We start from the raw sequence: 60,948 nt of genomic DNA on the forward strand, positions 1-60,948 counted from the left end.
TCACACTCCATCCCCACAGTTTTCCTACCCCTGCCCTGGAGAGGAAAACAGTTACTGTTGTGTTTCTCCATTTTGCAGTTAATAAAACTGAGGCTCAGAAAAATTGAAATGATTCATCCAAGCTCACACAGGGACTAAGTGGTAGCTGGGACTCAAACCAGGGCTTCTGACTCAAAATCCCTCTTCCTATATGCGCCTGCTTGGGCTGCCATGACAAAGCGGCACAAATTTGGCAGTTTAGACGACAGAAACGTATTGTCTCACAGCTCTGGGGGCTGGAAGTCTGGGATAAGGCGTTGGCAGGGTTAGAACCTTCTGAGGGCATCAAGAAAGGATCAGTTCCGCAGCCCTTTCCTAGCAGCCCTCGCGCTTCCTTGGTGTGTCGATGCGTCACTCACTGGAGTGTCTGTCTCCATTGCCACATGGCCTTCTCCCCCAGTGTCTCTCTTCTCCTCTTGTGAGGACACCAGTCATGTTGGATTAAGGGCCCACCCTAGTGACCTCATCTTAACTTTGTAACAATATCTGCAAAGACCCTTTTAAAGACTTTTCCAAACAAGGTCACTTTCACAGGTATGAGGACTCAGGACTTTAACATATCCCTTTGGGTGGGCCACAATGCAACCCATAGCACTTCCATAAATTATGTTCTCCCTTAGCATCACTGGACTGGGCCTAAACGATGAATTCTTGGAATCCCCTGCTGCTGCCGGCTTTCCTGGCCCAGATGGCAGCTGGGCAAACAGGCATTCTGGGGGAGTGCACCAGTGAGTCCAGCAGGGGGCGCCACGGGACCAGAACATAACTCAAGCATGCTGGTGGTTTCATTAAATTCCCATAACTAATTTCCTTAACTTTATTTCTTAAATTAGGAACTTTAAATTTGATAACCCAGAGAGAGGCAAGGATTTCCTGATTCTTCAATCACGGATTTCCGAGCAGCTTTAAAACTCATTGTCTCCCCGGCCCCCAGTGTGTAGTAGTCAGTTACTGCTAGATCCACCAGCCCCCTGGATGGCTCTGGAATGCCAGGGAGAGCTCAATTAGAGGGTCAGGAGCTCCCCACTGGGTCTGAAATTCATGGAAGTTTATGCCTCTAAGCCGATCTCTCCAGGGCAAGGGTCCATCTCCTGTCTCTGGGAGGTAATTCTCGACTCAAAGCAAAGCTGCACAAGAGGAGAAATCTGCATCTGGCTGCCACTTGCTTGCTGGGCCCTCCTGCCCCTCCTGCCCCAACACACGCCCCACAAGCCCTGTGCACACCAGGCCTCAAAGAGCCCCCACGTTCCAAAACCACTTCTCCCACAAAATTTCCACCTCCCTTAAAATGTCCAGCTCCCTTCCTCCAACTATTGAGTAAGGAAAGGCCTCTCCTTAATGTAAATGCAATGTGAAATTCTTCCAGAATGGTCAAGAAGCAGCTGGGAGGAAACTCACAGAGCAGCCAGTCCTGCCGAGTGGTGAATCTGCCCCCTGGGATTCCGGGGCTCAGCCTTGAACACGGACTCGGCCCACCCGAGATGATTTAAAGGCTCAACACCTTCTCTCCACGGTTATCCTTATGGTGTACCTACAAATGGGGCCAGCACTCATTCATTCATTCATTCATTCCACAAGTATTTGTTGGGCACCTAAAATGTGCCTGGCACTAAGGCAGGTGCTAGAGGAGAAAACAAAAAAAGACAAATGGGAACAATGAAGCTCAGGTCTCTTCCCTCCCAGAGGCTTGCCCAGGCTGGAGTGCAGTGGCATCATCATGGCTCACTGCAACCTCAAACTCCTGGGCTCAAGCGATCCTCCCAACTCAGCCTCCCAAGTAGCTGGGACTCCAGGCATGTGCCACCATGCCTGGCTAATATTTCTACTGTTGGTAGAAATGGGGTTTTGCTATGTTTCTCAGGCTGGTCTCAAACTCCTGGCCTCAAGCGATCCTCCCGCCTTAGCCCTTCCAAAGTGCTAGGATTATAGGTGTGAGCCACCATGCCCAGCCATCTCCTAGAGAATTTAGCAGAGAGGTAAAAAAACAAACAAAAAGGAACTGAACATATTGTGCTTTAAGAAGGAAACCAACCATCTCAACAGAGAGGATCAGAGAAAAGTTGTGAGTCAAGATCCTCCCTAAGAAAGGAGAGAGAATGTAAAGGCAGGGTGAGACTCGGGAAGGAGCAGGGGGCACTGCAATGGCAAAGCCTCCCTTTCCACTGCTTTTGGAGGCCTCTCTTGCTTGCTGGATTCTGGACAGGAAGCTCTGGCCGACGGAAGAAAGGCGTGGATGGCTCCTGCAGGGAAGGGCAGTGGCCTACAAAAACACCTGCATAGCTTAAAATTTAGCCCACGGTATGTTTCTAACCCATATATATTTCCAACTGAGTAAGGACCAGAGGAATATCTCCAAGCAAGATGTCTTCACTACTCGGACATAAGATTTTCTCACCCACTGCACTTAATGCTCCATCCAACCTCTGCTGCTCTGTTTCATTTTCCACAAGCAGCAGTGCCTGGATCCTTTGGAAACAAAGCTGTTCCTCAAACTACAACAGGATTTCTCCAAATTGGGATCCGCTGCATTAGGAACACCTGGCGTGCTTGTTAAAAATGATGGATTCCTGGGCCCTCACCCAGCCTCCGTGAATCAGAGCCTCTGGACACGGGATCTGCGAGTCTGCACGTGTCACAGCGCCCCCAGGCGATCTGCATGTAGCCGACAGTCTGAGAACCTGTAGAAATCTGTGCCTTACTTCTGACAGGGCCTGTCCAAATGCAAAGCGTTACTGTTGTACTGTTTGTGATTTTGTGGGACATGTTGGTGATGAAAACTGTTACAGGCTACATTGTGTCCCCCTACCATGTCCCCAAAACAAAAAAAAATATTTTAAAGTCCTAAAACCCTGAGTATCTCAGAATGTGACCTTATCTAGAAATAGGGTCACTCCAGATGTGGTTAGTTAAGACGAAGCCATTAGGGTGGTCCCTAATCCAGTACAATGGGTGTTGTTATAAAAAGGGAAAATTTGGACACAGACACACATGGAGAGAATGTCACATGAAGATGAGGAAGAGATAGGAGTGATGCTTGCTGAGGACACCAAAGATGGCCAGCAAAGCCCAGGGAGCCAGAAGAGAGACCTGGAACAGATTCTCCAGCCGAAGGAACCAACCCTGCGGACACTTTGACCTTGGACTTCCGGCCTCCAGAACTGTGAGACAATACATTTCTGTTGTCAAGCCACCCGGTTGGTGGTACTTTGTTTATGTAGCAGCCCCAGCCATCTAACGCAGGAAGGTGACATGGTGAAACATTACCTGCCTACTGGCCTGACAGTCCACACAATTTCAGGGAAAGGGAGAGAAATTCTAATGGCTCTGACCTAAATCTCTCTCTCCTGCAAAGTTGCAGGGAACATCAATAAGCCCGGGAAACGCCTTCTATTAGGCCTCATTAGTCTTCCATTAAAGGGCACATGTCACCAAGCTGATGGGTGGAAATGGTATTGGTCACTGTCTGGGCTCAGATAAAGAGCTGGTGGAACGCAAATGAAGACACGGAGAGGGCGGGAACGACAGGCCGCAGAGAATTCCAGAGACGGAGGGTACAGTGGGTGATCTTTGCAGGGGGAATATCACCACCCCAATCGCATGGAGCGTACTGTATTTTCCCATGTGAAAGCCAATAATCCTCTATCAACAATTCTAAAAACCGGCCCAGGAAGGGCCACAAAAGGGCATGAGAGAACGTTCAGGGGTGACAGAAAGTTCTACAGTGTGACATTGTGCTTGTTGCACAACCATGTACATTTATCAAAATTCGTTGAATTGTACACTTAAAATTGGTGACTTCTGTTATATGTAAATTATACTACAGTAAAGCAGATCAGAATTTTTAAATCAACCCATAAAAGAAAATATCAGTTAAATATATTTGGTGGTGATCACATAGAAAATCCAAAAAGGAAAAAAAAAAGCATTTGTTTTGTAAGCCATCTTTTTAACACAAAACCAGGCTGAAAACAGGCCATTTGATTAGAAACACAGTATGGAAAAGAAACAGAAAAATTTTCTGAAGATAATTCTATGGCACTTTTATCAGAATATGGGGGGAAACACATGCATTTTACTGTCATCAGATAGTTAATCTGATACATAAAATATGATTAACAAGAAAAGGGAAACCAGAAAATCCTTTTTCTGAACACAAAACAAAAATTTAAATGACTCTGATGAATAATGTCTGGGTATACGTGCTGTTAAACACAGACAAAGGCTGAGAATCACCATTAGAGCCGATGGGGGGTGTGCTGGTAACTTTCAAATTAAAAGATGAAGGTGGGAATTATCATGTCACTGAACCAAGAAATATACTCACAGCACAGCATTTGATTTAACATTGTACAATGTTACATCAAACATCTGTAGCACATTCCTGTTAGACAAACAAAAGTCTATATGTTTCGGGGGATGAGAAGCTCGAAGACTTGAGTTCAGTATTGGAGAACTGGATGTTAACTTCAGTATTATTTTCTACCTTAAAGCTAACCTCAGCTTATGCATGGTTTATACAAGTTCTCTGGGAATTTTTTTCCTTCACATACATATCTCACCCGTGTCTCCATACTTATTTGGCATCACAGTGCAAGGAAGAACCCTGGTTGGCTGTCACCCTTGACTGTAAAACGGGAACAAGGAGAGCTGTCTGGCCAGGTGTCATAAAGGCCCGGGGAAGTCACATAAGGCACTCAGAATAGGCCTGGCTCAGCAGGGCACTGCTTGCCCTAGGTTTCCTTGCATTAAACCATTCAATGTCTTTTGAAATCACATCTGCATTTTGGACATTTTTATACTGCATTTTTTTCTCTCTTACACGTTATGGATGAAAAGGAGAGGTGTCTAGTCTGGTTTGCTGTTAGAGAAAAATTCCAGCATGGATACATGCTAGCTGTGTGAACTGGGGCAAAATAGATAATCCGTTTGGGCCTTGGTTTCCTCATCTGTAAAATGGAATAACACCTACCTCATGAATTTGTTGTGAGGGTTAGGTTTTATAGTACTTGAAAAGCAATTAGCACTACACCTAGTACTTACTAAGTACTCAGTATGTATGTGGAGTGCTGTTACATGCTATGGAGGGGCAGTAACAACGCAGGGGCAGACAGTGCTGGGGGAATGAAGTGCTGAGGCAGTGCTGGTTTACATAAGAAAGAGGAGGCCTCCCCATAAGGTGTCGCATGAGCAGAAAACATGGGAGCTGTGAGGATATGTAGGATCTGGAAGGAGAGCATTCCAGAAGAGCAAAAAGCACATGCCAAGGCCCTGAGGCCAAAGGCTGCTTGATGTGTTCAAGAAGCAGCAAGAAGGCCCGTGTGATCAGAGCCAAGAGAATGCGAGAGCAGGAGGAGAGAAGGGGAGGAAGGGGCACAGACCACAGAGGCCGCTGTGAGCAAGATGAAGGCTTTGAGCAGGGGGCATCATGAGCCTTGTATTTCCCTTCCCTCTCCCAACACTGGCTGTTTTAAAGGAGAGCTGTTCTTTATTTTGCTTGTTTATTTCCATTTATAATAGGATTGTCCTAGCAGCTGTGTTGAGAATAGACCGCAGGAAGACAAGCACAGAAGCAGGAAGGCCGGGAGACTGAAAACTGCAGGGAAGAGGCTTGGGCTGGAGCGGAAGGGGAGCGGGGCAGAGCAGCGTGACGAGCAAAAGTTTTAGATTCTGGATGTGTAGAGGGCAGAGCCAGGCAGGACTTGCTGATGCACCAAATGTGGGTGTGAATGACAGAGAGGGATGGAGCAGGATGCCAAGGTTTTGTCCTGAGCAAACTGCCATTTACCTAGACAGGAAAGAGCGCCGGCCCCAGCAGCAGCAGCTACAGCCTCAGCATTGGGGCCCGCTCCTCCCCGCGCCTCCCCCCGCCGCCTGACTCGGCCGCCGGAGACCCCCGCGGCCCGGCCCGGGGCCCAGGAGGGCCGGGTGGCCTGAGTGCCCGGGGGCGGTGGCGCGGCGGCGGGATGGCGACACGGGGAGCCAGGATGGGCAGCTGAGAGGGGCGCAGGGGGTGCCTCGCACGAAGGCGGCGGCGCCCAGGACGCTCTGGGGCCCAGGGATGTGGAAGCCACAGAGAAGGGGAGCGGGGCAGGAAGGCGCTGGGCCAGCAGGGCAAGCGGGCAGGGGGCGGCGGGGGCCCGGCAAGAAGAAGAGCAAGTGGGACCCCAGAGCCTGGTGTTTTCCAACCTGCGGATCGGGAAGAGCCTGTCCAAGGGGAAGGGCGCTGGGGGCTGCCGCGAGGACGTGCTGGACGCCCAGGCCCTGCAGGCCGGGCAGGGGACAGCGCTCACTCCCTGCTCCCCGAGACCCGGACCTCGGCCTCTGGGCGGAGGAGACGGGCCTGGGGGACACCCAGTGTGGGGACTGACTACAAGGAACACTGGGAGAACAGCTGGGGTTACCCTTCCCCCCTCACTGAACAGCAGTCCTGGCAAGGGTTCGTGCCTCCACCTCCCGTGTCTTGCTCAGCTCCCTGCTCTGCAGGGCAACCGAGACTCTTTATTGATAATTTGGTTTGACCCCTAAGAACAGCAGGTCTAGTCTGACCGTCACTTCCCACCCCGCAGAGCTCCAGCCGCCCCGCGCCCCGCGGACCAAGCTTAGCCCGGCCTCGTGTTCCTTCCCTCCCTTTGCTCCTGGCGCCTTGCGGTTCCAAGGAACCTTTAGTTCGCTTTTCATTCTCCTTCCCCCTCCATCCTATTTCCTGCTCTTGCCTCTCACCTCTCACCTCTCCAGAAAGCCATTTTTTCCTGACTCCTCGAGCATTTGTCATCTCGTAGGTATTTTGGGAGCACCTGCTGTGGGCCAGGAGATGTTCCTGGCCCTGGGGACACAGAGCGGAGCTAGGTCTGGGCCCTGCCCGGGGGGTTTGCCATCTAGTGAGGGAAAGCAAAGCAACAGAAAGTAAATTTTCACATGGATAAAATAATGGAGAGTGTTAGGAGGTGTCAGGAAGGAAGTAAACAAGGGCATAAGTTGTAACATTTTAACTGAGGCTTGAGGCTGCTTTCCTGGGGCGCGTCTCCCTCTTTGCTTCCACGTTGGGAGGGGAGGGGTGGCTTTATAAATTCACTTCCTTTCTTTCAAATCTTATCATAACACTGATGTTCCCTGAAGATGCGCCACAGACACTCCGCTCTTCCGCATGCTCCGTGCACAGGCCTGTGGCTGTGCCACCTCCAGCCTGAGAAGCAGGTCGTGGAAAAGCAAAGGGAAAAACAGCTTAAGAGAATGATCATGGGCCTCATCAAGAGCACAAAATCATCAAAAGTGGCACCTTCTATGAAGGGATTTTATGAAGGGATATTGGAAGTGGTTCGGAACAGATGAGTCTGTGTATTCATGTTCTCCAGAGCAGCAGAAACAGATCCAACAGGCCGTGTGTGCGTGTGTGTATGGAGAGAGAGACACAGAGACACGGATATACAGATATAAGGTCAGATTGATCATGGGGACTGGAACGGGCGATTGTGGAGGCTGAGAAGCCCCATGAGCTGCAAGCCAAGGCCCCAGGAAAGCCAGTCGTGTGGTTCAGTCGGGGGTGAACAGCGGAGAACCAGGGGAGCCGACGGTGCAGCTGCTACTCAAGGCCAAAAGCCTGACGGGGGATGGAGGGGCTGAAATTCAAAGGCCAGAGAAGCGGGAGCCCCGATGTCTGAGTGCAGGAGAAGACGGACAGCCAGCTCCAGACGAGAGGGAGGTCCGTCCCTCCTCGACATTCGCTTCTGTTTAGACCGTCAGTGGATCGAATGCTGCCGCCCACCCTGGTGAGAGCGATGCGCTCAGTCTCCCGATTCAAATGCTAACCTCTCTGGAAACACCCTCGTAGACACACCCAGAAAAATATTCTACCAGCTGTTTGGGCATTCCTTATCCCTGTCAAGTTCACAGATAAAACTAACCGTCACAGGCTCTGAGCCTCACTACGGGGCAGGAATGCAGACATTGTTTGTATCGCCTGCCTACACAAACTTCCTGAACATTCTCAGAAGAACCAGGGGGACCTTTAGGTCCTGTTGGCCTGTGTTAATTATGGCCAAGAAGTCCAAAGCAAGATAGCCGGGTCCTGTGAGCCAGACCGTGTTGGAGTCACAGACGTGGAAGCGGCGTGGCCCTGCGAAGTGGCTTTCCTGACTGTATCGTGTGAGGGTTGGGCCTTTGCGCTGTGTGGCTTTGTCCTTTTTCCACAGTGTCACAGAGCAGTTCCTCCAGGGTCCGACCCAGGTGTGGGCCATTCAGCCACGTGAGGGCCCGGGGGGCTCCATGGCGAGGAGACATCTGAGCGGCCAAGGAAGGATTTACGGCAGAGACGGCAGCCTGGAAGGACAGCGGGGTGGCGGGAATGTTGCTTTCAAAAGGCAAGTGCCAGGTCCCCAAGTACTGGGGATTTTCATTTTAGACAGTGAATTTTAGGCTTCAAAAGCCCATCAGAGCACTTTCCTGTGGGTTCCCAAGACGTCTGAGGATTGTCCAGCAGGGTCTCTAGCCACTTTGTGGAAATTGGAAGGAAAGAAATGTGTGCAGAGAGAAAAGGAATTTTTACTGTAGCGGAAAAGAACAGGTGTGTCCTGGCTGCTGCCCTGACTGACCCTGTGACCGGGCCAGTCCTGTGTGGCGCGAACCTGCCCTTTACACTAACCAGGCGGCTGTCACGTGCACGTTTATGATGGTCCCCCGGCCGTCCCCCGTGTGGCTGCGGAAGCCCTGCGGAGCAGGAACCCTGCAGCGTCAGCCGAAGCTGGGTCCCGGGAGCTGGGCAGGACGTTCTGGTGCTCCAGTCGGTAGTAAGTAGTCGGAGCGAGAAAGAAAGCCGCATCGAGTCATTGGGGTCCAACCCTGTCAGGTTAGTTTGCTGTCTGCACTGCTAAGGTCAGGGTGGCCAGTGCGACTGCGTTCTTGAAGGGGTTCTGGGTGAATAAATCAGTCATTAAGTACTAGTGGAGGAGGTGGCGTATGGCAAGGTCTGAGCTGAGTGCTGCCGGCTGGAAAAGAAAGATAGATTGCTCAGCCTTTGCTTACAGGAAGGCTCTGGCCTGGCTGGGACAGCACAGAAGTGTTTGAGACAACAGCTGTGCAGAACTGCAGGTTGTGAGTGACCCTGTGACCGGGGCTGCACGGAAAGGTTAGAGAAAAGAGAAGGCAGGGCCAACCAGTCTGCCAGGAAGCCTCTGGGGAGAGGAACATTGGCCTGTACTGGGAGAATCAGCAAATGTGCCCAAGGGCAGAAAAGCCAGCACTCCAGGACAGAGACCATGCTCACGCGGCCCTGGGGGGGACGGGTGGGACTCAGCCGACAGCATGTTCAGGGCCTGAGGATGCCGAAGCACCCGGACTTCGCACAGCTCTTGTGCCTGTGCTTGCTGGAGCACCGGGTGTGCCCAGGTCTCCTGCGTTGTGTCCTGGTAACTCTGAGGTCCCCAAGCTCCTGCCCTGAGTCACCGGTCCTAGCACGACAGCTACAGTCACTGCTATCAGAACAGATCCCAAGGGGCAGGCTGGGAGGTGTTGGGTTTGAGATGGAGGACTACGCAGAGGGAAGTAAATGCGATAGATGAAAGTTTTGCTCTTGCCTGGACCTCACCTTGCAACCCGCGCTGCCTCTGCAGGAGGACAGAGGGGAAGGGGGTGGGGGCAATGCGTGACTCTTCAGTGCGTTGTTTTTAGTCTTGTCTTTTACCTTCGAAGGAAGCTGTCTCTCTGACACTGCTCTTTCTGACCCCCATCCTATATTTAAAGGCTCCACATAAAATAAATAACCCAAGTTATCACTCTGTGGTGAAAGTCCCTGCGAGAGCTGGAGAGATGGTGGAGCCCTTGTCAGAATGGGCTGTGATGTTAGAGCCCCCTTAGGTCTTAGAGCTGTGCTGTCCAACTAATTAAACACTAATGAACCAGCTTAATCACAGATGAAGTCCTCTGTCGCGCAGCCACCTTGCAAAGATACGTGTGGTGGGCGCTGCCTTGACGGACGGCGCAGGGCAGGACGTCTCCGTGACCGCAGAGAGCTCTGTCGGGAGGGAGGCGCTGCCTGTTTCTAGGTGGGAAAACGGGGGCACAGTGGACCAGGGCTGGGACTCGGGGCTCGGTGCTCTCAGCTGATCATGCAAAGCCGCCAGCAGACAAGGATTCAGACCATACATTTCAGCAGCAAGAAGGTGGCTGTCGGGAAAAATGAGTTCCCCTTGATTTTAGAAGAAAAAGATCTCTAAATCTTGGAGATGATTCCGAGAGCTGAGGAAAGAGGAGAAGAAGTTTGTTTGTTTTTAATTAGCCACCTCCCTTCCTTTTTTTTTTTAAGAGGAGGAGCGTCACTGTGAGGCCACAGGGCAAGCTGGAGGGCTCCACGCCAGGGTCCGCAGAGGGGCCGGGGAGAGCCTGAGCCAGGCAGGCTGAGCCTTTGATCCCCACTGACTGTCACCCTGCAGCCGCTGCGCTCTCTCCTGGCTCCTGCAGTGCTGTTTGTTGCGCTGACCCTCCCCTCTCCAACCACCCAGATGCCCACAGCCCCTCCTTGGCATGTGCGGACACACACACACACACACACACACACACACACACACACGCTGGGCGTGCACTCCTCCGGCTGAGCCCTGGCTTCTGTTGGCGGCTCCTCTGCCTGAACTCTGAAGCTGGGAGAACCCTGGAGTCAGCTGTGTGAGGAGTGAGTGTGGGCTCCAAAGACACCCCCACCGCCACCCCAGTCTTCCAGGCTTCCTGTAGGTTGTCCCGGCTCCTGCTGGGGTCTCAGAGAAACAGGGGCCGTGATTGTCCAGATACCCGAATAGCCAGCGTGCAGCGCCCTCTCCCTGCTGCGCAAGGCCGGCTTCCGTCCAGACACCGGCGATGCAGACGGGACTCAGGCCCTGCCTGCTCTCCAGGGCCCCGTCTCCTAACGAGGGACAGAGATGTAGGAAGTCACTGCCGGCGGGTACGCGAGATTCATCCACTCATTCCTCTATTCAGCAGATGTCTCTGGGACTCCTGCTCCGTGCCCAGCACTGTGCGAGGGTCCGGGACTTTAATTTTTAGCGAGACCTGCTTCTTTCTGTAAGGAACGTGCATCTAAAAGGGAAGCAGACGGTACCCGAGCAGTTACCCCACGGTGCCACAGTCTGGGCAAACCTAGGGGCCACAGGAACCGTGGGGAGGGCACATAACCTGGTGTCGGAGGCTCAGGTGTGCACAAGGCACAGCGGTGGCTCAAGCAGGGTCAGCCCTACCCGGGGTGTGTGAGGTGGAGGCTGGAGCTGATCCTCGGAGGATGGCGGGGAACGGCGGTGCAGGGCGAGGCGTGGCGAGGCGGCGGGGCCGCGTTTGGGTGGGCGCGGTGGGGGAGGGGCCGGAGGGAGAGGAAGGTGTCACACTGTGGCGAGCCCGGCCTGCCGTGCCAGGATTCCACTGGATTCAGGAGACGCGGAGAGGTTTGAAGCCTGAGAGTAACACAATTGAATCGCGCTGCGACTGCGTGGAGGACGGCCTGGCGGGTCGCAGGAGGGGCTGGCGCGGGAGGAGCCATGCGACATTGTCTGCGGTGTGTGCTGGGGGTGTCTGCGGTGACGCTGCGACGTTTACACTGGGGCTGTTGTGTGACAGCGAGGAGGACGGCGGAGGGGACACTCAGGATCGCTGTGCTGAGGTGTAACCCCGTGGAGGAAGCAGCTCACCATTGAGAGCGCCACATGCTTCAGCAGAATTCAATGGAACTTTCTAGAGAACATTTATTTATTCAATAACCTCCCCCGCCCCGCTCTATTTTCCTTTTAACTCCAGAGGCCCAGGGTTGAGTTACTCAGTCTTCAGACTTTGACGGTCCGAAGACCCATTATAATTCCCGGTTCCTGTCCAGCCCCCTCCTCCCATGGGCCACCATGTCTCACCCTGCATGTGTGTGTCCCATGGGCCACCACGCCTCATCCTGCATGTGTGTGTCCTATGGGCCGCCACGTCTCATCCTGCATGTGTGTGTCCCATGGGCCGCCATGCCTCATCCTGCATGTGTGTCCTGTGAAATACGCTGGGTTTGCAGGTGTTTAAAACTGGCCTGGGCAGTGTCCTCTAGGGGAACTCATCCCCTCCTTGCCTGTGGCGACGCCGGGTCCAGGTTGCTTGGTGCCGCCTTGTCTGCTGTTCTGAGTGGCTGTGCGGGTCCCAGGCGGTTGTCCTGGTCACTCCCCTGGGGCTGGCAAAGGAGCGCCTTGCCCCTCCCCCAGGGCCAGGACCGGGCCAGGTGCCGAGGTGCCCCAGGATGGCGCTCGGGCAGACTCCCCGCTGGCGGGGGTCTCACCCTCCCGTGCAGGGGGGGCTTGGCTGCCACCGCCGCCCGCACCTGCCAGCCCAGCCCCTCCCGCCTGCGTGGCAGGTGCGCGGCGGACCCCGCGTCGCTGGGAGTCTGTCTGCGCCAGCAACCGGTGATCTCAACACCTGCCACGTGTGGGTTGTATTTCTGAGAATTCTTTTACCTGTTTTGGGGGGGTTCCTGTTTCTTTTTGTTTTTTTGAATTTAAAGGAGCTTTTGCATGTTGAAGACATTAGTCTCTCCTCGTTAATTTTAGCCATTAGAAGAAAAATAATGTCCCCATCTGTCATCAGTGTCTTAGCTTTGTCCATAGTGCCCTTTGCTGAACAGAAGTTTTTACTTTTCCCCTAAGTAATTAAATCTCTCTGTCTCTCCCTCTTTTGCCTTATGGTTTGTGCTTTTTAACTTTGATTTCAGAAGTCCTTCCTCATTCCTAGGTAACAAGGCTATATACAGTTTTCCTGTTAACTTTATGGTTTTACTGTTTACCTGAAGGCCTTTAATCCATTGGGAATTCAATTGTCATCACTGTTCTCATCATCAATTATACAGCGTTTACCATGTTTCACGCATTGTTTTAAATGCTTTTAACTATTATCTGTTTAAAATTTCACAACCATGATGAGGGAGAGACCATTTGTATCATCATGTCTACTGCAGAAGGGGAACGAAACGCAGAGATGCCAAGTGTCCTCATGCCCTCCCCTCCCGGGACCCACGACCGGGAACAGACACTTGTAAGCACCGTCAGCCCCCGAGGGCCCCTGCGAACTGGACACCACCGGGGTCCCTGCCACTTGGGGATCACTGGGGCTGAGGCAGGTGTCGACCAGGTGAGCAGTGAAATCCAGGTTAGGGCTACGATGATGTACCATTGTGGAGAACTACAAGGTATCCACCGAGGTCTGGCCTAGCCTAGGGGTTGGAGAAATCTTCCTTAAATGAAGCTGAACTGAAATCTGGAAGATCAGGGAAGTTGACTGTGGGGGAGCAGGGAGGTAAAGAACCTTCCAGAAGGAGGAAGGAGCATATACAAAGGTCCTGATGTGGGAACAATATGAGCCCTGAAAGGCAGCGTTGTCGTGGAGCAAATTCTGCGAGGGCCCCAGGCCTTGCAGGCTCATATTCTAGAAGTAATGAAAGTCTTTCTGGCTACAGTGAAGGGCACAGACTGCACAGTAGCTAGAGGGCGTGGGGAGGCCCATTGGGGCCATTGCAAAGGTTCGGGGAGGAAGATTGTGGCTTGGGCCCAAGGTGAGACCCCCGGAGCTCGCGGCACCCTGGTGGGGCTGATCCACCGGGTGGGCCACAGCAGTAGCTGCGTTCCTAGCAGGGGGAGCTCTTGCCACAGGGGATCACACACGTGCTCCGCAGCTGAGCTCAGGACCGTACACTCAGGTCGGCCTAACAGGGGAGGCTGTCCCTCGGGAAGGCACAAGTGGAAGGGTCGTGCCAGACTGTCTTCCAAGCCTGCGAGTGCAGACGGCTGGGCAGCCGTGCTTTTCTGCAAACAAAGGAGGAAAGTGGCTGATAGAACCAGGTCCTGGTAGGGCAGGGACAGGGTCCCTATATCCTGCCCCTCAGGGTGACCTTAAGTTCAGGGAGGTTTCCTTCTCCCCTGTGGCTGTCACTGTCCACTTCAGCACAGCCTCCTGCAAGAGCCCAGTGTGGCCCTGGGTCCGTCCCTCTCAGCCACCCCTCCCGACTCAGCCACCAGCAGGATTGACAGACTCTCATTGGATTGTTTTCTTTTTTCAGATACCAAGTACTGCTGGAACCATGAAAAACTAAAGGTGTTTCACAGAAAGTAGCATTTCTACTTGAAAAAAAAAGACTACAACAGTTGACATGGATATAATTCAGAATAAATATTTTTATTTACCTATTTATTTCTATACAGTACCTTTTCCCATATTTTACCCTATATTTATCATAAAGAGAAAGCATAATATTTTATGTTAAAACATTTTCTTTGGCCTAAAATAAAGTTATTTAAAATAAATTACAATGTGCCTGTGAGCCTACCGTGCCCGTCCCTGTGGCCCTGTCCTAGCTCATTCTGGCTGCTGTGACAAAACCCCATGAACCGGGGGCTCATGACCAACAGAAATTCGTTCTCTCCCAGGTCGGACGCTGACAGGTACAAGGGGGACCAGCAGGCTCGTTCTCTGGCGAGCCTTTCCTGATTCGTCCATGGCCCTTTCTCTCTGTGTCCCCACGTGCTAGAAGGCAGCTCTCTGGGGTCTTCTATGCGGGCCCTCGTCCCATTCAAGAGGGCTCTGCCCTTAGGAACGAATCATTTCCCAAAGATCCCATCTTCTATTCATATTACCATGACACTGCAGGTTAGGATTTCAACATAAGATTGGGGGGATCTGGGCCTTCAGACCATAGCACCCCCGTGTGGCATCCTGAGGTGGAGGGGGAGCCAGAGGGGAATGGGCAGGGAGGGTTTGGGCATAGGAGGGGGAGAGGAGGAGGAGGAAGGGGAATGTGAGCTGAACAACAGGTGATTCTCTTCCCTGGCCCCAGCATGGCAGCCCTTCTCTCTAGGTCACCCCTGGATCCCACTCTCTGCTCACAGCTCACCCTGGTCCCTCCCCCTGCAGCCTCTGTCTTCCCACAAGTGCAGCATCTTACCACTCCTCCTTTCCCTGATTCTGGGGACTCTTCCACTGGGACTCCCCAGGCTTAGGTCACATTCTGCATGATGCACAGAGCTGTCCCCTTTACCACCCGCCTCCCCAGACCCACACTGGCCACACCCTCACCTTGTGGTTCTGGAGAGTCCAAAGCACAAGAATCTCCCCCATGAAAGGGACGTGCAGCCTGGACCCCATGAGGTCACGCCGTCCCACTGCTGAGCCTGACTCCAGCCGCCGGGGTCAGGGTGTGCAGCAAGAATGGAGCGGGGGAAACACAGTGCTCAGGACTCTGACCCACAGCCCTGAATTGAAACGTCCAGTGCTTTCTGCACATTCATTTTTGTTTTGTTATCTTCATGTGACTTCTGTCATCTGCGTGGTTGGCTTTTCAATTTTTTTAACCTCCAAAAGGCTTGTATTGGCATAACACAGGACTCTGGAATCCCATTCCTTCTTGTGTCACCAGAGGCAGGTGGGCTCGTGTGCCCCAAGACACCTGCACAGGAGTGACCATAGCCACACTGCACCTAAGGACCACACACTGGGCACAACCCAACGCATGCATGTCATTTTCTCAATCGGCCATGAGAGGGTAGACTGCTTATGACTAGAGCATTGCTCCAGAAGGTTTACAAATTTAACTAGGAAGCTAATGAAAATCTCACACAATAAATGTATATAAGGCAACCCACAAACCTGAAGATGCACCTTGCGGCGCATACAGACTTGTAAAATATGTGTCCAACCCCACCACCCTTCCCCCCACCTCCATCCATCCATCTATAAACACATGTCTATATAATATTACTCCTTCTTTGTGATAAGAATCTTTTGGTCGCAAGTGGTCTGCACGTGAGACAGAAAGTAACTGAAACAGGGGAGGACATACTACAGGTGTTTGGCAGGAGGTGTCAGTGCAAATCTGTCCAAGTGGGAGGTCTCGTGATTAGCATAGCCAAGGTCAGGTACACATTCTCTTCTATCCCCAAAGCACTGGGTGGTTTTTTCCTCTGGGGAACTTTGCTAAAATCCTTTATATCCTAAAAGAGCATCAAGTCAGCATAATGGCAAGCAGTTGTAACAATACTGAGGGAAAGATAAGGTTATCCTTAGAATTACATAGTAGTCTGCTTACTACACACTCTATTATAATCCTTAGTCCCCCACGTAAGACAGTCAGCAAGCTGAGAGCAGAGTGTCCCCTTGGTTCTGACTGTGTCACAGGCCCCAGCCCAGCACCTGGCACAGCAGAGGTGCCAAATACTGCTCAGTGAATGAATGCACCTGGGATGCGAGAGCTGACAGGGTGTTGAACACTATATGAAGTTGGGACTGTCTTGGAACAGCCCAGATATGAGGTCACCATAAGCACGCTCCTTGTTAACCTGTCAGCCTCTTCATTTTTAAAATATTATAATCCTTTTATTTATTATTTTAGAGACAGGGTCTTGTTCTGTAGACCAGGCTGCAGTGCAGTGGCAAGATCATAACTCACTGCAGCCTGGAACTCCTGGGCTGAAGTGATCCTCCTGCCTTAGCCTCCCAAGTAGTTAGGACCATAGGTGTGTACCACCACACCTCGCTAATTTTTCTTATTTTCTTGTAGAGATGAGGTCTCACTCTGTTGCCCAGGCTGGTTGTGAATTCCTGGCCTCAAGCGATTCCCTCACCTCAGCTTCCCGAGGTGCTGGGATCCCAGGTGGGAGCCAACACACCTGTTGCTGGGCTCTTTAAACCTGATTGGCTTCCCATGGTGTCCCCCAGCCCAGGTGTACCTGGTCCCAGGTATCTCCCAGAATCCCTGCACTGCTTTAACTTCTCTTGCTTACTTTGGCTTCTCTGGTCATGCTCTTGTGTGTGTCTTCACACTAAGGCTCAGGGGACACCTCTGAACCCCTTGGGCAGCCCACTGGATCTCCCTGCTCTGGCCCACCTGCCATCACCCGCTCCTGGTTCTGCACTCGACCTTGACTGCAGCATCACCCCAACTCCAGTTAGGAGACACCCCCAGTGTGCTGGCCATGGGGGCCCACGCTAGCCAGGGTAACCCCTCTCCACCCACCTCTTCCAGCATCCTCACATGGGGATACGCGTTCTGATGTCTATAAACGTGTAAGGAAGAAAAGTAATCTCATGGTGGTTTTGCTAGAAAATAATTTCCAATATCTGAAAAATTACTTCGAAATTGTATGATTTAATTGCCCTGCTTCTTGGAATAAGAAAACTTAATGACAAAAGCAGAGACTACAATGTTCTAATACCAATGGAAATAAAATAATTTAAACATTGTGGCCATATATATGCCTTTCTTTTATGTTTATGACACTGTCATTTAAAAACATATGGAACTTAAGGTAAAACCTATTCTGCATTCTAAGGATGCCTAGATTAAGAAAATTCTGTAATTTATTTCCTTGTAAACATCCCTTTTGACACAAATCGAAGTTAAGAATTCAACTGCTCACATCTTTGCTTTTCCCAGGTGGGGCAGTGAGGGCCCAGAGACAGGGTGTGGTTCGCCCAGTGTCACCAACCCCTTCAGCAACCGACCCTGAGAGAATAGACAAGCTCTTTTTCCGCTTAGTGTCTTCAGATTCCCAGCCAATGGTTTTTAAATAGTAGGTTCTCTGTGAATCCAATCAGAACTGAACTGAAGTGATCAGAATGGAGCAATTCCATAAGGTTTGAGAGTTCCTTTCAGCTAGTGGCAGGTTCAGCTTTGTTTCTGGTGAACCATGTCAAAATAAAATGTCTTGAGCCCCATAATTTGACACAAACAAGTCTTCTTTTCTGACACTGAGCAGAGAGGAATTACGCTGACAGTTCTGATTAGCCTCCTGCTTCCTCTCTGAGAAGCGGTGCTCTGACACCACCTGGGCTGGGCTCAGAGCAGCCCACGCTGTGATGTTATTTACCAATTACTGAAAGCGGGAGGCCAGCTCTGCTGCCCCGCCCAGACACTAGCAGGGACTTCAGAGGACCTTCATCCCCCGCCAGAATGGCTGGACCCAGACGGTCTCTGAGGCTCACCTCCCTCTTGGTCAATTGCGAGTATGAGACTTATGAGTATTAAAGAGCTTCACCGTTAGAAGGTGGGCCTTTCAGAATACTAGATTCTCCGGAACTGAAGCTGAATGACAGGATTTTATTCATAAAGCAATAATGGCACGGACAAATAAAGCTTGATATAGCTCTAAATTAGTAGTGGTGTTTTCATTGAAAAATTAATTTTAAGGTGAGAGTGCCTAAAAAATATGTGTTTCTGGGAAATGAGCATGCCTGGTGAATTCTACCCTGTCTCTGATGATGCTTGAAAGATCTGCTCTTCTGGATGAAGAACAGAAATAAATTATGTCAATGTATCATGAAATATACAATTGCATGATAATTCTGTTGTATCTTTCCATTTATTTGTATCTTTAACTTTGTTGTTAATGTTTTATAATATTCAGTGTACAGATATTTCACCTCCTTTGTAAAATTTATTCTTCAGTATTTTATTCTTTATGGTGCCACTGTAAATGAGATAGTTTTATTAGTTCATTTTTCAGATAATTCATTGTTAGTGTATAGAAACTCAACTGATTTTTATATTTTGATTTTGTATCCTGCAAATTTACTAATTTTTTTCATGATTTCTAATCATTCTTTGGTGGATTCTTTAGGGTTTTCTTTTTTTTTTAAGTTGCATTTTTTTTCTTATTTAATCTAAATTCTTTTTTTTCTTTTTTATTTCAGCATATTATGGGGGTACAAATGTTTAGGTTACATATATTGCCCTTGCCCCACCTGAGTCAGAGCTTCAAGCGCGTCCATCCCCCAGATGGTGCTCACTGCACCCATTCTGTGTGTATATAGCCCCCCTCCTGCCCCCTCCAATTTGCCCAACACCTGATGAGTGCTATGACTATATGTGTATTTATGTGTTGATCAGTTAAAACTAATTTGATGATTAGTACATGTGGTGCTTGTTTTTCCATTCTTGGGATACTTCACTTAGTAGCATGGGTTCCAGCTCTATCTAGGATAATACAGGAGGTGCTATATCACCATTGTTTTTTGTGGCTGAGTAGAACTCCATGGTATATATATACTACATTTTATTAATCCACTTATGTGTTGATGGGCACTTGGGTTGTTTCCACATGTTTGCAATTGTGAATTGCGCTGCTATAAACATTCTAGTGCAGATGTCTTTTTTATAGAATGTCTTTTGTTCTTTTGGGTAGATGCCCAGTACTTGTATCTCTTTGAGGTGTCTCCATATTGCTTTCCACAGAGGTTGTACTAGTTTATTTAAATAAGCCACAATTTTTGGATGTTAATGTTATTTCCAACTTGTCTATACCATAATGATCTTTGATGGCTATCACTTCACATACATCTTTGAATAATTTTCTGATTTTCTTGGGATAAACTCCTAGAAATGAATTTGTATAACAAATTACTCCAAAATTTAGGACTTAATACAATAGACATGTGTTCTCTCACCGTTTCTGTGGGGCAGTGATCTGAATGCATCTTAGCTGGGCACCTCTGGCTCAAGGTCTCTTAGGAGGTTGCAGTCACGCTCTCAGCCTGGGCTGTGATCTCATCTAAGGTTTGATGGAACAGCTACAGTAAACTGGATAGAGAGATGATATTGAACTGAGCATTATTTCTGAATCACAAATCAAAATTTGGCCTGTTAACTTTGGAAAGCTGTTACATTTACTGGGTCTTTGTTCCTTCATTCAAAATATGACAGATTTCTGTCCCCTCTTTGCTTATGATTCTAATAATCTGTGATTTATTTAAAGAACTTTTATTTCCCAATTCTTGTAATTAGCTGGCCTTCTCCCTAACATCTAATTTTCTTTGTGTTGCCATCTCTTTTTCTTCTTTAGACTACTTTTTTTCATATCTTCTATGTTTCATTTAAATACTGCTTTTTTTATGTCTTACACATCTAATTGTTTTCCTTTTATTTTTAATTGGCATATAATAAGTGTACATATTTATAAGACAGAGAGTGATATTTCGATACATGCATACAATCTGTAGTGATCAAATCAGGGAAATTAGGATATCCATCACCTCAAACACTTATCATTACTTTGTGCTATGAACATTCAAAATCCTCTCTTCTAGTTTTTTGAAAATATGCACTAAATTATAATTAGCCATACTCACCCTACATTGCTGCAGAACACTGGAACTCATTCCTTCTAACTGGCCATAATTTTGTATCTGTTAACCAACCTCTCCCTATCTTCCCCTCTCCCTACCCTTTCCAGTCTCTAATACCCACAATTCTATTCTCTACGTCCATAAGATCAATTTTTTTAGCTCTTACATATAAATAAGAATGTGTGATATTTATCTTTCTGTGCCTGACTTATTTCGATTAACATAATGTCCTCCAATCTCATCCATGTTGCCATGAATGATAGGATTTCTTTCTTTTTTTTTTAAAGAAGGGGTTTTTGGTGTTTTTATTTATTTATTTATTATAGAGACAAGGTCTCGCTATGTTGTCCAGTCCAGTGTCTAACTCTTGGCCTCAAGCAATTCTCTCCCCTCTGGCTCCTAATACACTAGGATTGCAGGCATGAGCCACCATGCCTGGCCTCATTCATTTTTGTGGCGAATAATAGTTCATTTTACATGTACCAATTTTTTCTTTATTCATTCATCTGTTAATGTATATGTAGGTTCATTCCATACCTAAGCTATTGTGAATAGTGCTGCAATAAACATGAGGGTGTGGAGGTTTCACTTTGGTATCCTGATTTCCTTTTTTTTTTTTGGATAAATATCCAGTAGTGGGATTCCTGGATCATATGGTAGTCCTAGTTTTAATTTTTTGAGAAACCTGTGTGCTGTTTTCCATAATGGCTATACAAATTTACATTCCCATTAACAGTGTATAAGAATTCCTTTTTCTCTGCATCCTCACCAGCATTTGTTATCTTTTGTCTTTTTAATAATAGTCATTTTAACTAGGGTGAGATGATACCTCATTGTGGTTTTGATTTGCATTTCCCTGATTGCGGGGAGTCAGCTGCGCTCCCAGCAAGGAGGTTTTATCTCTTTCTTCGGATCAGGTCTCTAAGTTGACCACGCCAGTTTGCGGGGAGTCAGCTGCGCTCCCCGCAAAGAGGTTTTTCCTTCCGATCAGGTCTCTCAGGCAGGGGCCATCGCAAAGGATGAAAAAATAGTAGGAAACAGAAATAATAGTAATAATACACAGAGCCAAAGATATAGTTTATAAAGTAAAGGTTTATGAAAATAGATAAAAGGAGGGTATCCGGATGGGGATATTTCCTCCCGCCAGAAATATCTCCCAAACTGGAAATCCACACAGGTGTTATATAGGGTAGATACAGGCTCCCGTTGCCAAGGGCAACAGTATTCACATACTAACAGGCAGTTTGCTTTAGGGTCAAAGTCTTCTAAAAGGCAACTACAGATCCTTCGACTAACTCTAACTAGGGGAACAATGACTTGTAAAATCTTCTTGGGGCAAACTTCTAAGTTTTCTGATAAGGCTATTACTTTAGAAAAAAACAGAGACATCTTGGCTCCAGTGATTGTGTTCTTGGAGACAGAGATGATCTCAGAAGTCAACGCGAGCTGTGCTTTGTGTTAATTACTTTAACCGCATGGCTCCTTCTGGGCCCGGCGTGGGCATTAGCATATCTCTCTGATCAGCTCTCATCTCCGGGGGTCCTTGCCAGCTCTGGCAACCCATGGCTCTAGGAGAGGCCTGTCTTGTCTTTCAAAACAGGTGAGAACCATAGGCCCAGTTTACAGCTGTCTCTTTGAAGTGCAGCTTTTACTGACCAAGGAGACGCCCTCCTGAGATGAGGCAGCTTTTGAACTAACACATTTCTTTTTTCTTTAAGGCAAAGCCTTATGTGACTTCTGAAATCAAATCTTGTCTCCAGAAATACAGGGGGCATTTCTATAACTCAGTATTCTTAGGCTCAACACCTGATTATTATTGATGTGGAGCATTTTTCATTTATTTGTTGGCCATTTGAATGTCTTCTTTGGAAAAATGTCTATTCAGGTCCTTTGCTCTTTTTAATGGGATTATTTGGATTTTTTTACTGTTGAGTTGTTTGATTTCCTTGTATATTCTGGCTACTAGTCCCTTATCAGATGAATTGTTTGCAAATATTTTCTTCCATTCTCTTCACTCTGTTGATCATTTCCTTTGCTGTGCAGAAGCATTTTCTTTAATATAATCCCATTTGTCTATTTTTGTTTTTCTTGCTGTGCTTTGAAGTCTTAGTGTAATTTTTTAATTTAAAAATTTGAATTTTTTAGGAAGTTTCTGGGAAAGATAAAATTAAGAAAAATATTCAAGGCTGCTCTTCATAGTCACTCTACACAAAATTCTTAATTTCTGAATGTTGTCAACTAATATAAAACCAAAGTTTTCAAAACTCCAACAGTCTGTCGGCCAAATAACACATTTCTACAGGCTGGATTTGTCTGAGATCTGAAGGCTTCTAGGTTTTTACTTGGCACTAAACAATGCTGCAAAATAAATTGTGTGTGTGTGTGTGTGTGGTGTGATCCCATTTTTCTGGTATCATCACATTAAATTTTTAAACCAGATTTGAAAACTGAAAGTATTTAAAGTGTCAATTAATGGCAACATGGCTCAGGAGACAGGCTGCATATAATGACTCTGTGGTTAGAAGTCTAGCCCTAGGACTGATTTATTCAGTGACCTTGAATAAGGTCATTAACCATGAGTTTTGCTTCAGCATCTGCATCTGTAACACAAAGATAGCAACTGCTAAGCTCCTGTGAGGAGAGCTAGCTGAAGGGACTTCAAACACTTAGCTCACTCTCAAAAAATGCATGCAAGAATTCATGTAATCTGTCTGTTATTTTAAAGTTTGTTTCATTTGAACAATTTTCACAAAATTTGCCAAAATTATGAGTACACTAGAATGCCAGAAAATGACACCTATACTCTTATCAACCGAGTGTAAGCGTTCACATCCGTTGTAAAACAAACAAACAACTTCAGATACTTGTTTATAAATTACAGCAAACATTTTCCAACAAAGAATATCTCTGTGGCCAGTCAATATTTGTTTTTCAATCCCTAGGATCTTAAACTAACTTCCTTATAAAGCATGGTAGAAAAATGCAAACATATTCAATATTTTCAGTCTCATTCTGCATAGGCAAATAAATTGAGGGAAGAAACTAATATTTACTTCTCTGCTTATCCACTCAGGTAGCTGGATTTGAAATTTTGAATATGAGTTATCTGCATATGATCCTTCAGTGAAGGCTATGAAGGATGCTCGTTTACGCTGCTATGATTTATAGGAGGACACATTCAGTTACCTCTAACAGGCTCTTTTTTGTTTTGATGCCAAAATATATTTAATATTCCTCTACTATATTTGTTAAATCTAAATGTGTGCTGCACAGATATGCAAAATAATTATAATTGTAATAGTTTTGGTTTCATACATTTTATATACTCTACATTTTATATACTCTACTTTTATATACTTACTACATAGCATGTGGTACCTTGTTTCTTCTATTCATCTGTACAAAACTTTTTCTTTCTTGATATTCTTTATTTTCAATTGTTAGTAACTCCCTCCATCTCATCCAACCTATCAATGACATTAAAAGATAATCCTTGTGATTATCTTTTGCAAACTTTGTGATTTTTCTTCTGCATTATAAATCAGTTGACTGCTCCTCTTGCACCCCTATAGCTACTTTCTCTAAAGAATATACAGCGTTTATCTTACAAAAGCAGTGTGCACACTTCATTTGTCACGCATTGCAAGTACTGTGACATATTCCCCACTTCACTCTCACTGTTCACCTCTACCTCTTCCTCTTTAGCCAGAGATCACCTGCTCCAAAAATTTCACCCGTTTTGGGGCTACATTTTTATTTGCATTCTTTTCTTGGCATCCTGCTGGTTTATATAGATCTGATTCAGTTGGCATCTGGGTACATTCCTGACCCTCCACCCTCCCACCCGCAGCTCGCTGGCTACTCTGCCCAAGCCCATCTTCTGACTGCACCCTTTGTCTCCCTCGCCCACTCCCAAACTCCGTCCCTTGTTTTTCATTGGCCTTTAGGCTCGGAACTGCCTCCCACGAACATTCATAAACCTCCTTACTGCGCTGCCTCGAATCGTGTCCCCAGAAGAGCTTTCCAGGCTGTGAGTGTCCCTGTTTTCTGTCTGCGTGTTACACTCGGGGCTGTTCCAGCCCGTGTATGGCAATTCGCTTTCCTTCCCTGAAAGGTTTTGTTTAGTGCTTTAATTTTTTCTGGGTACTTTTTTTAAAAAAATAGGAATAATCAGGAAATCTGCATCGATATATGTTAAATAAACATGCATAACTTTTTAGTAAATAAAGCAAACATATGAGCAGAAATGATACTATTGCCTGATAGTCATATGGAACAGTGATGATAGAATTAAAATTATTCTTCACACACGGGAAACTTACATCTTTGATGTAGTATTCCTGCTGTCAGGAATTTTGAAATTTTTAATAAAAGTGCCAGGTTGACACACTAAAAGGTTTTCGAAAACTGTCTTTATGCTAGACATAAGAATATCTCATTGTTAGAATCCTTGAGCACTTTCACTCCGTACAGTATATGACTTGAATGAAAGTGTAAGCCTTTAAACCATTTTGAAAGCAGATACTGTTATTAATATATATTTTTCAACTAGAGCAATTACCAAACCAGCTTTTGGAGGCACTTTGTCATGTACTTGATGCAATAAGCCTTCTGTGCGGTTTTGAATATCTTGAATTCTGTACCTGTGTATATCAATTGTGATCAGATATAAACTAAGCACAAAAATAATAGTAATCAATAGAAATTATAAGCCATGGACTCATTGCAAATGAAGGTCATGGGGCAGGCGACAACTCCCTCTTTTCTTGATGGCTCCACTCTTCGGAAAGACTGACACTAAATAAATCATTCATCACCTTGCCCAAGGGCTCAAAAATAAAGATGGCCTTTGTCCTGAACTGTAAAAATAGCAAAGAGGAAATGTGAAGGTTCAAGGTCCTCATCATTTGGTGTCCTCCAATCATTCCATTAAGTACCATGGCCCCTCTCTCTAAACTTCTGTTGCACTTTTTTTTAGGGACAGAGTCTTGCTCTATCACCCAAGCTATCATAGTCACTGCAGCCTTAAACTCCTGGGTTCAAGCGATCCTCCTACCTCAGCCTCCCGAGTAGCTAGACCTACAGGAACATGCCACCATACCCAGCTATTTTTTTTTTTTTTTATTTTTATAGAGATGGAGTTGCACTATGTTGCTCAGGCTGGTCTCAAGCTCTTGGGCTCAAGTGATCCTCTCACCTCGGCCTCCCAAAGTGCTGGGATTACAGGCATGAGCCACTGTGCCCAACCTAAATTTCTGTTGCGTGTACACTCTGTGCCACTTATTGTCACAGTTAACCATTCCGTCTTTTCTTTCTCTCGTGTTTTTGTCTTCCTGCCACATTCTTATGTGGAATTGCTAAAGCCAGGAACCATAGAGTATATTAACCACTCTTGGCAACTTGGCATTAGTACAATGCAAATGGGAGGTACATTAATCCATTGAAGACACACCTACTACGTGCCAGGCACTGAGTGGGGTCCTAGAGATACAATGGTAAATGAGACACTGTCTTGTTTTCAGAGGACTGAAATCTAGTGGGATAGAGACACACAAGCAAATGGACAAGTACCATAAAATATGTGTGGGGGCTAATGGGAAACTTCCCCTTTATCCTCTGAAGGTTTGCTAAAAACCAACTGATGAAAGGCAGATGAATAGGAGAAATGGCAGACACATTTATTAGCATGCACGGGGGAAATTAGAGTGATTACTCCACCATGCAATGGGGTACAGATAGCTTTATCTTAGGGAAAAGGGAGATGGGAAGTGTGGATGATTTTAGGGGAGTAATAAATTATCTTTAGGAGGATTCAATGGGCTTGAAGAACATACAATGGCCTGAGACCCACAGGGAAACAAAACTGTCCTGGAGGGTGTTGACAGACTTCAGTCTTTCTTCCTGCAATATGAGTTTGGTTCATGAAAACTCAGGAAAGGGACTAGAGCTAATTATTTTCTTCTTTGGTGGGTCTGGACTTTCAGCAGAGAAGGGAACTTCAGAGAACAACTTCATCCTGTGCTTTGGGAGAGAAGGAGGATGGAGAGACTGAGAGACAGGGGATGCAGGTGGGTGGGTAGGGGGATGTGGAGCGCAGGTGTCAGAGAGACCTTGAGGTTTATTCTTCAGTTGAGCATGTCAAAGCACCATATTTTGGAGTATTGGTTTCTGGGCCCAACATGTGGTAGGTGCAATTGAAGCCAAAATTAGGGGTCCTGAGAACACACTTGGAGGAACTTGAGCTGTTCATTAAAAGTCCAGGATGAGCTCCTGGATGAAGTGACTTCTAATCTGCAATCTGAAGAGGGATGGGACTTAGCACAGTACATAAGAGTGGAGGGGGAACAGAAAAGTTTTCCAGACCATGTTAATGGCATCCCCAGAGGTGAGAAAGACTAGAGAGCACACTAAAAGGACAATAAATATTAATAAGACCCTCAGTATATTTGGAGTTTCTAACAGTGGTGGTGTGATTTATGTATCTGTGGATACATATTATATATTAATAAAATTAAACAAGTTTCAGCATCAACTCTATTCAAATTTTTCTTTTTATTAAAGTACTTTTTTAAAAAAACCAAACATCTTGTTCATATAATAAGTGGAGGGAATACAGGGAGTTTTACTGAGGCAATTGTATTTAATGCTCTTAACTCCTTCTAGGATATATTCCAAAATAGCATAGAATGACCTATCTTCAAAAATGTTTAGTGATCTAGATTCCTTCCTGCAATTGTGTTGAAAGCAAAGAAGTAAAAATAACCTGACTTGCAATGGGATTTGCTACTCAGTCTTTGAAGTTATCAGAAATTTTTATGAGAGATGTAATGTACAAGCAGGCAATGGCCAGACCATATATGACAGTAGAACTCTGACCCACAGCTTCTACAGCAACTAGTCCAGGATGCCAACCAAACCACCACCTCTGCAGCAATTGCTCAATGGTAAGTGACTACCAGCTTCCCTATCCCCTCTCCACGTCCCTCTACTGAGTGCTACCATCTACCTTCTCATAGCAGGCTCCTCCTTGTGTTCACATCCTACCATAAATGTCATTTCTTCAGAGGAGCTTCTTTGACCACCCTCTCTTAAGTAGCTACCTAGTCCATTATAGATTCTCAGCATGGCATGCTCTACTGTCTGACATTTCCCCTTCCTCTGCTTCCTTCCCTCTTTTCCTCATTATTTCTCTTTTGATCTCTTCCCAAATGAATGTCAACTTCATGACCACTGGAACCATTTTATCTGAAAACTTAGAACAGTGCTCAGTCCATAGTTTGACACTGAATGTATATTTGCTGAATAAATAAATAGGAGGAAAAAAGAGAATGTCAAGAAGTTGAGGACATTCTTACCTGGTGGCTTGTGAATTTCTCTGTGAAGTAGGAGGCTAAGTTACCTATTGAGACTAAAAGTAGAGTTTTGTAAGGGGTGTGAATGGAAGACAGTGATGAAAAAAAGAGCATAGATTAATTATGGAGAGCAATTAGACCCCAGCATACTAAAGATACAGTGAATGGATGAATGAGAGCATGTCATTCAGCTGTCATTATTTTGAAATGGGTTTCTGAGAAATCGAGCTATGTTTAGTCACATGGTATCTTTGGTAGATGGAATGATAGCCCTGAAAGATGTCCATAATCTAATCCCCAGAACCTGTGAGCATGTTACTTTATATGATGGACCCTTTTGTAGAAATGAGTAAAGTTTAAGGATCTTGAGATGGGAAGATTATCTTGGTTTATCTAGGCAGACTGAATGCAATCAAAAGGGTATTTATTAGTGAAAATGGAGACAGGAAAGTCAGAGTGAAAAAAGGAGATCTGAAGACAAAAGCAGTGGTCAGAATGAAGGAAGGGAGGAACCACAAGCCAAGGACTACAGGTGGCTTTTAGAATCCAGAAAAGGTAAGGACACGAATTCTTCCCTAGAGCCCCAAGAAAGAACACAGCCCTGTGACACCTTGATTTTACGACTTCTGATCTCTAGAACTGTAAGATAATACCTTTGTGCATTTTAAGGCACTAAGTTTGTGTTGACTTATTTCAGTGGCAATAAGAAATTAATACACCTTCAGTTCTATGTAGACTGTACTTCTTTCTCAAACTGTAATGTGCAATGCTGTGGGACCTTGTTAAAATGCAGCCCCTGATTCAGTAGTTTTGTGGTGGTGAGGACTGAGATTCTGCATATTTAACAATTTCCCAGGTGAGACCAGTCCTGTTGGTCCACAAACCACACTTGAAAGAGGAAAGATCTAGATGGTACTGTCAAGACAAATGAGAGAAATAGTCATCATGGGGATACAGCATGTATGTCTTTTGTCTGTGTAGTTCTTGCAAGTTTATAAATTATTTTTGCATTTTATAAACATGGAAATGCAGTAAGGAAAATATTGATATTTCCTTTCCCTGCCAAGGATAAGGATATTCAGAAAGGGTAAGTGATCAGCCTAGGCTGCACAGATGGTCATTATATTAGGCTTATGACAAAATCAGGCCTTAAGCTCAAGTTTTTGTTTCCAAATTCTTTTAATTTTACAAAGTTAATGTTTGAAATCAAGATCTGGTGTCAATGAATTCGGAAGCATCAGCGTTACTCAAGGATGGGAAGTACAAAGTACCTGCCATTAAAGGACCAACAGAGACAACTTCCTGCTTCCTGAGTGGACTTTGGCTCAGGGTTTGATGAAACCAAGAGCTTTCTCCCCTTAGGGTGGCTGTTTCTCCTTGTTTCCTTGGTGGGGAATCTTTCAAAAAGCCAGAAAGGTATCACAAAGTGGCTTACAGGTGCTGGAACATCTCATTCTCTTCTCCCTCCCCCATCCGTAGAGTTCACGTACAACGTGACCCCTCTTGGATCCAGGTCAGGATTAAAGCAATTATATTTGACAAACCGTATGCATACCCTGGTGAAGGATGCCCTGTCACCAAGGGGCTAGAAGATTCCTATGAATTTTTCTACAGCGTTTATCAACATGGCATTGAAACAATTCTCCCAGGGAATATTCTGCCACGTAAAACTAACATCAAGTAGTTTTATGAACCACCTCAAACAACCAAATCAACACACCTGTGATCTGTCTTTCCCCATCCAGGTGAGTAAGGCAGGAAAAATCCAAAGAAAAGAGGATTCTATAAGATTTGATTTGGCACACAAAACGAAGAAAACTTCAACAAGCCTAAACAAAAAAGAGGGTGAAGAGATTAATTCTGAAAGATGACTGAGGAAGCTGAAATAGGTCATTGGATCATTCACTTGTGCATCAGATGTTGTGACCTCTCTTCCACGAGGGAAGAAATCTGGTCCTCCTTGTATACTCTGGAATTTGACATCAATTTCTGTAGCTGCTTAAGGATTGTGCATCAGATGTGCTACTTAGTAGCTTTCAGGAACCAGGGACTAATTATACCATATTCTATTTTCTATTTTAGAAGATAACTAACTTTTAAATGAAATGGCCAAGAACCTTCTCATAATCCCTTCGTAGCGGGCACTCTCTTTGTTTTTAACTTTATATGAAGTAATGTTTATGAATAAAGCTTATTTTGTCTTAAAAAAAAAGAAAGGGCCAATAGGAACTCCTGTGGAATTTAACTGACATAAGAATGGATGGGAAACAGAGATAAAGTGTTACATGAGTTTTGCATTTTGAGACTTGACCAAAATGGGAATCATGTTTCAGATCATCTTGGACATGCACGTGAGACAATTTGCTTTGATCCAGCTAACTTGATAGTGAATAAGTATAAATTTGAGACTTTTTGTCACTCTGCTATCTCTCTTTTCCCTGATACTTTGTATTGTGTTCAGTCAGCATGTATTGAGCACCTACTGTGTGCCAAGGCACCATGCCAGATATGACAAAAGCGAATACAAATAAGATGTTGTCCCTGCGGTCTGGGATTTCACTGGATGGTAGAAAGGAGAAATAAATACAAAAAAAGCAAAAGTAAATTTTTATATATACTATTCTAGAAAAACTTTGAAAGATTGGAGGAAGGGTTTATTAATTCTAGAAAAAGAGGATTTAAATATGAGGGGTTATGTTTTATATTGTATCAGGGGCAATGTTGTATATACCAAAAAGTCTATTGAGATTTGTGAAAAATTAATGTTCAATTTATTAAAGTCACGAATTCAAAGATCCTAATTCTTCCTGAAGTGTTAAAGTCCTTAATATGATACAGCATTTTTATTCTATTTTAAGAAATTGTTCACTGTCACTTCTAGGGAGCCTGTTATTAATGCTAAATCTGGCCTCATTTATAATCTTTATGCCTTTAAACCTTAAACTGCATTTGCAAATTTAATATATTCCATTTCCTTCAAAAGCATTTTGATCTAGTAAACAAAACCTCCCTGAATACTCAGTAATTCTTATAAATGTAATAAATTGAATTTACAAATACAGTGAAATTTAAGTTCACATAAATGTTCCAAGTCAGGAAGATTTCGTCTTAAAATCACAAGTCTAAATCAATTGCTCCATCTCTGATTTTAGAGTTACAAAGCTGAAGTTCTAGTAGACAACTTATTTTACACATAAGAAAGAAATTTATGAATATTTTTTAACATAAAAGTATTAATCGTATGGTCTTGATTTTCCTAAATATTTAGCATCTTCCTGAAGCTGAGAAGATGCTTACTCACTAAGAAAGACAGTTACATATGTCAAGGTAGAGTAGACCAAACTTATAATAAAACATTGGGCATTAACTTTAACAAAGCCTATATGTTATTTATTCTCTCAGTTAATTGTTAAATAAACTACATGTGGTTCTGATTCCTTAGTCTCCATCTATTCTGTTGCCATTCGAATGCCTCAAATTGATGAACTACTCTGTATATGATGTTATATAGATGTCTGGTTAGCTATACTGCAAATTCACAACTGCAATCAAGATTCTCATACCCAACACAAAAAACAAGATACCAGCACCTTTTCCCAATAGTCCCTTTTTTTTTTTTTTTTTAGACAGAGTCTCACTCTGTCACCCTGGCTAGAGTACAGTGGTGTCATCATAGCTCACTGCAACCCCAAACTCCTGGGTTTAAGTGATCCTCCTGCCTCAGCCTCTTAAGTAGCTGGAACTACAGGCACAGGCCATGATACCCGGCTGATTTTTCCATTTTTAATAGAGACAAGGTCTTGCTCTTGCTCAGGCTGGTCTTGAACTTTTGAGCTCAGGAGATCCTGCCACCTTGGCCTCCCAGAGTGCTAGGATCACAGGCATGAGCCACCATGCCCAGCCCCCAGTAGTCTCTTAATGGGACATTTTCCTAGGTTTGCTAATGAGCAAGGCCGGAAGCCTAAATTTGAAGTCCTTCTGAGGATAATCCATTCAACATAGACATTCATTCTTTTTGTTTTCTAATGCTGCTGTAATAAATTACCACAAATTTAGTGGTTTAAAACAACATGCCTTACAGATCTGGAGGTCAGACGTGTTAAAACCAGAGTGTCAGGAGGGCTCTGTCCTTTCTGGAGGCTCCATGGGAGCCTTTGTTTCCCTGCCTTTCCCAGCCTTGGCAGGCTACCCACAGTCCTTGGCTCGTGGCCCCTTTCTCATAGTGCCCTGCCTTCTGCTTCTGTCTTTGCATCTTTTACTCAGACTCTTCTGCCTCCCTTTCAATTATAAGGACCCTTGTGATTACACTGAGCTCACCTGGGTCGTCCAAGCCACTCTCCCCATCTCAAGGTCAGCTGATTAGCAACCTAAATTCCCCACTGCCGTGTAACATAGTTATTAATATTCACAGGTGCTGGGGATTAGGACACTGACATCTTTGGGGGCTGTCATTCTGCCTTCCAGTGTGGGCCCATGTAACCATGACAGACCCTGTGACCCTCCTATGCTGGCCACAGCTGGTTGGGTCAGGGTGGAACTAGAAATTGATGGCACAGTCTGTAGTTGGAATGAGTCGGACATTGCTGAGTGCTCGGAGTGTAAAGTCATGTAAACCTGGCCTTGCTCAGCCATTTCGGGCCATATACACACTGTTTAGTAAACAGAGAAAGCAGGACATGGCAGATACAAAGAGAGGTAGAGGCAAGAGACAGAGCAGAGACAGAGGAAGCAGCTGCCTGCTGATGTCCGGGTCACGGGATAGAGCCCAGGGTCCTTTGTTTCCTGTCCACAGAGCTCCATGCACATATGTACCGTATCCTTGGATGAAAACCCTTTTGCCTGGACCCTGAGTGGATTTTGGCTCCTCCTAAGTGTCCCGACCAGCGGGGCATACAACGCAGGGGTGCGAGGAGGACTACCTGCTGCTGGTGAAAGAAAAGAGACAAGAGACACACAAAATGGGGGCAAGACAAGATTCTGATCAAGCCCCAAAATTTTATTGCTGGGTGGCTGCTTATATGCACTGTAACGGGGGAGGGCAGGAATAAGAACACGTGGCAGCTTCTGATAGGAGGAAGGGCGGTGATGTGATATGAGACGAGGGAGTGGGAGGGGTGTTACAGGCTTTGCGCGCGCTTTCTTTGTGCAAGAGGGAGGAAGAAGAAGTATGTAAGCTTAAGATGGCGCTTTGTATAAGATGGCGTTTTGCATAAGGCTAAGCTGGCTCCCAACACCTAAGTACATGTTCCCTGTCTCAGACTATTTATACATATGCAAAGGAATTAATCATTGATTACGGAATTGGGAAATAGAAAACAGTTAAAACTTGGGTTCGAATTGAGTTTCCCACTCTGCAATTTTCTTTCCAATGTATCTTTCAGACCAGTGATAAGGGGGTAAAAGACTCATGAAGAAGAGCTTCCTTGCTGAAGACTGAGGTGTCTGATGGTCCCTGTCCCTCCCACTGCCAGTTAATACATTTTTGGTTCATTTTTGCAGCTTAGCAATTTAAAACAAAAAACAAAACATTTTATTCTCTTTAGCTCATCTCTTTTGAAAAAGAAAAATTAAGGTTTTTGGGGCCAAGGGATATTTGAAATTTCTGATGTGTACAGTAGCTGGCCAGTTCCTGTGAATAAAACATGACAATTAAATCCCGACTAGAGGCCCTTTCCTTTCTCATCTTGTCCAGCGAGACAAGTTCATTCCTGAGCTGCCGCGCCCTGCATGATCTCGGAACATTCATCCCTGGAAGCACTTTGGTTTTGCTTTTGGACCCGAGAGGTGAGTTGGATTTGGACACACAGACTGATGCTGCAGAGTGACAGGATTTAGGCCATTTCCCATCAGGAAATCACTGCCTCTGAGCTGAGGCTTAAAGTGAGAACTATTGATTTTTTAAATGATATTTTTTAATAAAGGGTTTTGTGGAGATATAATGTACAAATCGTACATTCACCTGTTTTAATTTAGTAATTTTTAGTATATTTATAGAGTTGCGTAACCATCACCACCATCTCATTTTAGACTATTTCCACCCCAACCCCCCAAACTAAACTCATGTCCATTTACACTCACTTTTCCATTCCTACCCCCCGCCCTGGGCCACCCCTTGTCCACCCTCTGTCTCTATACATTTGCCTTTTCTGGGCATTTCATATAAACGGAATCATAAAAGATAGGGAGATAGGGTCTTTTTTTGTCTTTTTCCTTTTTTACTTCACATAATGTCTTTGAGGTTTATCCATGTGGCAGCATGTATCAGTATTCCCTTTTTATTGAGAAATAGTACCCCATTGCACAGATATACCACATTTGGTTTATCCATTCACTAAAATTATGGATTTTTATTATTAGATCATGCCCAGAAAATGAATTTTGAGGAACGTGCCAGAGATAGTCAGATTTGGGGTATCCAGTATGGATGTATGTTTCCCTTTGTTATATTTGGGGATTCTCAGATAAGCATTCCTTCCCTGCAGTGGACTCAAGGTGGAGCTCAGCTTGAATCTTGTAGTTAGGGGTCCTGGGTACACTGACTCAGGACGATCTTTCGTAGCTCACCTCTCTGAGGCTGTGGTAGTGAAATCATCATTTAAAGGCAGGAAAATCCCGGAGCAATCAGAACAATGCTTACCCCTTGGCATTCATCTGAGGATGGCATCAGTAGAGGGTCTCTGCTGACAAGGCGACAGTTCCTTACACTCAGCAACAAAGCTTGAGAATGTCTAGCTCCTCACGCCCGGCAGGCTTCCTTTGGGTTTGGTGAATTAACAATTCTGCCTTTCTGCATTTCCAGGGTGCCTTGGTTATAAGAGGCCTGGAAATATTTGGGTTATGTAACTGGCTCTTATTTCCTCTGCTTCACATTCATTGAGCAGCTAATATGCGCCAGGCCATTTGCATACATTGTCTATGGCCTTGCAATGATCTTGTAGTGTAGCTGCTATTATATTTATTTTTCAAATGGGGAAATGGAACCTCACAGAGATTAAGGGAAGAGGAGCCCACCTGTTCAGTCTGAAGGTGCTCCCAGGGTGATTCCGTGCGCCTCTGTTACTATACTCCATACCATTGCTTGCCTCACACCCTAGCTACATAAATAGTTGCTAGGATCAGATAGTCCTTAAAAGGTATTAAATAATTAACATTCCATTCTGTTATATTGAAAATAGGTGATAAATGGAAATATAAAATATTAAGAGACTACCCAGGATCTTCGATGCTGTGAAAATAGGGGAATAGATTCCGAGGCATAGAACTACCTTACCATTTGCTCTTATCGATAAACTACTTGGCTTCCTAACTTTGATTCCCAATTTTTTCTCTGCCCAAATATTTGTCACACGTTTTGCTTGCATGAATCCTTCTCACCTCTGTTTCTTAACAGAAGCTTCCTCTGACCACCCTCATTAAAGTAGGTTATTCCCTTTCTTAGAGCATCCATTCTTACCCTCCAAAGCCTTGATCACAATTTGTAATGATGTGTTTATTTATTGTCTTGTTCATTGTCTGTCTTGGCCTTGGCCAGTTGTACTCCAAGTTCCCTGAGGACAGGGAGCAAGTGTGTTTTGATCACCCATATAACCACTTGCTAGCGTAGTATTTAGTACTTAAATAATCTCAATGGATCATGAACCAAATCAGCAGTAAAACAAAGAGGTAAGGCTTTAAGCAGTGCCTTCTAAGCCCCCTCTCAAGTTCTTCAAATACTGAAAGGAATTGCCACTTTGTGGAAGTTAAGATAACACATCTTACAGACCAGCAGGTTGTTGGGTACAAAGGGATTGAGGTGTACCCTGCCCACTTCATCCCTGCAGCTGAGACTAACTGAGTTGGAAGCTCTCTAACCTATCACTGCATGAGGCCTGTAAAGCTATGGCCTGTATGGAGAGAAGTTAGCATATCCTGGGCCTTTCTCCTGAGGACCCCAGAGTCAACAACTCTAAAAGGTCCAAAGAAGGAACATTTTAAACTGTAAAAGAAACAACCCACTGTTCAACCACTCTTTTTGTTTTCTTTTTCCTTTTTATTTCAGAGTATTATGGAGGTACTAACGCTTTAGTGACATAAATTGCCCAAGCGTGCCCATCCCCCAAACAGCATGCACCGCACCCGTTAGGTGTGAGTTTACCCATCCCCTGCGCCCCCTCCCACCTGCCTGACACACTATGAATGTTACTTCCATATGTGCACAAAAGTTTTGATCGAATAGTACTGATTTGATGGTGAGTACATGTTCAACCACTCTTTTTATTTTATTGTCATTTTTAAATCTTGTATTTATATCTTCCTCGGATGAAGTTCAGGAGCTTTTGTGGGGCAGAGGAAGAAATGGCTAGAATATATTTCCTTGGCTAGGAAGCATCTAGAAGACTAGATGAGCATTAAAGCACTAAAGTGCTGTAGCAATCTTAAATGCATTACCCTGAGTGAAGAAAGGCAGACTTCCAAATCAGTTTTCTTATCCTGCCGTCCTAATCTCTGAGAGAGGAAATGTTTTAAAGTGTTGTCATAGGTACTGATAAATTAATTCCAGTAAGTGAATAATGCAATCACTTTTCCCTGAAACTCTGGAGACGGATGTTTCTATACTATTAAGAGAAATACTAGTTAGGTTACATACAGTAAAATTGTCCAACAAATTTTTTTCTAAAATACACACCACATCTGAATTTCCTACTTAAAACATTTTACTGACCATATACACCAAGGTACACAGCTTCAAGATACTATCCAAAATCTCCGGTGTGGCTGGCAGAGTCCTGAGTGATCTGATGTCTGTTTACATCTTGAGTGTCATCTCTTGACTCAATCTGTCTTGAATTCCAGGCTTCCAGCCTGTCTGGAGTACTTTTTGGGCTTATTTTCTCTCAACCATGCACCTTTCCTCACGTTTTCCCTCAGCTCGATGCATTCCCAACCTTTTTATCTGGTTAACTAATACTTGCATCTGAGTTTAGAAGTCACTTGCATCCAAGACATCTCTTGACACTGGTCTCCCCAGCTCCTTGCACAAAACAGACACTCATACATGTTTATGGGTTAAGGCAAAATGGGAGTGTTGACTATGCCAAATGCTTCAGGACACAAGCAAGTTGAGGACTGAAAAATGTCCCTTCGCTGAAAAAGAATAGTGGTAAAGACTAAGGGAAATGTTAACGAAGGAAGTGGAAAGGAAGGACTCCATTGAGATTAATTATAATTAATGAAGACATTTTAGTAGCTCCAAGCTAGGAAGACTTTTCTGTCATTTGAGAAACCTTATGCTTTGAGTTTAAAATTGGAATTTTCCCTTTGGTTCCAAATGGAAAAATAAAATATATTTTCAAAAGTATAGATACAGCATGGGGCAGGGGGTGGGGAAGGGAGTGAGAGTGCACAAGCAACAGAGATCTGTCTGCAAGGTAGGGAGAACTAATCATGCCCCATCTGCAGAGGGAAGCCAAGCCAGGCTCCCTACCAGAGATGTGGGGCTTCTCACCTACCAGGGAGAGTCAACTGGAAACAGCTGCAGTGGATACCAGATGATGTGGCCAACACAGACCAGCACGTGTATGGTGGCAGGAGAAAGCAGACCAACCTGGGCCAGCCGACTTCTTGGCCCAAGTCTCTATCTGCAATGTCTCCAATGTCACTGCCATGCAGGGGCTCAGTGCCACCAGAAAAGGCTGGTTCTGGACTAGGAATGGGTGGACATGATAGAAAAATTACTAGATAGAGAGGGAAGAGGAAAAAGAGTGTGAGCACCCTCTCAAGACAACTCTGCAAAACACAGCTCCAAAGCACAGGAGAAAAACATCAAGAAGAAAGAAGAAATCAACCCAATAAATGGCAAAATGAATTCACCTTCAAAAAATGCAAATAATAGCACAAACTTCAAATAATTTAATAATTCTATTTAGTATCTACAAAGAAACTTGAAATATATAATTCACTGAGATAGAAAAAATTATAAGCTAAATGAATTCTAGGTGGATACAAATTAAGAGAAAACAATTTGGAAGATGGGACTAAAGGAATTTAAGAAGAGTGTGCAGCAGAGAGAAACAATATTTTTAAATGTGTTAGAGAAGTTAAAAGAGATACAGGAAAGATGGAGAGACTCCAATTTAAGAGGCATCCCATAAGGAGAAACTAAAGGAAATTGTAGAGAAGCCAGATAACAATAGCTTGAAGAAACAATGTTGAGAATTTTCTAGGATTGAAAAAAGACATACTCTCTGTTTAAACATGTGTGACAAGTGCCAGGCCAGATGAGTATCAATAAATTTGCACCTACAAAGGTCAAAGTGAATCTCTAGTTAGGAAAACACAAAATATCAAAACGTCCTGAAAGAAAGGACACATCACCTACAATAAAATTAGTTACCCCAAAGCAGGCTTTATTTCAGCAGCAATATATGTTAGAAAATAGTAGTGTCTTCAAATTGTGGAAGGGAAAAAGTGAATCGACCATTCTACCAAGTTGAAGTATCATTCATATGGGAGGGGAGAGAGAGAATTTCAGACGTATGAAAACTACACCAGTTTACTACCCCAAAACCTTACTGAACAGTCTGCTAAGGGCACATGTCAGCAAGGAAAATAGATGCCAAGTGAAGGATTGTGATATAAGAAATCACAGACAGCAAAGAAGTTCATGAAATAAATCAACTCTAGATTGTAAACAATGGCAACTACAATTTTTGTGTTTACACAGGGAACTAAAATTTTAGATAACAACATGGGTGAGAGAAATTCAGGGAATAATTCAAACATGCTAAGAGGCTTGCCCTATTCCCTTCATTCATTCAATTCAACAAATGTTCATGCACTCCAGGAACTATTGTAGCCTTTGGGAGTGATGGACAAACAGAAAATACCCCATCCTTGTGGAATTTACATTCTAATGGGAGAGATGAAAAGTGAACAAACAATGATGTAAAATAATACCAGGAAATATGATATTTAAGTAGAGTCAAACCAGAATGCTATCGAGAGTGGAAGTGGGTGCTACCATGCCTGGAAAACCTCCATAAATTGATACAGTACCCAGATGAACTCTGGTTGCCCTCCATATACATAGTAGGTGAGCTTTTAAGTGTTAAGAAGAAAAGAAGACAAAAGATAGTGATAAAGAATATGTTTAGCACAATGAGATACCACTTAACTCTGGTGAGAATGGCCTTTATCAAAAAATCCCAAAACAACACATGTTGGCGTGGATGCGGAGAGACAGGAACACTCATACACTGCTGGTGGGAATGCAAACTAGTGCAACCCCTCTGGAAAGCATTATGGAGATACCTTAAACAGATTCAAGTAGACCTACCATTCGATCCAGCATTCCCATTATTGGGCATATACCCAGAAGAACAAAAGTCATTCTACAACAAAGACACCTGTACCCGAATGTTTATAGCAGCACAATTCACAATCACAAAGATGTGGAAACAACCCAAGTGCCCATCAATCCACGAATGGATTAGTAAACTGTGGTATATGTATACAATGGAGTATTACTCAGCTATAAGAAATAACGGTGATATGACATCTCTTTGGTTCTCCTGGAGAGAGCTGGAACCCACTATATTAAGTGATGTATCCAAAGAATGGAAAAACAAGCATCACATGTACTCACCAGAAAATTGGTTTCCCTGATCATCACCTAAATGCACATCGGGGAAGGGTACCAATTGCATATCAGACTGAGATGGGGGGTGGGGGGAGGGGATGGGTGTATGCCTACATGATGAGTGCGTTGCGCACCGTCTGGAGAATGGTCATGCTTGAAGGTGCTGACTCGGGGAGGTGGGGGGTGGGGGGAGGGGATGGAGGTATGACTACATGGTGAGTGCCAGGCACAGTCTGGAGAATGGACATGCTTGAGGCTCTGACTCAGGGGGATGGGCGGGACACGGACAGTGTATATAACCTGAGCTTTTGTACCCCCATGAAGAGCTGAAATTAAAAAAATAAAAGAATATGTTTAGGCTTTGTTACAAGAATATGAAAGTAAATATAAATTAAAATTTTAGGGCTATTCATTAAAAGAACAAAAATAAAACAGAAGGAATTAAAAAAAAATAACCTTATCAATCCAATTAAAGGCCAGAAAGTTAAGGAAAAGCAAAGCAAAACAAAGTATGGTAAAAAGAGAAGTGATTGTGGGTGGTGGACGGAAGAATTTGGGGGGAAGAAAGGAAATGTTACTCACAAGCTCTGAAAATCCTGTGCAATCATTCCTCGAGTTACGCTAGCTTGTCATTGTCATCGCCACTTCCCAGACAATTAGCGAACTCAGACTTTTCGAGGTTGCATTTTTTTTTAAATTTTTGGTTCCCATAAAACACATCTTAGTTATATAATCAAAAGCAATAGAAAGAGGTTTAATGTTTTAAAATAGTGTGAGAAAGGGGGCATTTACCCCTTCTCCTCTCAGAAATCATTCCCAAGCAACAAGGAACAAAAATGCATCATCTTTGATTCATCTTTGATTAAAATGAGAGGTATCAAAAACCCAAACCACAAAATATATAGAAGATCTTCCAAATGTGGGGGTTGGGGGAAAGCAGAGAAAGGATACTCGGATTCTCATGGAGACACGTCTCAGAAAAAGCCGGCAGAGTCTCCTTCTCCGAGGTGAAGCCATACCCTTAGGTGACATCTCAAACTCCTATGTTTGCAATAATGGACCTGGTACACCAATTGGTATTAGAAACTTCCCTGAATGTGGTTTATTATATTTTTAAGGCCAAAAGGATTGCCTACATGAGAAATCAGACAGACAAGTCATATTTGCAGGAAGATGTGTATCCATAAGACTAGGGTAAGGGAAGAGAGGCTGAATCAGAGTAGTCAAGGCCAGATGTGCTCACCACCCTGCTTCATAATGAAACATTTAATAGCTGCATACACAGCCCTACTCTCTCCCCAACACACACAACTTCATATAGCTGGTGAACATAATGCTGCTACCAAACCAACAAAGATTATTCAAGAAAGAATACTATCGGCCAACTTACTGAAAAATAGCAATGTGAAAATACTAAACATGATGTTAGCAAACATCAGAAAGATCATGAAGCAGAGGGCATTATCCTGGAAGACTAGGATGATCATTTGTGTTTGGCCTTGAATATGATAACATACATGCATTTGAAAATATACATGTGTTGGGAAAAATTATATGACTTCCTGTGAATGCTAAAAAATCATTTAAGTATCTTTTGAAGAAAAGGTCTGTATAATATGGATACGTCCTTAAATGATCAAATACCTCAAGATAAAGTTGACCTGGGGCATAATGGGGAAGCATTAGAAGTGATCCCATTAAAAATCAGGACCAAGACCAGGATGTCTACTTTCACCATTGGTATTTATCACTGTTCTGGTGATGAGAAAACAAAAAAAGGTATACAATTGAAAGGGAAAGGGTAAAGTAATTTTTATTTGCTATTTATTAGACTATCTACTCAGAAAATTGAAAATAATCAACCAAACAACTGTTGGAGACAATAATAGAAGTTGTAAGTTGACTAGGCCAAAAATTAATATACAGAAATCAAGAACTTTCATGTATACAAACAATATCCAGTGGAAAGATTAGAAAAGTACCCCCATTGAACACAGCAACCAAAAAAGATAAATAACACAGAATAAATTTCATAAGAAATATAAAGATCTATATGAAAATAATTGAGATAGAAAGGAACTGACAATGTCAGTACTCCCTAAACAAATGTATACATTTAATGCAATCCAAATAAAAATACCAACGGAACGTTTTTTCTTTTCTTTTCTGTTTTTTTTTTTTTTTTTTTTTTTTTGAGGAGAGTGAGAACTAAAGAAGCTGACTTCAAAGTTCCTACATAAAAATAAATAAGAACAGTCAGAAAAATTGGAGGGAAAAAGACTAGTTGAAAAAGGAACTGGCCCAACCATGTATTAAACATATTAGGAAGTGACAACAAGTAGCAAAATATTGGAAATGTCTAAATAATGAAATAATATTTGGACTTTACAAGAGAAAGAGTAAAGGGCACTTTACTGATATAGAAGATGTACAACATTTTGTTAAGGGGAATAGAATCCATGGAAAAGCTTGTATCTTTGTCATTTTTGTATGGAAAAAAAATCAAGAAGCAAAACAGTAGGTATAGTGAGCTCCCATATAGATAAAAATGGGGGCAATGTGAGTGTTGAATTTCCAGAAATTAACAAAACTAGACCATCTCTGGAGGCATTCACCTGTAACTGGTGTCAGTTGCTTCTGCAGAAGAGAAACTGGGAAAATCTGACATGGGAAGAGAGAATTTTTCACTATTACTTCCTTTGATTCTTTTGGATTTTGTACAATGTGAAACATAAGTCAATATAGAAATATGTTACAGTTGACTTTTGGGAATTTATCTCATTTTAAATATCAAATATGACATCTGTCTGGTCAATTCTGTTGAACCAAGGAGACAATATGCTTAAGCACATTACCGTAGCAACCCTATCAGATGTCCTCCCCAAGGAAGACCAGGACATTCTCACCCTAGACCACTGTGCAGAGCTATTTAGGAAGGGTGGCAAGCCAACCATGTTTATCTAAAAATGAAAAAAAAAAATCAGGGTGGTCTGTAGGCCGCTGGTCATATTTGTTCCTATGGTGGTCTGATTATTTTAGTAACATTTGGCTTTGTATTTCACAATAGGCCCATATGGTACTACTTATGCAAAACTTCCTTTCACCTCAATTTTGGAGTCGCTCCACATCACCCTCATTGACTACATAAATCTTTCTGATTTACAGCTATACTCCTATCATACATTCTAAGGTTTTCTAGAGATTAACATCACTTTCTAATCCATGCAATGGACCATAGGACCAATTTACACTTTACAGGTTAATCAACAGCAAGAATTATTATTTGTTTGTTTTAGGCTTGTGGAGTCAGAACTCATCAATATACTTACACCATGTCCCAGCAAGCGATATGGTTATGGGCTCAATCTAAATATGGCCCCACAGCAATTATTTTATGTCCACATATTTTGCTTTATAAGTGATGTCTGTAATTTGTCAGCATATTCATAAATTAGCAAGCTCATATTTTCCAAGTAAGGAGTGAGAATCAAAAATTTGAATATTTAGCTTACAGAATTCCAGGATAGAGCTAGAAATAGACTCCATCCACAGAGTGCCTTCCAGCACATGGAAAATCAGACGTGTGGTGCCTATGGTAACACAAATTGTATATTCTTTGGTTCTTCAAATAAAACAAAAATTAAAATATATCTATATATATACACACACACACAAACACGCACACATCATGGCAAAAACAAAAACAGAAAGCAAGAAACTCCAGATGTAAATATTTGGATAACTCTCAAACCATTTTTGCTAAAGTTTCAAACATAAAATGTAAAGTTTCCAGCTTTGATTAGACACCCCATTCATAATTTGGTATCCAGGACCTCCTTCCCATAAATGAGCAATTCCATCTTGTTAAATAGCTATGGTCTTGTTAGAGGAAGAAGGTCCTGGCAGCAGAATGTGACAGATGAAGGTGGTAGCTCGAGACTTTATGTGTGCCTAGTTGATTAAACATGCTCTTTCCCTTCAGGAATGAGTCAGGGGTGGGATTGAGGCCACCAGTACTTCATCAGAAAGAAGTAGCATTGCCCAAAGAGCAGAGCAAGGCGGGTCACCACTAGGGAGGTGAGGAGGAGCTGAAATTCTCTGTGGCAGCAGAGACGCCCGGGGGGGGGGGGGGGGGGAGGGGAGGCTCAGAAGCACTGTGTACAGCAAGAGAAAGACCGTGACATGAAGCATTGGAAGGTCCCACTTTTATGTCATGCAGTGGGCAGACATGGCCTGAGGACTGCTATTCATGTCTTCTGATGTTCCCTCTTCTTTCCATTATTTAATTTTGTTTTATGTGGGGAGCGCGGACGCCATTGCAAGATGGCGCCGATTTCCGGTGGCCTGGCTGAGGTAAACAAGTGTGGCGCATGCGTAGTACGTCTGTAGATCTGTTATATAAGTATGCATATGAGGTTTTCTGGCTTGGCCTATTGGTGACCGCTTGTGATTGACTTTGACCTATCTCTGTTACTTCCTGTTTCCCTGAGGGTATATTACTGTGTGAGAGCTTGTGCTCAGGGTCTTCCGCATCTTGAAGCTTAGAGGGATCCCCAATAAAGCACTGTTAGAAGAACTCCTGTTGCCGCGTCATCCTTGCTGGCGAGGCGGGCGCGACAGTTTTAAATTTGACACATAATAATTGCATATATTCATGGAGTACACAGATGTCACAGCACATCTGATGTATAGTGATCAGGATTAGGATAGGATAATTAACATATCCATCATCTCAAACATTTAGCATTTCCTTGTGTTGGGAATTCAGTGGCCTCCTTCTAGCTATTTGAAACTATATAATATATTATTGTTAATTTCCTATTCTTTTAAAGGAGTGTGTTCTAAGGTTACTTTGCCCTCTATTCCTCTATTCTCCCTCTCTGTTAGAATTGTCATATATGTTCATGGATTTAGTTGCTATCTTTTTGCTCCTATACCAGTTTCTCTAGAACTAGCTTCTCACTCAAATTCCAGTTCCATGTCTTCAAATGAGGGAAAAGATTTTCATATTGTTTCACTATCACTGCAGACCCAACATCTATGAAGACCCACATTAGTACAATATCTTCTGATACCAGATCCTCACTCACATTGGGTTCCCCATGTCTTGCACTAACATGTCTTTTTCGTCACCGTATTCTGCAAATATTTCACATATTTGTCTCCTCCTTTCAGATCCAATGCTATTACCTAGTCTGGCCCTAATGTTCAGCTTACATCCTTGCAAGAGAGCCCCTGGGCTGGCCTATCTGGATCTGATTCTGCTCCGTCCAATCACCTTCCATTTTGGGGCTACGGTAACCCTTGATCGGATCTGTCAATGGTTTTCTATTTCCTACACAATCAAGTGGAACTTCTCAGCTTCTCTTTCAAGGCCCTCCATATTCGTTACTCTCTGTGTCTCCTCCTTCCTCCCATTTCCACCCCGGCCCCTGACCCCTAACACACGCAGAAAGGTGGCTATTATGGTGCTGTGCCCAGACATCTTCTTTAGGCCTGATGCACCCATTGCATTGCACCCTGAGCCCTGCTGAACATAAGGGCTGGATCCCTCACCGGGAGTTGTCCTTAGTGAAGGGAAATCCATGCCCCCTCCTGAGATGGCCTGTGGGCAGTGACTGACTGATGTGGGTTACAAAGGCTGACCCCGTTGCTTCAATGTGGGACAACTCTAAAATGCCATCCAGGTCCAGAACTCCCCATAAGATCAGACAAGACCTCAGTTGTGACCAGATTGTTTTTCCTGCTGCACAATTCTGTTTTCCTCACACCCTTATGGGTCTCTGTTCTGCAATATTCCCCCATAAACCTGCTGACAACCCTTTCTCAGAGTTTGGGAAACCAGTCTAAGACAGGCAGGTCCAGGAGCCGCCCGAGGAAGGACACTCCAACCAGATGTGGAGATGGCTCCCTTGCTGGCCAGCCCCTGGCAGGCTGTCGCAGTATATGTTAAAACTTCACCCGGGGCTAAACTAGGATGGGATGATGGTGGGGAGGACTCACTGACTGGTGCAATATCTTTGGTGTTTTAAAATTATGAGGGACAGAGTGAGCATAAGGACTTTGGGATTGGATACCTATTTCCAAGTGGCACTGGTTTGTTGAAGAGATAATAAAAGACTCAGGGTAATTAATCAATCATCAATTCAGGTGGAGCGTGAAAGCCACAGATAGGGTCTCTTTGGCAGCATTTAATCAGGCCCTAGTCTCCTGCAGTCAGAGAAGGACTCAGTTATAAAAGGGGTGCTGTTTCAGAGAAAGTTGGATTCTCATCTCCAGCAAGTCTCCTGTGCCAAGGTTAGAACCCTAATAGGGAAGGAGTAGAAGCCCTGAAATTGGGAGGGAAGTACCCAAGTAGTTGCACTTGAGACTCCAAAATCCCAAATTTCCTTGAACCCACTTAGGCCTGTTGTTAAGCTCTCCCTCTACTGCGGCTGTGTGGGGTGGGCTAAGGAAGGAGAGGGGGTGTACAGTGAAGTTGCAGCAGGAGCCAGGAGAAGCAGCAGGAGAATGTGTCCTGGGTCTGCAGGATCAAGGAAGGGGAGCAGGACATTCAGTTGGATAAGGGATACCTATCACCGTGGGAGCACTCTCCTGTGATTATCACTGTGGCACATCCCCCAGGGATGGTGGTAATAAGCTGCTAGGATGATTCTTGGAGGGCCACAAATGCTATGATCTACACTCAATGAAACAGAAATGCAAAACTTTCATGACGCATGGTAGATAAAAGGATCCAAAGGCTCAGAGAAGTGGGCATGCTAAAGTGCATTTGCTATGTAAAGCTAAACAAAACAAAAACAAAAAAACCCCTCTAGCCAACTATGTTCTAGTAAAGTCTCTGTTTCCCAAAGCAATGACGCCTGTGCTCCTGAGAAGGGCAGCAGCATTAGTGAGCAGCTCAGTAGTGCTGTCATCTGTCGGCCAGGGACAACTGTAGGAAGAGATGCTGTTATAAAACTAGGCTCCCTGATGCACACGAGAGTAGCAAGATCTCAAAATAATATAAGCCAGGTAGCGATGCTCAGCTCTCAGAAGTAATGTGAGCACAGGTGTTGCAAAACGTGATAGGACTGTAATGGCTTCCAGTGAAAGGACTGTTGGAGATGTGAACACAACATGGTGTTCCTGGAGACAAGATAGACACGGGGTCAACAAGGGTATTGCTTAATTTACACAGTCAAAAGAAACCAATAACGGATAATCAGAAGCAGAGGGCAGCAGGTCAATAAAAAGCACAATCTCTTGCCTAGTTTCCAGATCAGACTTGGATTCCACTGGCTGAAGGAGTGGGTGATTCCTACAACCTTGCAATAACAGGGCAAATCTATTAATTTATTATTTTCCCACTCCTTAATCAGGGAACTTAGGACCACTTATTCAGATCAATATGCTTTGGAGAAAAGAATACTCAAGACTTTTGAGAATTACTGAACACCAGGTCTGAACTGACACTAATAACCTGGTGCCCCAGTGAACCACCATGGCTCCCTGCTAATTTGGGGACCCACAGGGCTGCTAGAGTCCTAGCTAAGGTCTGGCTCTCAGTGGGCTCACCGGTCCATGGACCATCCTGGTGATTCTTCCCCCGATTTCTGATTTCCAAATACATGATTGGAAGGGACAGTCTTGGCAGTTTGAAGAACCCTCATATTGACTCTTGGAGTTGTTAAGTAAGAAATACTGCAGTAGTGAGGAACATGTGGAAGCTTCCAAAGCTGCTCCTCACCACAGCAAAATGAGTAAATCAGAAAAACAATGCTGAACTACAGAAGGAATGGAGGAAATTAACAAAACTCTCAAAGACTTTAATATTGTTGTAGCCCCTGTCATATTTTGCTGGCTCTGACAAAAATCAAATGGAACATGGCAGGAGATACTGTAGCTACAGTATTCAATGTGTTCTTTTTGTTAGAGCAGATTAAAACAACCTCCAGAACTTGATCTGGAAAATGTGAGGGTTTTTGCCGTACCTATAGGAAGGAGAACTAGATGCACTCTGCATTCCCATGGGATGAACAAGTTTATGTTTACGGTCTTGCCCCAGCCTAGGTAAGTTCTTACACCTGAGGGACCTGGATTTTATGGACATTCTGTAAAACACTACCCTGATTCACCATATGATTATCAGATGAGACCAGATGAGAGATATGGGGTATGTTGGAGGTCTTGGCAATTGCACACTCTATACACCTTAGCAAGTGGCTGATAAAACTTATAAAGATTCAGGGGTATTCTGATTCTGGGCAAGATGGAGTAGACACATTTTCTCTATTCCTCCCACTAAAATCTCTAGGCATTGTATATATACATACATAAAACAAACATAAGAAGATCCTAAAAGGTGGAGAAAAGGATGCAGACCAGGTAGGAAACTCAGGATTCAAGGAACAATACGGCAGTAAGTTCCCTGGTTTTGTTTGTTTTGCCCCATATTCTAGACTGAATACTGGAGAAGCCAGAAACACAAATGAATACAAAGGACAACAATAAAAACTGCATGGTTTCCTGTATTTGGCTTTTGGTCAAGTGGATAGGCTGCCTGCTGTGCATGAGGCCTAGTGGCTGTGGAACTGGGCAGAGAGGGAAGCAAGGTTGGAGATTAAGTAGGATTCAGAAGATAACATGATAATCAATAAGTTTTAATTGCATTATTTATGATTTGGTCTTACTGCTATCTCCTATGCAGACATTAATAATCAGTGGTGCTAGATTAATCATTAGGTAAGCTTTCTAGGAATACATACATTCTATGTTGTTTGAGCAATAGCAAAAATTCACTTTCCTCAACTTTATAAATTAAAAGTTAGTCAGCCAACTTCAAAAATAAGCGAATTAGAATCCCAAAGTGGACTATTCTGTCCCATTTACTAATTGAGATGAATTATTTATTAGTAAGTTGAATTTAATTCGTTTGAAGTCCACACAGTGAATCAACCATATGCAATGTTCTTAAGGTTTTTATTTTTTATTGATAATTGAGTTACTTGAATGGCAGATAAGTCAATTAGTAGAAAAATGGAGACATTGTGAAACTAACAAGTACTTAAATTAAGAAATGTTGAAACCCGTGAGAAGTCAATGAGGAAAGGAACAAAACTGAGGACACATTCTGGCTTGTTGAAGAGACGGGTGCGGTGTGCACCGGCTGCTAAACGGAAGAGGAGCGTAACAGTGCAGACGTCTATTTGCAGGAATTTCCCAAGGCTTCCTTGTTCAGTGTTCCTTATTCAGAGAGCACAGCGAGAATATTCTGTCTTCAGGCAGCGGGAGATCTGGAAGAGCCCTGGAGGCTCCCAAGGACCAGGCTTGAGAGCCCCACCCACCACCTCTGCTCCTTGGATGCCTGATTCTGACTCTCGTTGCAGATGCCGGCACCCAAAGGAGACGGGGTGACAGCTGGCTAGGGCTTGAACTCACTGTGTCAGACAAAAGCGCTCTGAACGCACGGGGCTCCTTCACTGTTCATTGCAACAAGTTCAGAATTCCACTTTCATGGCACGTAACACCAGGATCACATATAACCCTAAAGTACCTTTATTTGTTCTATAATTTAATAGTATACCTATAAAATAATTACATTATACTTACAGCTTTTCTTCATTTATAAAGAGAACAAAAAAACCAATTAAATACAATTTGAGCCATCAGAAGGTAAACTTTGTCCACACAACAGCCTCCAGAGGGAGCCTCACACTGCAGCATACCATATTGCTCTCATTGCTACACCCACGGCTGGGTTTAACAGAGAGTGTGCTCATGTTTGCATTCTGCAAATTCTCAGCTTCGTCTTCCCCCTATCTGGGTGGGTTCTGTGTTAGTAACATGATAGGGGCTGGCTTTGCAGTTGGGGCAGACACTCCCCTCCACTCCCCTCCTACTGCACCCCCTTAGCCTCCAGTCTGATCACGTGTCACGTGATCACACTGCCTCCCTCGCAGTGCTCCTGCTGCGCATTCTGCCACGGAGTCTGACTTGGGGTTTTCCGCTAAATGCAAAAATCAATTCTGCCCTTGGACACCCTCTCTACTTTTTCTCTCCATTCCCAGGTTCCAGCCCTTCAAGATTTCTTATTTCTGCCTCCTTGTTTCAGGCTGTGTTTACCCATTTACGAGGCCAAGCGCTTTCCAACAGCACAGGCTGCTCGGGTCTCATGGTGTTACAGAAGGGACAGGAAAGAGCCTTGCAGTGCAGAGACCTGAAATAGATCCACCAACACACCCAAGCCCAATCGTGCTCTCTGGGTGAGTGTCTCTAGATCTACTGCCACTGCCTAGTGTCAGGAAGCTTCAGTCCCCAGAGACGCTGGGAGAGGGTCTCTCTCACATACTAGGGAACCGCTCCCTTGGCAGGAGCTCCCTTGGCTAGGGAGACACCAGGGAAAAGTTTGCAAAGCATGCTGACTCCCAGCAGGGGCATCTCGGTCACATTAGTCAGATTCCATACACACTACTCACAGGGAAGACTTCCTAGGACATTTTAGCAAAGGGACCCAAAGAAAGTATCATTTTGCTGGAAAATAAACTATCTCTACTTTTTTATATCAAGAGTCCACAACACGGAAACTTCAACAATCCGTTATTAAAGTGAAAGGGACCTTGGTACAGTCTATACTTTGAAAAGGAAGAGAGTTGTTTTCTGCAGGACAGTTCAACTAGATTGCTATTCTACATATTATAGTCCACCCTTCCTCCTATACCACAAAGTGACCTGACTCCTTATATTGTTAAATATCTCTTTCTTTTAACAGGATTTTTTTTTTTTTTGCTTAGTGTCATGGCAGTGAAAATAGCAGGCCTTCTCACCCCGCATGGGCAGGCTTTTGAGTTTTGGGTTAAAACGACTCCCCTCCCGACACCCATCTGTCCCAACCCGATTTCTACATTGTGCTGCAATGCTTTAGTAGCTTCCGTGACGTAATATTCAAAGTCAAATCCGATTCCTCCCATCTCCCTGCCCAATCTAAACTAGGTGCATGGCAGTGAACTGCTGACCAGGCATTATTTCTGAGTTAAAAACATCTCTGGGTAGATCATCACCTGCTGTTCTCCTTACTCAGAATTGTGCTGCAAAGCCAGAGGCAAAACATGTGAAACAATATATGGATAGGTCTATAATACTTTTTTTTTTAAACAACTCTTTACAATATAGGTCAATTATAAAACCAGCGTTAATACATAGACTTTTGTGCGTGATAATATTCTAACTGCAGCGGTAATAGCATGCACACCAGAGTTCGTCTTCAGTCCACAAAGGGGTTGGGGGGGACAGTGAGGAAGAAGGGGTGATGGTGGCTCAGGGTGGGGGAGGGTGTGGCCTGCTGTGAGCAAGGTCCCCAGGGAAGGCCACTTCGGGATCCAAGTGGCTCAAGTTGTCTTCTTGGTATCAGGTTTGCGAAGAGACCCCCTGTCCATGGACATCTTCATGTGACTTGTCCACAGCCGCGTGACAGTGGAGGCCCAGGGCAGCCTCCGGATCACAGAGGGAGCGCGCCCAGCCCAGCCAGAGGTCCAGGGACCCGCAGGAGAGGTCTGGGGACAGCTCAGCAGAGTGACGCATCCTTCGCCCTCCGCTGCCCGCGGGAGGGGGCGGGCCGGAGTGTCGGGGGAGGCCAGGGAACTACTCGCTTTTCCACACGGTGGAAACATCACTGCCGGACTGGCAGCGCATCACCTGCAAGGTCACTCCGACGGCTGGGTGGCGGGTGGCGGTGGTTTTCCAGCCTTTTCCTTCGGGCCTGATCCACAACCCGGTTCCGGAGGCTCTGGTGGGGCCGGGGTCGGTCAGGGACACATCGGCAAAGCTCCACTTGCGGTGGGTCCACGTGCTGGACAAGGACACCGTCAGCCCCAAGAGACGTGCTTGCCGCTGCGGGGGTGGGGACACCAGGCAGCGCGTGAGTGGGCTCCGAGGACAGGGACGGGGACGGGGACGGGGGCGGCGCGACCCGCGGCGGGGGCGCGTGCAGAGCGGCCTGCGCCCTCGGGGACGCTCACTGCTTGGCCGAGTCGCTCGGGTTCACGGGCACGCACCTGCGCTGCTTCACCTTCTGGAGTTTTCTGAGTCGGAAGGACGGGTCCAGGCCGGGGCACTCAGCTCCGCGAGGACGGAGGTGACGCGCTGGGCCTGGCAGAAGGCGCAGGACGGGAAGGACTCCTCCTCCTCCTCCTCCTCCTCCTCCACGTGCCGCCGGATGTTAGGAGTCGCCCTGGCCCGGCAGAGGGGGGGAGGACGGCGGCTGCCCCAGCCCTGCTCGCCACCGCCTGCCGCAGTGGCTGCGTCCTGCACCAGTCACTCTTGAGGTACTTGCTCTCGGTGACCACCAGGGCCTCCTGGCTGGAGGCCAGCACCTCCTGATCCGGTGCTGCCATCGCTCCGAGTTGTCGCTGCTGCCGTCCTTGGAAGGCGAGGGGATGGCGCCCGCAGGCCGGTTCTCCCGGGCTCCCGCCACCCTCGCCAGCACGGCCACCAGGAACAAGGACAGGAGAAGCCTCCGAACATCCTGCAACGAGAAGAATAGTCAGAGGGGTTGGTTGGGATGGACGATGGAGTGCGCGATCCGCGGTTTTCCTTTTAGTGCTGTAGAGTTGTTTTATTTCCAGAAGAGACAGGCGGGACGGGGCTGACTACTGGTTGCCCAGCGGCAGGTGGAGGCGAGAAGTGACTAAATAGTACATTTGTGTACTGCTGTTGATGGCACCCAGATAATGCCCCAAGACAAGGAGAGGGACAAAATGGTCAGCAAGTAATTTATAATACAGTTAGGAAACACACACATGTTGAACAATCACAGAATTGCAAAGCAAATGCTGTCAAGAGATAGCTCGAGCCAGTTTGCAGAAGTACCAATAATAGTTAATAACCAACATTTACTGTGTTTTAGTATGTTCTAGGTGATAGATATTTCATTTGATCCTAAAAACAGCCTGAAGTGGGAGGTGGTATTATTATCCTTACTCTATAATGAAGGAAACTGAGGCCCACAGAGGTTGAGTTATTTGCCCAAGGTCACACGACCACTGAGCAATGGCCCAGGATTTAAAGCCAGGCATCTACCTCCGGAGCCATCAAAATTAACCACTAGACATGGATATGATTAGAAAATTTAATAAGTAAAAAGTAGAAGGAAGGTGGGTGTGGTTCGCAAGTTTCTTAAAGACGAGTATTCAAGCTAGAAATGGACACAGACTAGGAAAATTGTTGCGTCTCTGCTTAGCATGACTTATAAGTAATATATAACATTTAGCACGGGACATCTGCACACAGATATTCAAATCATTCAAATGAGTCATAAATTAGATTCTCATAGTGAAAACCAATTCGTGGTAGTGAACAGAGACATTTTCCAGGTTGCATTAAAACTGTCTGATGCCAATGCAAAGCTTGCTTACAGGAATGTATTATATTTTCAGTCTTTGTGTTAGGACACTATCACACAAGTTCAACGGGGATGGGAATCGCAGAGCAATGAGTCTTACTCTGTCTGAAATGTGTCTTGTAGGAGGCAAACCGAAGTCTGACTAAAGGGAAAGATGGACTTGAAAGTTTAATTCCCACTTTCAATGTTTGTAGTTTCTTGAGTGGCCTCAAGGCACACTAGCAGTTACCCAGCAACAGAGATGACAACTGTCTCGTCTCACAGCTGTAGCTCCCGACACAGCTGTTGTCATCAGCATCGTCTTCATGTTTATTCACTCCCTCTCTGCGTATTTACCACTTACAGAGCTGAATAAACTCCCGTTCCTTTTACATACACCCCCTAAAGTGGACATGCAACAATAATCTCCCTATATGTCACTATATAGTTATAATAGTGAATATTAGTTATAATATTATATTAATCAGCCCAAAGTATAGAGAATGACTAAAATTTAATATTAAGCATGTTGAATTCCTCAAATTGTTAATAAATGTCATAAATTTATCCATGCTAATGTTAGTAGCACATATTTATTAGTTCTCAAAGCACATCAGACACTGATAGCTTCCCTTCTTGTATGAACCTATTTAATTATCAGAGTTCTATGAAGTAGGTACTACTGTTTTCTGCATTTTATGGATGAGGACTGGTTATGTGATCTTGGCAATGAGAGATTGCCAAGATCATATAACCAGTAGTATGTAAAATACTTAAATCCAGGCATCCTGGCTGTGAAATCTGAGCTGCGGGTGAGCACCGCTGCCTCTTGGCTAAAAACAGCAGCAATGGCCTAGGTTCGCACAGTCGTGGTCCTGCCAGCAACAACATCTGAATCGCCTGCGGTGCTTTAGAATGCAGACTCCAGGGTCCACCCCAAAGCATTCTGAATCAGTAGGTTGGGTGAGATCTGAGATCCGTATTTTTAAGAATTGTCTCAGGTAACTTTGATGAACACCAGTGACCCCAAATGACAGTGAGGGTGCAAAGCAAAAGCATTGGGTCTGCCTGGAGAGGGAACAGGAAGAGCATAGAAAGTGACAACTAAGCGGGTCCCTTAAAATCCTAATGGGATTCCTTAGGATGATGACACTGGCGAAAGCACGGGAGTTAGGTCACAGAGATGACAACGGGCAGTTGAGAGCAGAGAGCGGGGACAAAAAGAAAGTTTTTTTTCTCTCTCTCTTTTTTTTTTTTTAAAACAGTTTGTCCAACACAATTATTGCACTTTTAAGGCCTAGTTTTTAGAAGGCTCTTCTCATTCCTCCTTAGTTCCACACACGAGGTGTCATATGAAAATGGCCACGCTTCCAGCTGGCTCGTGGCAAGTGTCGAGTATTGGACACGCTCAGCTTACACAGCTTATTATATTTGTGGAATGACTTGTGATCTCAGTAGCCTCTTAAAAAGAAAGTATTTTGGTTCCATTTTAATGATTTCCAAAATTATTAACATCCTGGGTAAACACAACCAAGAGTTTGCGAGTCCCAGCCAGGAAAGATTGACAGAGTCAGCCGGGTCCTCAAATCCTGGTTCCAGGAACAGCTTCCCACGCGGGGTGGACGGGCTCAGAAATGCGTGCGGCCACTCAGCAGGTCCGCCTCGTCGTCAGAGAGAACGTGCTCAGACTCATTTGGGACCAAAGCTCCTATAGTCAACAGTAGTAGATGCGGCGGTTTAACAACATGCGTCCTTTGAACGCTTTCAAACTTTTCAAAGCATCACCTTTAAAAGTTGTGTCTCCCAGGAACCTAAGAAGAAAAGTAAACCTCCAATTTTCAGGAAAGGGAAGAGAGGCTGCTGAAATCTAGATGACTGGGACCACCTCAGGCTCTTCTATCCTTTCCTGTGTCTCCTTTCTTTCCTCCTTCACACCCAGCAGCAGTAACGTGGCATCTCAGTGTCCAAACAGGCAAACAGGCCAGAGGCGTTCTGCCCTGGTGTCTATGAGGCTGCAGCCTCTTTTCTTCAGGGCGTTAAAGCAATGAAGCCAACGGCTCCTCCTCTGCCGGCCCTTGGTGGCGTAGGGTTCCTGGGGGAGAGAACAAATGTGCATGCCTCTGTCTCCAGTTCACCAACTGTCCCTGTGTGCATACATCACCGGGCCCCTCCAGGACCTGAATTTAGTACTTTAGCATCCTGCTCTGTCCTGAATCACTTTGCTACTCAGAAAAATGGTTGGCGTACAATTAACTTTTCAAGAATGTTGTGACAACTGCCAGGAACGACAGCATGAGGATACTTCATTTTACTCTCACATCTTGTAGTTGGCTTCTAGCAGAAGAAACTCATAAATAAATGCTGTTGGTTTTATGAACCATCCTTCTGGCCTGGCGATGTTGTCACTTGGCAAGGGGTGTCAGGACTGTGAATGCTGATGGCCTGAGCAGACTGGGTGGGCCAAAGCTGGTGGTGCAGAGAGAGAGGCGGTGGAAGTGTTTTTCTCTTCAGTGAATGCCCTTGGGCCTGGCCGTGGTAGATACCAGAACAGGGGCTGCAGAGGCCAAAGCAGTCGAGTATCTAGGCAGCTAAAGCATCCCAGGGCCCTTCTATCAGCCCTTCTTAGAAGTGTCAAGACCTGAAGAGGGTTCTGCCAACAGGAGCTTGAGCAATACAGTTTCCTGATTTCTAGGAAAGGCTACAGCAGTGCTGAGTCATCCTTCCTGACAGGTGAACGCAAGTGACCAAAGGCCAAGGGTACAGCTAAGCTGATGAGCTCCCTCCCAGGGTGACCTTACTGAGTTGTAGAAGTCAGGTCAAGGCAGTACGGGGCTATGCAGGAATGGGGATCGGGATGGGGCTGAGACATTTTCTGTGACCTAAGAATTCCCGGGCATCCTTGGAAGGTTGAAGGGAGGCTCCCAGGGCTGAATATTGATAGGCACACCTGGCATAAACTTACTGTCACCACCAAAGTGAAGAAAGACTCAAACAGAAACCTCCAAAGCAAAATCCCCAACAATGTTAAACTTCAGAGATTATTTTTACGAGTTCTAATACTGCCACAGCCTCCGCTACTAAAGATACTGCATTGATGATTTGGGTTCTTAGACTGGGACAGTAATGGTCTGTCTGCCCAAATAAGTCTCTAGAAAAAGATCCGGATGTTCCCTGGCCCCAGCATCACCCTTGTAGCCTAAGATGGCTTGTCTGCTGAAACCACTTACCTCTAGAAACCGTAAACTGAGGCAAACCATGGCCCATGGATCAAACCCAACCTGAGGTCTGTTTTTGTAAATAAAGCTGTATTGGAACATAGCCACACCCCTTCATTTATGTTTTGTCCAAGGCTGCCTTGTCTCAAAAGCAGAGTGGGTGAGTAGTGGAGACAGTGACCTAACACCTGCAGTCTAAAATATGGACTTTCTGTCCATTTACAGAAAACCAGTGCCAAGTCCTGCTCCAGACTTTTTCTATCTGATTTAGTCATCACCTTCCCTTTACTGCTGGGCTCTTTTGCCAGAACAGGAGCTTTCAATTTTAACATGTATAACTATGAAATATTTCAAATGTAGAGCAAGACAGAGAATATGACACACCCTATGTACTCAACAGCAAGATGAAAACAGTGTTGATAGTTCTCATTTTTATTTTGCAATCTTTCAATTTTGCAAAAAAATAATATAGAGACTGTTAAAATATCATTCTGTTCTCATCGCTTCTCATACCCTCCGTGACATGACCAGCATCCTAAAGTCAGTCTATATCATCCCTGTTGATGTTTTCAGTGTGTACGTTTTGTGTATGACAGTCTGTTTGTATGTGTGTAATTCATTTTTTCCTAAACAGTACCACACTCTTCTTTTGCAACTTTTCTTTTCTTTTTTTTTTTTTTTGAGACAGAGTGTCACTCTGTTGCCCGGGCTAGAGTGAGTGCCGTGGCGTCAGCCTAGCTCACAGCAACCTCAAACTCCTGGGCTTAAGCGATCCTACTGCCTCAGCCTCCCGAGTTGCTGGGACTACAGGCATGTGCCATCATGCCCGGCTAATTTTTTTCTCTATATATATTTTTAGCTGTCCATATAGTTTCTTTCTATTTTTTTAGTAGAGACGGGGTCTCGCTCTTGCTCAGGCTGGTCTCGAACTCCTGAGCTCACACAATCCGCCCGCCTCGGCCTCCCAAGTGCTAGGATTACAGGCTTGAGCCAGCATGCCCGGCCCTTTTGCAACTTTTCTATCCAAAAAGAATGTGTTTGAGATCATCTGCACATGGATATTTGTAGGAGTCTCTACTCTCCACTGCTGAATATGAAACACAGTCAATCCATTCATCTTCCTGAGGAACAGTTGGGTTCCTTCTACTTTTTCACTATTGCTAATAGGCCTGCACTGAATATTTCTGTATGTGTTTATTTATGTCCATCTGTTAAGAGTTATTCTAGAGGAAACACCAAGAAGTGGAAATGCCGGGTCATAGGATCTGTATCACTTGAGCTTGACTAAGTTTTGCCAAGTTGCTTTCCGAGTGCTTGTACCAGCCTCCTCTGCCCTGGGTAACACGTGAGTCCCTGCTACAGCACATACCTCTAACACTCGGTGTTACCAGATTTATTACTCTTTGCCTACCTGAAACATTTGAAATGGCATCTTATGATTATTTTAATTCGCGACTCTCTGATTACATGGGGTTGTATATTAAGCTCAAATGCAGCCATCTTGTGACTGAAAAAGAATGATTGCAACTTATTCTGAATGAGAAAAATTAAAATATTAGGAAAGGAAAAATAAGAAGTTCTAACAGTAAATCTGAACTGTCATAAAAAGAATAGGAAGTGGCTCACAATTTCAAAGCAGAGAGATCAGGGGATCCCAAATGACTCAGAAGTTTGAAATCCAAATGGATTCATTGACTTTTCCAAGTGGCATTTTCTGAATGGAACATTGACTATCATTTTGTTCCAGGAGAAGCTTCATTTCATCTGGAAAAATTATATTATTATTATTTTTTTAAAGAATGTTTTCCATTTCCAAAGAAGAAATGATATTATCATTATTTACTTTGACTCTGGATAGCCAGTGTATCATTAGGGAATTTATAATCGAAGTTCTAAGTCTTTGAAGGAATGGTTGGGTTAAGTTCAAGATAGGAAATGTAACACTGTGGCAAGATTGTGGCAAAGCCTTAAATTAAATAAGGAAATGGATGGGAAAGGTCTTTGAAAGCTGTGGGTTTACCCACATATAGGTTGTTTCTCTCTAGGTAAAATCCACTGGGGAATTGGAGGGAGAACATGGTTTCTGGGCCCTGAGCTGGCCATGCCGTGACCCTATGTGACTCACTCCCAGGCTTCTCCGGGTTCCCCCATGTAAAATGGTGTTAATGGCACTTGCCACCCGCTGTCTTGTGTTGCTGTCATGAGGAATGTGGCACTGAAATCAAGTCATAATCCAAGAACTCTCTGAGCAAAAAGAACCATGAGTTTTATTTGAAGGGAAGGAAGAAATTATGAGCCACCCATTAAAGATTTTATAGCCGCTGACATTGTTCTCTGCAGCCATTAGGCAGCACCTAACTTTTTTTCAAATAAAGATTTTAGACTGTTGCCCAAGTCACCAATGATACTGCAGGGATTCTGCACTCTCCAGTCCCCTTCCTCCACCTTTCTAGAACAGCACTGTGTGTTCAAGGAAAGCTATGATAGCAGGCTTCCCCTTTCCTGGGAGCAGAGAATAGATTTTCTGTCTATGTATATATAATAGACAAAATAAATTAGTGAGGCCTGTCTAAATGATTTGTGCAAAATCAAAAACATTCTGCCCATGTACTCCATCAATTTTTCCTGTTCACTCTTACTTCCGGCTACTTCATTATTCTCATTGTGTGACAGTTCATAGGCATGGTGGCAAAGCCCATAATAAAGTCTGACAAAACTGTGCACTGTCATCCCTTTGTTCTTCCTCTAGAATTCAAGAGAAAATATCTTTTTCCTCTTTCAATCTCAGTCTTTCAACCTCTTTTCTTGATTTTTCTTTCTCTGTTCTCCTCTTAAAGATGAATCTTCCTCAAGGATTTCTCATAACCCTGTCTTCTCATTGCTGGTATTTCTACCAAGAATTCTATTCATGCCTATGACTTCACCTACCAGCACTCTGCTCATGACTCCCAGACCCTATACTCAACTGCCTAGCAAACATTCCCCAAATGTCCTGCAGGCACCCCAAATTCTGTATGTTCCAAATCTCACCATAATTTCCCACACATCTGCTCCTCCTCTGATGGATCCTGTCTCAATGAAGAGTACAACATTTATCCTTTCACCTAAGCCAGAGAGCTGAGAGTTCAGGCAGACTCTGTTAATTTACTACCTGAGAGTCAATATCCCATTTTTCCTTTCCAACAGAACCACAATTTTGTCCAGGTATTGAGTTTCAAGTTCTTCATAGACTTTTCTACACACAATGCAGTTGAAAGTTGGTTGGTCCAACCCAATTGATCATCCTACTCTTCTTGTAAGTGATTGATTCAGGCATGGGCAATAATGCAACTGTGATGTAAGATCCAGTCTCCTGGGAAAGGGTTTTATTCCCCGACAAGAAGAGACACACCAGGAGAAATGGCTGTTCTGGTTTTGATTGTGTTTATGCAAGGATTGTGTTTATGCAAGGATTGGATGACTGAGGCTATGGCAGCCTCCATAAGGGTGGGCACATGGGATGAAAGTCAAATCTTTGCAGGGTAGACCCCAAATGGAAAGCAACTGGGTTCTTGAGTATGTTTTTAAGCCATTGAACTAAGCATTCCTGGAACTGCTTACCCTTGGACTTCATGTTTGTGAGTTAAACTCATTAGTATTTAAAGCACTTTTGTTGAGTTACTGGAGAGTATCCTAGCTTATCTTCTAACATATTAAATCCATCAACAAGACCTCATTGTCTTCCCTGCCTCATTTTTTTTTTTTTTTTGGAGACAGAGTCTCCCTCTGTCACCTGGGCTAGAGTGGTGGTGTCGTCATAGCTCACAGCAACCTCAAAATACTGGGCTGAAGTGATCCTCCTGCCTCAGCCTCCAGAGTAGCTGGAACTACAGGCACACACCACCATACCTGGCTAATTTTTTTCTATTTTTTTTTTTTTTTTGTAGTATAGACAGGGTCTCACTCTTGCTCAGGCTGGTCTCGAACTCCTGACCCCCAGTGATCCTCTTGCCTCAGCCTCTCAGAGTGCTAGGATTACAGGCATGAGCCACCACATCTGACCCCTGCCTGAAATGTTTCTCTGACCACTGTTAGTCATTTAGGTTTCATTCCAATGTTGTTTCCTTTGTGAAACCTGCATGTTTCCTCTGCCCCTCACTTTTGCCATCGACATACCTGACTGCCTTGCTGTAGCCAGTGGACGCCGTGTAGCCACTGGGAGCCATGTAGCTCCATGTAGCTCCACATAGGGAGCTGTGTTTGCTCCCTACTGTGGTGTCAGAAATTGGAGGAAGACACCGGTATTCAATCTTTGTTTAAAATGATTTATGGTGGGTCTAGAGAATAGTTTTGAACGTTTATTTTTTTATTTTTATTTTTTTGAGACACAGTCTTGCTCTATTGCTGGGGCTAGAGTGCCGTGGCATCAGCCTAGCTCACGGCAACCTCAAACTCCTGGGCTCAAGCCATCCTCCTGCCTCAGCCTCCCAAGTAGCTGGGACTACAGGCATGTGCCACCATGCCCGGCTAATTTTTTCTATATATTTTTTAGTTGTCTGGTTAATTTCTTTCTATTTTTAGTAGAGACGGGGTCTCGCTCTTGCTCAGGCTGGTCTCGAACTCCTGACCTCGAGTGATCCTCCTGCCTTGGCCTCCCAGAGTGCTAGGATTACAGGCATGAGCCACCGTGTCCGGCCTAGTTTTGAATGTTTATTAAGGTATGAATGAATGAAAGACTGGATGATTGAATATGTTTTACCTACACTGGCAGAGATGTGATTTTTTTTTTATTTTTAAAAACTATCAATAAGAGCTTAAAACTGGGTTAACTTTTCAGTAGGTGTGATACTTTCAGTAGGTGTGAGCCTTTCATCATAATGATTTAATACACATCTAGGCTCAAAATCCGAAGTAAACATAAGGATTAAAAATGGAATATTTGAAAAAATCAAACGAACCATTGCGTATGATTCAGCAACAATAATTTTTGCAGGTCCTTATCTTCCTTCTCTTCCCCAGGTTGTCTGCTCCTCTTTATTTCTTCAACCACCAACTCAATACTCTTTCCTATCTCTCATCTTAACTAGGCCAGCAATTCTCTGTGGTAAATGGTCTTCAAACTAGCATACGTCTAACCCTGGGGGTTACAGACAGGCTTTCCAAGGAGTGTGTGTTCAAGTGTAGTATTAGAGGAATCAGTGTATAAACCCTCAACCTCTGTGTGTTCCCTTGCTTCCAAGAGATCTGCTTGGGAAGGTGCCCACCATGGGACAAACAGGT

General features: G+C 44.6%; 1 pseudogene; it reads right to left on the reverse strand.

Moving 5' to 3' along the window:
• Window positions 1-51,109: 51,109 nt before the first annotated feature.
• LOC123629779 lies at window positions 51,110-59,916 on the reverse strand (annotated as a pseudogene).
• Between the last annotated feature and the right edge of the window lie 1,032 nt (window positions 59,917-60,948).

The sequence above is a fragment of the Lemur catta genome, unplaced genomic scaffold (assembly GCF_020740605.2).
Source record: "Lemur catta isolate mLemCat1 unplaced genomic scaffold, mLemCat1.pri scaffold_43_ctg1, whole genome shotgun sequence".
Lineage (NCBI taxonomy): Eukaryota > Metazoa > Chordata > Mammalia > Primates > Lemuridae > Lemur > Lemur catta.